This window comes from Oncorhynchus masou, chromosome 28, assembly GCF_036934945.1.
Source record: "Oncorhynchus masou masou isolate Uvic2021 chromosome 28, UVic_Omas_1.1, whole genome shotgun sequence".
In the NCBI taxonomy this organism is placed as follows: domain Eukaryota; kingdom Metazoa; phylum Chordata; class Actinopteri; order Salmoniformes; family Salmonidae; genus Oncorhynchus; species Oncorhynchus masou.
The window spans coordinates 51,838,844-51,904,329 of NC_088239.1; the positions used below are offsets into that span (position 1 = coordinate 51,838,844).

Below are 65,486 nucleotides of genomic sequence, written 5' to 3' on the forward strand. Positions count from 1 at the left end.
TTGGAGCTGCCTGTTGGCATGTGGCTTTATTAACTCAATGATCCCCCACATTTTTTGCAAACTGATATGTGACACGTATTAATGCCAAAATAACATGCAAAACAGGCAAGCCCCCCCAATTTAAAAAAAGATGATGTCACCACTGCCCTATGCACAGAATATGAGTGTTCAACTTCTTGGTGTATGTTCTTGCCTGGTGGGAGATGACGTCAGTTTATACAGTTCAACAACAAACAACAACAATGACCACATGCATGGAACTGTGACATGTATTTATTTTGTTACAGTAAGCAAGGACAGTCATAACATGTATTCTATAATATGTTACTGGAGAGTAGATTGAGGTGGGAAGCAGAGACAAATGCAGTATGTTGGAAGCCATAGTGACTATAGCGGTTTGGATGAAGATCAATCCATTCTAGTGGACATTCATTTAGAGAGTTGTGACTGGATAGAGCCAGTCTAAACAGGCATTGACTTGTACTTGTATTTAAAGTGCGAACGAGTAAACAACAGTTTCTAGAGGACAACAGGTATGTCCAGAGCACTCACAAACACATACATCCACACCCACACAACTGCACACAGACAGACATAGACAACCACACGAGTGCACAAACAAGTACACACACACACTATAAATAATTTATTTAAAACTTGATCTCTGCAGACTATTGTTGAGCTGCAGTAAACAGTCATGTCAGTTAAAAAAAAAGATACAAAATAATGCTCAAAATAAACACTGAACAGAACATCTAAAGAGAACAGGCGATGGACACCTGTAACATGCTTCTTCTGATCCTCATATTCACAATTCTGTCCATTTATGTGTGCAAACAGCAATATTTTTGCCTTTCATTTGAACAAATAGGGCACATCTTATTTATTTATGGTACGATTCATAAATATAATCTTCCATATAACCGACGGTGGACGATGCACTCGAGAGATCATTCCGTTTTGCTTTGAGAAAAATGGTTAATCTCCTCAGCATCTGTCTCTGGTCACCACTAACACGACCTGACAGAGGAGGCAATCAGTTCATCAGCTGCCCAAACCCTCCCAGACAGACAGACAGACTGTGTGTTCTCTCCCCAGCTCCCAGCCCAGGGCAGCCCGACCCAGAACTCGCCGGCTGAGGCTCACTCAGAGGTTCACATCCTCATCAGAGCTGCTCTACTTGGAAAATAAAAACTCTTCTTTGATGAATGGGATTCTGGTGAATTAAAACCATCTGTTCTGAAATCAGTGTTTAGTCAATGTTGTGTGTTGTGCAATAAAACACAGCAGCATATTTATGCAAACAAACCCTCCCACTGTGTGATCCAGTCGGCATGTGCTACATGAAAGTACCTCAAATACATAAGAAAAAAAGTACTTGACATTAGAAAGCCAAAACAGTCAGGTGAAATCTAATCTGTCTTGTTCCTGTTGTTTAAGATTCCTTTGCTCATAAATAATGACATTCGGAGGACGACACAGTAACAACGTCACTGCAGTTCCTAGGATAACAATGTCTGTACCAACAAAATAACTGTACATTTTCCTGAAACTGTCTTTAGCTCTCTGTAATCGGAACATACAAAGGGACAACACAACACAGTGTTTTCTCCTAGTGGGTGTTTTATGAAATTGGTGACCCCAAGCTTCTCCTGTCATGATGACGCATGCTGACACAGGAGGCAGCACTCAGGGCAAGGTGAGGGTATAGTAGGGTACAAAGATTTGTCAATACACAATGGCTCTGACCATTCACCTCTCACAGTAGTGCAGAGCCACATTCGTGGATACAACCTTCCCCCCAAGCTTCTCCCCAACACCCCACGCCTCCAGCTCCAGCTTATCCTCATCCTCTTCTCCTTCCTCCTCCTCCCTCTTTCCCCCCTCCTCCTCTTCATACAGGCTGGGTTCTTCAATAGAGGTCTCCAGGGTATAACTACTATAGGCCTGCACCTCACTGTACTCATAGATTGTGGGCAGGCTACTCCGGAGGCCGAAGCGTCTGCGCAGGGCCACTAGGAGAGGCTGTGGCACGGTGAAGATGTCCACGTTGTTGCCCAGGTCCACCCAGGCCAGGCTGGGGAACTGCAGGGGGTTCTTCACCATCTCCGTCAGGTCCTTCAGCACGCCCACCGTCAGACGGTTGCCGTTGATGGCCAGGGTGGTGAGTTTGGGCATGGAGCCCAGGTGGGGTAGCAGCAGGCGCAGGCTCTCATCCTGCAGCTCGGTGAAGCTGAGGTCCACGGCCGACACAGAGTCGCCGTTACTTCGGAGGTAGAAGGCCACCCGGTGGATGTCTCGGCCAGACAGAGGGATGCCAGACAGGTTGACCACATCGTTGGTCAGTTTCTTCTTCAGTGTGGTTTTAAGACTGTGAAAGGAAAGACCAGAGACTGTTAGAAACTACACAGAGAATAGAATTGAAAAGCACAGAGCACAGAATAGCCATTTAGTATACATGATAACAAAGCTGAGACCAAGCATCCTATATTGGCAGTTAGGTATCCTCTAGCGTGCAAAAACAAATTATCTTAACTTAATGATCCTGTCTTTATCGATGTACAGAGAGCCCTGTTATGGGGAACTATGGATGTTGTTTAACTTGACATGGGATCAGAGGTCCCACTGCAACCAGGCAGTAAAAACAGATTATAAGGGAACTGGGAGAATTGTTTTGAGAAGTGTTTTTGGTGAATGTCATATATTTGTGTGTGTTTCTCTCTCTCTTCCTCCCTTCTTCCTTCAGAACAGCCCAAAAAATGCCAAATGTCACTTTCCACAGGGCACGGCTGACATTGGCTATACTGTCCCTTTTCCACAGAGCTATCAGTGGGCAAAGAGGCATCAAACTGGCACTACAGAGAACATGATTTACTCAACTCTATCTCTGCATATAGTAGAAGAGCAATATGTTTTAAAAGAGGAAGGGATCTGTGGTGATGGCAAATTAAGAATATGGCATTTAATGATCATACCAACCTTCAAATGACTGGACTAGTGAAATAAAAAATAAAAGTGTATGGAGAGTTCCAAGTGTATGGAGAGTTCCAAGTGTATGGAGAGTTCCAAGTGTATGGAGAGTTCCAAGTGTGATGCTACTGGACCTTTGACACTGTCATGGTGAATAATCATATCCCTCACTAGCTCTGAGACTAGGCAGAATAGAAGCACTAAACAAAAACCTGCTCCCTGACATAGTCTGATTAAAAATTCATTTGAAAGCTCCGAGGCAGCTGTACCGTGCGGAGGTGGCACAGGAGTGCAGGACTCTAGATGTGCCATGGAAGAATATGTTATGGATTTGGGGAGAGGGTTGAGCTCCTTTCTCTAGCCTCCAGTAGGACATTACAGTAGGAGGAAGTCAGGGGGAGGAAGTCTTTAAAACAATTGACAATGACAATGTGGGAATGGAGAGAGATTTACATACACACACAGCATTTCTGTAGTTCGCTGGGAGGATGTACTAGGTTACACTCCAGACGTGTATACATTAGCCCTTCTCTCTTTTTAGCCAGTCCTGTTTGCCTGGGGTTTGAACCCCATCTCCTCTTAGTCAGTCCTGTTTGCCTGGGGTTTGAACCCCCTCTCCTCTTAGTCAGTCCTGTTTGCCTGGGGTTTGAACCCCATCTCCTCTTAGTCAGTCCTGTTTGCCTGGGGTTTGAACCCCCTCTCCTCTTAGTCAGTCCTGTTTGCCTGGGGTTTGAACCCCCTCTCCTCTTAGTCAGTCCTGTTTGCCTGGGGTTTGAACCCCCTCTCCTCTTAGCCAGTCCTGTTTGCCTGGGGTTTGAACCCCATCTCCTCTTAGTCAGTCCTGTTTGCCTGGGGTTTGAACCCCATCTTCTCTTAGTCAGTCCTGTTTGCCTGGGGTTTGAACCCCATCTCCTCTTAGTCAGTCCTGTTTGCCTGGGGTCTGAACCCCATCTCCTCTTAGTCAGTCCTGTTTGCCTGGGATTTGAACCTCCTCTCCTCTCCCCTCCTGCTCCAAGGTTGTGTGGGAGCAGGAGCTTCATAAATGGGCTGCCTGTGGTCCTCACATCTGTCAGCCTCTCTGCTCTGGAGCAGCCAGGGAAAGGCCTGCAGCAGCTAACTGGAGCTCAGATTTGTGAAGTTATTGATTCCTCGAGTGGGCTATAATTCAACTCCCTCTCTCTACTTCCTACTCTCGCTTTCCCTCCTTCCCTCGATCACCATCCATCCCGCTCTCCCTTCCTCTGCAATCCCAGTCTGGGCTGTTTCAGGTTATTTTGCTCTGTATGTTGTAAGATCTATTTTTATCTTGCTACCCTTTTCTCTCGAACAACCCCTAAGGATTAGAATGGCAAGCTGATTTCCCCACAGAAATATAAGGTGTACTCTACACCACCTCTATATGGTAATTAACGTCATTGGCATTGACTGGTTGCTCCTTCACTCTCCCCTCTAAATGCCAGGGAGCCCCATCTGTCTCTCCCTAGCTCTCCTCAGCAGAGTGGCTCTGGGGCTTTTGCTTTGTGCAAGATCTGCAAGATGTAGGCTACACTTTCTGAGCCAACAGAGCCATGCATCAACTTTCGTTTTGTGTTGTTCTGTATTTTGGCAGCTTGAGGGCTCAGAGGATGTGGGTATTTCCCAGTTCCTGCTGGAGCAGCCTGCTTTCTCTCCTCATTGTGTGGGCGGAAAGAGATAGGAAAGAGAGAAGGGGGAGTAGAGCGAAGGGGGGATAGGAAGAGAGAAAAAGAGAGTACAGAGAAAGAGCGAGAGAGCGAAAGAGTGAGAGAGAGAGAGATAAATAAAGGAAAGAAAGAGCCTGTTCCAGTTTGACTGCGACGGGGCGTGTGGGTGGTGTAGGGCAATATTCTCTGTACTATTGTTTTAATGAGGCTGAGAAGCAGAGACGGTCTCAGACCGCCATCCAAATCCACTGCCTCCTAGCAAGGTGGGCAGAATGCCACCCACAGGCCTAGGACTCCGCTTGGTTCAGACTTATGGGCACAACCAACCTTTCTCACTGCCCGTTACCATGAAAAGATAAAATAACTACAAATGTCTTCTCTCTTGTTCTAATTTCATGTACCCACTTTGCCTGTGGCCAGCAGTATCATTTTACTCGGACCTGCAGTTTCTACAACATAAACAAAGGACTTCAAAGGCAGCCAGATTCTGTCTGCATAATAAGCAAGATGCATCTCAAGAACACTGAGCTTTTCCTGTATTAGGTCTCATTTAACAGCAAATGAGCGAGGGATATCCATCTATCCACTCCAGCAAGAGGGATTTGATTATGCAGCACAGGAACCTAAATGAGAATGGAGTCCCCTTCGTAAAGATATTAGCTGGTTAAGTCCCTTATGTAGGGGACTTTGAGCAGTTCTGAACCGGTTCCGGACAACATTTTTGTGTACAGAGCTCTCTGTGAACGGCGCAACATCAATTGCTGTGAACTCCGTGAAAGCTCTGGTTGTCCCTCATCTCATGCCGCTCTCCGCTTTCAGCTGAGATGCAGTATGTGAAATCTGACACCTCATTTACATAAGGAGCGACATGTCACATTTTCTGGCATAGCCAGACAAATGATCGATTTTCTCTGGCTGTGAACCTTGCAGCTCCGCTTGCAATACTGCATATGAAAAGGAGCCTAGCGATTACAGATAAAGTGGACTCATCTCGCTGTAATGTTCTCAGATGGATTTAGAGCTCACAATATGAAGAACTACCAAATAATTTTGTCAAATTGAAACAAGACCACTTTCTCTTGGTCACAGAGGGATGAAATCCCTTTGTGCTTAAAGCTAAAATTATATCGAGTCATCAGCCATTTGAATGGCGAGAGATGGTGAGATGTTAGCATGTCTTGGGGGTATGATCTTTGACCCTCTTCTCACTCATCCTTATTCACGATTCATTGAGGATTGGTAGCATCATGGTAGCATTCACATTAATGTAGCAGTGTTTAGAAACATATTATATTCTTATTTACAATAAAAGTGACTACAAAATTACACAATACATTATTTACGATTCATTTCTATTGGGCACAACAATCTGAAACACAACCAATATTTCTGCTGTTCGCTGGGAGGATGTACTACAGTGGTTCGTCCTTTTAAAGTTGCAGCATACTGCGGCACAGCTTGCATGGTGCCGCAGAATTCTATGGCACATTATTTAAGTGCCAACTACTGGTAACATTAATGCTAGTTAGTGCTAGTTTCACCACCAGAGGGCATCTTTGAGAAGCATTTGATAGCCGTCAAATCAAATCCAATTTATTTGTCACATACACATGGTTAGCAGATGTTAATGCGAGTGTAGCGAAATGCTTGTGCTTCTAGTTCCGACAATGCAGTAATAACCAACGAGTAATCTAACCTAACAATTCCACAACTACTACTTTATACACACACAAGTGTAAAGGGATAAAGAATATGTACATAAAGATATGAATGAGTGATGGTACAGAACGGCATAGGCAAGATGCAGTAGATGGTATCGAGTACAGTATATACATATGAGATTAGTAATGTAGGGTATGTAAACAAAGTGGCATAGTTTAAAGTGGCTAGTGATACATGTATTACATAAAGATGGCAAAATGCAGTAGATGATATAGAGTACAGTATATACATATACACGAGATGAATAATGTAGGGTATGTAAACATTATATTAAGTAGCATTGTTTAAAGTGGCTAGTGATATACTTTACATCAATTTCCATCAATTCCCATTATTAAAGTGGCTGGAGTTGAGTCAGTGTGCTGGCAGCAGCCACTTCAATAGTGCCTGTACTAGAGAATTTAAAACCTTTTTTGTAAGAACATAGTATATGGGACTGATTTAAAGAAGTTTTGCTTAAATTAATTTGATTCAAATTATGGTGTTTCTAACCCTCTGCGTTTCCATTAGGATAGATCGGAAAATAAGGCACTGTATAACGTGACAGTCGGGAGTAAAGAATCTACGTGTTGTGCGGGCATGTGGGAGATCGGTGTTCAATTCCATGACGCGGAGGAAGGACTAGGCTGTCCTTGTAAACAAAAATTTGTTCTTAACTGACTTGCCTAGTTAAGTAACGGTTGCACTAAGAGCATAACATTTATACACCCTAATTTTATAATTGTAGTTTAACCAATATTCAAACAGAGATCCAGTGAACATAAAAATCTCATTGATTTATCAAGACCAGCAGTGCAAAACAGTGCTAAAATAGTTGAAGGCACGGTTATCTGTAGCAACACATTTTGTATTGCGATGTGGTGACTTAGACAGCTGAGCCACTCCGGAGCCCCCGTCCACAAAGTATCAAAATACAGAGAGGTGCCCCCTGTCCTTGTGCCTTGAACCTCACGTGCTTTAAGTGGATACAGCTGGAGAACTGCAAGGCAAAACCATTGTGCGCCACTCGGGAGCCATGATATATTGTCCTGCTAATAACAGGTGTCACGATCTGACCTTTATTCCTTTGTTTTGTCTTTATTTAGCATGTCAGGGCGTGTGTTGGGGTGGGCAGTCTGTGTTAGTCTGTGTTTGGCCTGATATGGTTCTCAATCAGAGGCAGTCTATCGTTGTCCCTGATTGAGAACCATATTTAGGTAGCCTGTTTTCCTTTGTTTTCCTTTGTGTTTTGTGGGTGGTTATTTTCAGTCTTTGTGTGTCTGCACCAGATAGAACTGTTTCGGTTTTCACTTTGTTGTTTTGCTTTTGAAGTGTTCAGTTTCATTAAAAGAAAGATGAACACTTACCACGCTGCGCTTTGGTCCGATCCTTCTTCCACCTCTGAATGCCGTTACAGAACCACCCACCAAAAAAGGGCCAAGCAGCGTGGTAACAGGCAGCAGCAGCAGCAGCAGCAGCAGCAGCAGCAGCAGGAGCAGCGCTGTAAGGAGGAATGGACATGGGAGGACATTCTGGACGGCAAGGGTTGCTACACATGGGAGGAGAACCTGGCTGGAAGGGATCGCCTCCCATGGGAACAGGTGGAGGCAGCCAGGAGAGTGGAGGCAGCAGCTAAAGGGAGCCAGTGCTTTGAGGGAACACGGCTGGCAAGGAAGCCCGTGAGGCAGCCCCAAAAATGTATTGGGGGGAGCACACGGGGAGTGTGGCGAGTTCAGGTAGGAGACCTTACCGGAGAGCGAGAGGGACCGGGCAGGCACCGTGTTATGCGGTGGAGCGCACGGTGTCCCCGGTGCGTGTGCATAGCCCGGTGCGGTACATTCCAGCTCCTCGTATCGGCCGGGCTGAGTGGGCATCGAGCCAGGTGCCATGAAGCCGGCGCTACGCATCTGTTCTCCAGTGCGTCTCCTCGGGCTGGCTTACATGGCACCAGCCTTACGCATGGTGTCCCCGGTTTGCCAGCACAGCCCAGTGCGGGCTATTCCACCTCGCCGCACTGGCTGGGCTACGGGGTGCATTCAACCAGGTAAAGTTGGGCAGGCTCAAGAGCTCCAGAGCGCCTGCACGGTCCGGTCTATCCAGTGTCACCTCCACGCACCAGCCCTCTGGTGGCAGCCCCCCGCACCAGGCTGTCTCTCCGTCTCCTCCCAACAGGTGCTCCCGCCTGTCCAGCGCTGCCAGAGCCTTCCTCCTGCCCAGCGCTGCCAGAGCCTTCCGTCTGTCCTGAGCCGCCAGAGTCTCCCGTCTGTCCTGAGCTGCCAGTCTGCCAGGAGCTGCCAGAGCTGCCAGTCAGCCAGGAGCCGCCAGTCAGCCAGGAGCCGCTAGTCAGCCAGGAGCCGCCAGAACCGCCAGTCAGCCAGGAGCCGCCAGGAGCTGCCAGGAGCCGTCAGGAGCCGTCAGAGCCGCCAGCCAGCCAGGAGCCGCCAGCCAGCCAGGAGCCACCAGAGCCGTCAGTCAGCCAGGAGCCGCCAGAGCCGTCGGCCAGCCAGGAGCCTCCAGAGCCGTCAGCCAACCAGGAGCCTCCAGAGCCATCAGCCAGCCAGGAGCCTCCAGAGCCGTCAGCCAGCCAGGTGCCGCCAGAGCCGTCAGTCAGCCAGGAGCCGCCGGAGCCATCCTTCACTCCGGAGCTGCCGGTGTCTCCCGTCCATTCGGGACCCGTAGCGAGGGTCACCAGTCTGAGGTCGGTGGCGAGGGTCGCCGCTCAGAATAGGCCATGGGGGCGGTTGAGGAGGCGGACAAAAACTGTGGTGAAGTGGGGTCCACGTCCCACGCCAGAGCCGCCACCGCGGACAGACGCCCACCCAGACTCTCCCCTATAGGTTCAGGTTTTGCGGCCGGAATCCGCACCTTGGGGGGGGGGGGGGGTACTGTCACGTTCTGACCTTTATTCCTTTGTTTGTCTTTTTTAGCATGGTCCGGGTGTGTATTGGGGTGGGCAGTCTATGTTCGTTTTTCTATTTCTGTGTTTGGCCTGATATGGTTCTGAGGCAGCTGTCTATTGTTGTCCCTGATTAAGAACCATATTTAGGTAGCCTGTTTTCCTTTGTGTTTTGTGGGTGGTTATTTTCAGTCTTTGTGTGTCTGCACCAGATAGAACTGTTTCAGTTTTCAATTTGTTGTTTTGTTTTTGAAGTGTTCAGTTTCATTAAAAGAAAGATGAACACTTACCACGTTGCGCTTTGGTCCGATCCTTCTTTCACCTCTGAATGCCGTTACAACAGGGTTAATCATAAATCTGTGAAAATATCCAATGGGCTTTTATATAATTCTAAATGAATAATAATAATAATCGCTTTGTTTAAAAAATAACATTATTTCGGAGATTTTGTTTTCGAATAACGTAAAATGAGTGAGAAAAAGGCCATGCGGTGAGACATTGTTACTAGTTTGTAAATAAAGCCAGTTTGTTATTTAGAAGTATTTATGCTAACATCTCACCATTATCATTGCATACTAGGAATATGGGACCAAATACTAACATTTTGTGTCAATAATTTGGAACCCCACCGTGTTTTTATTACTTCTGAAACAAATGTCTTTCTCTGAGCAATTAGTATAAACAAATATAACTAGAAAGCACTTCAATAATTTCAAGCCCTATTTTGTTGAATAGGGAGAAAAAAATCATACGATTTTCACATTTTCATATTTGTACTGTGTTCTTGAGCTTCTGTCCTCAAAAGTGACTACACCTCAGCAATTCAATCTTTCTGGCAGTATAAGCATTACTTGGTATTGTTTACGGCCCTCTCATGATAAAAAAAAATATTGGTTATGGTTATGTTAACATTTAACAGCTGCTCTGGCTGATTGCCTTTCATAGCTGTTCTTTCCTATAGGAAATAATCCTCTTTTTAATATGGATGTCTATGGGCACTCATTCTCATTATATGACAATCTATGTTATCTATTGAGGAATAGGGCTGTAGAGTCTACGGTAAAATATCCTCAAACAATGGTGTATAAAGCTGAGATGGTAGGCCAGAACTAAAGACAGATCTTTATCAGCTTCAAAAGCTCTGAACAAACAATCCATTCAGTGAAATAGGGCGAGACCATCACCTGTGATTTAGTGTCAGTTTAAACAGCTCTGGGTTGAGATCATACAGGCTAAGTTATGACAACATCCATTTCAAGACCTGCCGCCACAAATCCAGAGATTTACAGAGCGGGCCGCGACAGCACAGATAGCATGACGTCAACTAATTTCTCAGCCAGAGGAGCTCTCTTCATGCAACCCCTATTCCCTATTTCAGCGCACATCAGCATTCATGTGAATTTGTATTCAGGATATTGGTTAGCATGTGTATTTGTGTACTGTGTAAGTGTTGCTTTTAAACTCTGGTAGTTGAGTTCATTCTGGTCACTTAAAACTCTTCCTGGCTGTGGTGATTGCAACCCCAGTAAAGACCTTAGCGGACTCATTGATTTATTTCTTTACCTTCACCCTTTCTCATCCTCTCCTTTAATCTCTACCACACTACTACTGTCTGTCAGGGTCATTTTAGACCCATTGAGGCTAATGGCTATGTTCAGTGTAGCTGCTCTCCTGGTGGACAGAAGGTAAGTGGTCATAAGCATTGGTCTTCTTTGTCCCTCCCAATTATTTCTCCCTGGGAAAAGCCTGGCACGACTTAATGCTCTGAAGGTACGCAACCTATCTTGAAATGGGAAAGTGGGGGATGAAAATTTCTGTCACTACTAAAAACTTGATTTGGAAAGAAATGTGGTGAACGTTTACCAGACACTTTTCGCACAACACCTAAAGCGTCTGGGGGTGGGTGGTGAGTGATAAATGCAAATGTCGAGGGAATCTTGAAATCTGTCCAACCACATAGAATACACATTCCCCTTCATCTACCCCCATAAATCAGCATAGAGAGCCTGGGAGTAAAAGTTATAGTGTTTCAGTGGATATAGACTAATTCCTACTAACCAGTTTTTGTGCACTTCAATATCCAAATCTACTCTAAATGGTGGGATGACTCAGTCTCATATGGTAAATGTAAGGAGTTGCCGTGATGGATGTGGACTTACAGACACTCACACTTAGTCATTTACCAGACACTCATATCCAGAGTGACTTACAGGACAAATTAGGGTTAAGTGCCTTGTTCAAGGGCACAGACAGATTTTACACCGAGTCGGCTCAGGGATTCAAACCTTTGGCCTTTTGGTTACTGGCCCAACAATCTTAACTGTTAGGCTACCTGCCAGCGTAGCAGGTCATTCCAACAATATGCTCAGGCATAAATAATATGCGCTATGTGAGTCTCTCAGGGAACTGGGAAGAGGGTCTAACTAGGTAATACTAATTAGAATCCTCCAGGCGGTTACACTTCAGCTGAGCAATGCAAAGACACACGCGACTCATGTCAGCCGAATTAAATAAAGTCACTTGAGAAATATTGGATGTAGATGCTATCCCAGAGGCCTGGTGGATCAATGTCTGCTTCATCAACACTTTGGTCCTGAGTTGTTTATTCAGGATATGGGTATCTGTATTAAACATGATGGATGGTCTGGGTATCTGTATTAAACATGATGGATGGTCTGGGTATCTGTATTAAACATGATGGATGGTCTGGGTATCTGTATTAAACATGATGGATGGTCTGGGTATCTGTATTATACATGATGGATGGTCTGGGTATCTGTATTATACATGATGGATGGTCTGGGTATCTGTATTATACATGATGGATGGTCTGGGTATCTGTATTATACATGATGGATGGTCTGGGTATCTGTATTATACATGATGGATGGTCTGGGTATCTGTATTAAACATGATGGATGGTCTGGGTATCTGTATTAAACATGATGAATGGTCTGGGTATCTGTATTATATATGATGGATGGTCTGGGTATCTGTATTAGAAATTGATGGATGGTCTGGGTATCTGTATTAAACATGATGGATGGTCTGGGTATCTGTATTAAACATGATGAATGGTCTGGGTATCTGTATTAAACGTGATGAATGGTCTGGGTATCTGTATTAAACATGATGGATGGTCTGGATATCTGTATGAAACATGATGAATGGTCTAGGTTGGCTGAGCCTTGTGAGAACCAGGGCTTTCTGCTAACTAATCTATTCTTTCAACACCAAACCAGGTATGGAATACTCTCGTTGTTCTGTATGTTGTTCTTTCTTTCAGTCTGTGTCATGTCTATTGGCGAGATAGGGCACAGATTCCCAGGCCTGGGTGGTTTTAAAAGGGGACACCACAGAGAAGCTTTTCAGAGTGAAAATATTTGACAACATTTTAGTACTGCTGCTGGGCCCGTTGCACAAATGGATGTGCATGCAGTGATTGAGAACTTCGCCACAGGGCCTTGGAAGCTAACATTCAGCAACATGTTTGGTTTGAGCCAAGCTATCATTCCGATTGGGCAAGCATATGAACATACACACACAGGCTTTCACCCCTAAACCCACCGCTAAGTAAGTCTCTTCCAACAGCCTCTGAAGGAGTCCTATCCTCCCACCAACACTTCATGATCCAGCTCTGAGACCCCCCAGGCTTCTCCACAGGTGTATGCCAGGGTGCTTTAATTAGCCCAGAGAAGGGCACTGAGGTCTCAGAGGGAGGGGAGGAGCAGACTGTATCAGTGCCAACCAACGCCTCCTTCCCTCCACTAATACGCCTATCAGCCACTTCTCATGGGCCCTCCTGACACCAGCACGCCACCGGGTTCCCCTAACACAGGTTGGAGTGGCAGCTCAGCTCAGTGTGCAACGACACGCACCACAACACAACAACGTGAGGGAACAGAACACAACATGAAGGAAAACACGTACAATAACACAATTCAAGGTAAAGCAAAGCCATGAACTATAAACCGTAATAACCTTTCTCCCACACTCGCTGTTTCCCCTGCTCTCCTGCCTAATAGGATCTACTGTATCTGTACTAAGTTCACAAAGGTTGTTTTTTTCATTGAATGTATAAAGTGAATCATTAATAAAGTTAATAATTGGCAGTTGCTTACTAAGTATCTGGAGCTACAAAACCCTGGATCATTGTTATTCTAACTTCCGCGACGCATATAAGGCCCACCCCAGGCCTCCTTTCGGAAAAGCTGACCACGACTCCATTTAGTTGCTTCCAGCCTGCAGACAGAAACTAAAACAAGAAGCTCCCGCGCTCAGGTCTGTTCAACGCTGGTCCGACCAATCTGATTCCACGCTTCAAGAACGCTTTGATCACGTGGATTGGAATATGTTCCGCATTGCGTCCAACAACAACATTGACGAATACGCTGATTCAGTGAGCGAGTTCATTAGAAAGTGCATCGGCGATGCTACACCCACAGCAACGTTTAAAAGATTCCCAAACCAGAAACTGTGGATTGACGGCAGCATTCGCGCGAAACTGAAAGCGCAAACCACTGCTTTTAACCAGGGCAAGGTGACCGGAAACATGACCAAATACAAACAGTGTAGCTATTCCCTCTGCAAGGCAATCAAACAAGCTAAGTGTCAGTATAGAGACAAAGTAGAGTCACAATTCAACGGCTCAGACACAAGAGGTATGTGGTAGGGTCTACAGTCAATCACGGATTACAAAAAGAAAACCAACCCCGTCGCGGACCAGGATGTCTTGCTCCCAGACAGACTAAATAACTTTTTTGCTCGCTTTGAGGACAATACAGTGCCACTGACATGGCCCGCTACCAAAACCTGCGGGCTCTCCTTCACTGCAGCTGACGTGAGTAAAACATTTAAACGTGTTAACCCTCGCAAGGCTGCAGGCCCAGATGGCATCCCCAGCCGTGTCCTCAGAGCATGCACAGACCAGCTTGCTGGTGTGTTTACGGACATATTCAATCAATCCTCATCCCAGTCTGCTGTTCCCACATGCTTCAAGAGGGCCACCATTGTTCCTGTTCCCAAGAAAGCTAAGGTAACTGAGCTAAACGACTACCGCCCCGTAGCACTCACTTCCGTCATCATGAAGTGCTTTGAGAGACTAGTCAAGGACCATATCACCTCCACCCTACCTGACACCCTAGACCCACTCCAATTTGCTTACCGCCCCAATAGGTCCACAGACGACACAAACGCAACCACACTGCACACTGCCCTAACCCATCTGGACAAGAGGAATACCTATGTGATAATGCTGTTCATCGACTACAGCTCAGCATTTAACACCACAGTACCCTCCAACTCAATCATCAAGTTTGCGGACGACACTACAGTGGTAGGCTTGACTACCAACAACGACGATACGGCCTACAGGGAGGAGGTGAGGGCCCTCGGAGTGTGGTGTCAGGAAAATAACCTCACACTCAACGTCAACAAAACAAAGGCAATGATTGTGGACTTCAGGAAACAGCAGAGGGAGCACCCCCCTATCCACATCGACGGGACAGTAGTGGAAAGGGTAGTAAGTTAAGTTCCTCGGCATACACGGACAAACTGAATTGGTCCACCCACACAGACAGCGTTGTGAAGAAGGCGCAGCAGCGCCTCAAGAAATTTGGCTTGTCACCAAAAGCACTCACAAACTTCTACAGATGCACAATCGAGAGCATCCTGTTGGGCTGTATCACTGCCTGGTACGGCAACTGCTCCACCCACAACCGTAAGGCTCTCCAGAGGGTAGTGAGATCTGCACAACGCATCACCAGGGGCAAACTACCTGCCCTCCAGGACACCTACACCACCCGATGTCACAGGAAGGCCATAAAGATTATCAAGGACAACAACCACCCAAGCCACTGCCCCGCTATCATCCAGAAGGCGAGGTCAGTACAGGTGCATCAAAGCAGGGACTGAGGGACTGAAAAACAGCTTCTATCTCAAGGCCATCAGACTGTTAAACAGCCACCACTCACATTGAGTGGCTGCTGCCAACATACTGACTCAACTCCAGCCACTTTAATAATAGAAATTGATGGAAATTGATGTAAAAATGTATCACTAGCCACTTTAAACAATGCCACTTAATATAATGTTTACATACCCTACATTACTCATCTCATATGTATATATATATACTGTACTGTATATCATCTACTGCATCTTGCCATCTTTATGTAATACATGTATCACTAGCCACTTTAAACTATGCCACTTTATGTTTATATACCCTACATTACTAATCTCATATGTATATACTGTACTCTATACCATCTACTGCATCTTGCCTATGCCGTTCTGTACCATCACTCATTCATATATCTTTATGTACATATTCTTTATCCCTTTACACTTGTGTGTATAAGGTAGTAGTTGTGGAATTGTTATAGGTTAGATTACTCGTGGGTTATTACTGCATTGTCGGAACTAGAAGCACAAGCATTTTGCTCCACTCGCATTAACATCTACTAACCATGTGTATGTGACAAATAAAATTTGATTTGATTTGATTTGATTTACAGGTGTTAAGACATATTTCTGTGAGCATGTATTCTACACTCTTAGAAAAATCTTGTGTTATCTATAACATAAAAGGGTTGTTTGGCTGTCATCATAGGAGAACCCTTTGAAGAACCATTTTCTGGTTCCAGGTAGAACCCATTTGGGTTCCATGTAGAACCCTTGCCACAGAGTGTTCTACATGGAACCCAAAAGAGTTCAACCTGGAACCAAAAGAGTTATCCTATAGGGACAGCCAAAGAGCCCCTTTGGAACCCTTTTTTCTAAGAGTGTATGAAAAAACAAAAACTATTCCAGAAGTTTATTATTTGCCATGTTTTCAGTTTCCATGGAAAAGAGTTAGCATTACATAACTGTAACTGGACACCAGGAAGAGTAGCTGCTGCTTTATCCTGATTAAATACTGAATACTAAATCATGGAAAACTGCGCCCCTGTCTGCAATGTCAAGGCCCGGTTATGAAACCAACATTAAAGTGCAGCGTTGCAAAGGGACACAGTGGTGCTTGATGGTAGTTGGGAGACAATGGGGATTTGCTCTGTGTAAACGTCAGACCAGGCAGCAACAAAAATACTCTTTGATTCATTCTTCAGGTTTTCTCTCCCTCCATATTTTCCTGTAATCCCCAATGTTTTTTTCTATGCAAGGCCCAAATCAAAAGCTCTAATATCAGATCAATATGTTTTCACAGATATAATCAATGGATCACAACCACAGAGAATGTGGATATCCTAATTTAGAATTTGGCTAACAGAGCAAAAATGCTGTAGGTAATCAAGGTCATTCTTGCAGGTACATGTGGTGTGGGAGAGCCCTACCACTCAGAGGGGAGTATGTGGTGTAGATGTCTCCCACACTATCTCCAGAGGTAGTGTGGGCGACATCTCTTCAAGAGAGATTTGAATCTAGATCCGTCTCTTTAGACTACACAAGTATCTCTGCTGGACTTAGTTTGTGTCGTCAAAGAAGTGTAGTGTAAAGAGGCCCTACGATGCTGGGCTCATTGGGAAATGTGCCATTCATTATGGATAACGACCATAGATGACTCCTTAAGTTTCTCTACAAGGTGGAGGCCAGACATTTTTTAAACAATTATTTTACCAGGTATGTTGACTGAGAAAACATTCTCATTTACAGCAATCACCTGGGGAATAGTTACAGGGGAAACTACAAACTGGGGATGATTAGGTGACCATGATGGTATGAAGGCCAGATTGGGAATTTAGCCAGGACACCAGGGTTAACACCCCTACTCTTACGACAAGTGCCATGGGCTTTTTAGTGATCATAGAAAGTCAGAACACCTGTTTAACGTCCTATCCAAAAGACAGCAACCTACACAGGGCAATGGGATATTTTTTTTAGACCAGAGGAAAGAGTGCTTCCTACTGGCCCTCCAACACCACTTCCAGTAGCATCTGGTCTCTCATCCAAGGACCAAAACTGCTTAACTTCAGAAGCAAGCCAGCAGTGGGATGCAGGGCGGTATGTTGCTGGCAAAGAACAATGAGAGGTTGATTGGATTACCTAGCGTATACAAGAAACTAGACCGACTACGAGGAGGAGACTTTTATACACAATCAAATGGGTAGGGGAGGGACAACATGAGGCAATGTTCACAGATATGGTACTGACAATGACATACCACTCTGTTACTTGCTAAGACATTTCCCTTTTTCATCCTCTTATTTCATTCTAAGTAAGCATTTCAATCGACTCTAAAAGGAAGTCTATATTTAGATGTATATTTTCCTCCCACATGTTGTTTACTCATTTCACCTCCTTTTCTCACCTTGAGCATGTCTCTCAGGTTATTAGAGTGTCAGGAGGGATGAGTCAGAGTTGTCATGACCTTTTTGTAGAGAGACCTCAGGGGATGCCTGCCGAGACTCCCTGAAAATAGGTTAAACACATTGAAACAGCCGACACTGGGGAAACAGGCAGATGAGTGATGTAAATAAATAAATGAAGTAGAAGTGCTTCAGTATCATGAACAACTTTGTCCTAGACTCACAAGTCTACTGGAGTCACTGAACAATGGTAACGACACAACAGGTAGTGGTAGCAATAGAATGACAGAACGCTGTTGTGCTCCTGAACAGGGTAGCGAATTAACCTGAACTGCCTGAGTAAACCAACGTCAACTTGTATACAATACTGCATGCTTAGCTGAACAAGCAAGCCAATGAAAAGCATTCTACAATGTCCTTGTGAGTGTATGAGTGAATTCAAGGGACAAAAATAGGCAAGAAAGACCGATGAAGTTACATTGCAAGGGATGTGCAAAAGTAACCTTGGCAGTATCTTTTTCTTCGCACTGTATCAAGTCGTTTCACACCTTTGGATCAGTGTGAAATTGACAGTCAATCAAACGGGGCTTGACACGTGCTGAGTTGACTGAAATCCTACCTACTCCACCTGCCTTGGATAAACCTGTTACCTCATGTCACAGCCAAAGTGTATGTGGAAGTGTCTAGATGTGTGGGTGTGTGTGTGTGCAAAGGTTTGTGTGTGCAAAGGTAAGAGTGCCAGCAGTGTGCTAGGGATTGCAGTGAGGAACAGGCTGTCAAATGCGTGGTTGGTACTATATGTAACCGTGTCGTCTGATTCAGTAGCCTGTGTCTGGGTCAGATATCAGAGCCCCTGGTGGACAGCCTCACGTGTAGCAGACAGATGGAGTCAGAGTGGATATATTCACCCACATGCACAGCTGATAAGACCTGTGCGAGGTCAGTACATGTGCATTCAAGCTGGGACCGAGAGACTGAAAAACAGCTTCTATCGCAAGGCCATAAGACTGCTAAACAGCCATCACTAACTCAGAGAGGCTGCTGCCTAGATAGAGGCACAAATCACTGGCCACTTTAATAAATATATCACTAGTCACTTTAAACAGGGCCACTTTAATAATGTTAACATATCTAACATTACTCATCGCATATGTATATACTGTACCTTATACCATCTATTGCACTTACCCAATGCCGCTTGGCCATTGGTCATCCATATATTTATACAGTTTTTCACAATTCCTGACATTTAATCCTAGTAAAAATTCCCTGTCTTAGGTCAGTTAGGATCACCACTTTATTTGAAATGTCAAAATAATAGTGGAGAGAATGATGTATTTTAGCTTTTATTTCTTTCATCACATTCCCAGTGGGTCAGAAGTTTACATACACTCTATTAGTATTTGGTAGCATTGCCTTTAAATTGTTTAACTTCTTTGGGGCACCCCCCCCCCTTCTTCTCAATTTACGCCTAAAGACTTTCCCTAATCTAACTGCCAGTATGTAGCTCAGGCCCAGAAGCAAGGATATGCATATTCTTCGTATCATTTGAAAGGAAACACTCTGAATTTTGTGGAAATGTGAATTGAATGTAGGAGAATATAACACAATAGATATTGTTGAAGAAAATACAAGGAAATAAACATACGTTTTCTGTTTTTTATTGTGGCTGCATCCTCTTTCAAAGGAACAAAAACAGCCAAACATACAGATAGGATGCTGAGGATGATTTGAATGAAGAACATAAGATGGCAACATTAGTTGAGCAAAGTTTTAGACAGGTAACTTCAAGAATGAGCGAGCTACATGACATTGAGCATGAAGTCACCCAGGTGTCCCACACAAATGTACCCAAATGTACCCAAGTGGCCAAATTGGTACAGTGATACATTTGGAAGGAAAGAACTATATAAAAATACATACATGCTATTCTAACACCCCCCCCAAAAATATATATTAAAAATAAATAAATAAATAATAATAATAATAAAACATAAACAAATATCAAGGGTAACTATTTACACATTTTCTATTTACAATATTGTCAAGACCCTCAGTCCTCTACACAATATTGTGCTGCTGGTGCCATGGCCAATAGCAGTCTCTTTCTGCTGTAAAGCAGAGGCTTACTGAACATGTGGTGCAGGTGATGGGGCATTTCCTGTGACAAAGGGCACAACAACGTCTCCCTACTGTGCCCTTTTTGCCCCAAGGCACATTCATGCCTGCAGAGATGAATTTGGGCAGGTGAACACCACTGGTTGGAGCAGAAGGGACAGAGGTAGAGGGGACAGAAGGTGCTACAGTGGACTTGCTGTAGCTAGCAAGCTCCTGGATGAGCAGCTCCCTGAATGCTAGCTGTGAGATGGGGGGCTGTCCACAGCTCTTGGCCATTTCCTTCTGGAGGATGAAGGCATTCACCACAGCATTGTTAATGAAATGATAGAAAAATGTCTTGTACCATTTCATGGTCTTGTGGACAACATTGTAGTATCTTATCAGTGCATCTGACAGGTCCACACCTCCCATGCCCTTGTTGTAGTCCTTCACAGCAGCTGGAATGGGGATTTTTTTTTGTGGTCCATGCCCCGATACCACCCTTCACACGCCTGACGACGTGATCGCCACTGAAGGACTTGTGGATAGTTGTGCACATGACCACCTCTCTGGTATCCATCTACTTTACAAAGAGCAGGCCATTTTCACGAATCCATCGCATGGTACCCCGCTCAGCCCGCTTAGGCACGTCGTTCACCTTTGTTTTTGGAAAGCCCACTCTGTTGGCCCGAATGGTGCCACAAGCCCACACATCACGCTTCCTCAGCTCTGTAAACAGGGTAGGGCATGTGTAGAAGTTGTCCACAAACAGTTTGTAGCCTTTCCCCAGCAGTTGAAAATCCAATAACTCCATAACAGAATCAGAACTCAGTCCATTACCGGTAGCAAAACTGAAAGATTCATCTTCCTGAAGCAACTCGGTCTCGCTTTCTCTATAATTTGGGTTAAATCTGTATACCTAGACTTTGTTTTAGCTTTTCCTGATTTATTCGCCATAATTTAAATATATAAACTTGCCGAAAATGCTATTGACTATGTACTGCTATGCGTAACACTCGTGGCTCCGTCAAGTAGTATTTGCAATGGCGAATGCACTTCTGTTACGCCAGAGTTTACAACAAAGGCTGGTCTTCAAAGGTATAACCATTACATATTACCGTTTACCTCAGCTCATTGGCTATCTTCCAAGCTAGATTTCAAGATGATCAGTGGTCATTGGGCCAAAATACAGTCAATCAACGATAGACCGGTCCTACCATTGGTGCGCAATGAGGTCATTGATTGGTGTCTTCAAATCAGTTTGTTTTGGTCAATACGTCCCGGTGAAAGAACAATAAAGTATGGATGTGTTAATAACAACCAGAGGATTGCAATGTAACCAACCATGACTGGATAATGTTTGTTTAGTGTGTGTAATTACCACAAACGCTTCGTCCAAAGTTGAATGAGACGGAAATTACGACGCAAGCGGTTTTCAAATGTTTCATGTTAGGCTATAAAAATGGATGTTATCAAACAAAATGAACATTCACTGTGTAGTTAGGACACTTGGCATTGCCACCAGAGGAAGGTCTTCAAAGGTAAGCGATTTATTTTATTGTTATTTCTGACTTTGCTTGGTTAATGCTTGGTTGGAAAAATTACTTGTGTCATGCACACAGTATAAGTCCTAACCGACTTGCCAAAAATAAAGTTTGTTAACAAGAAATTTATGGAGTGGTTGAAAAACAAGTTTTAATGACTCCAACCGAAGTGTATGTAAACTTCCGACTTCAACTGTATGTACATATTCTTATTCCATCCCTTCAGATTTGTGTGTATTAGGTAGTTGTTGGGGAACTGTTTGATTACTTGTTAGACATTACTGCACTGTCGGAACTAGAAGCACAAGCATTTCGCTACACTCACATTAACATTTGCTAACCATCTGTATGTGACCAATACAATTTGATTTGATTTGCTAACAGCACGACAGCCATAAAAGCACTCAACGCCAGTATCTTACTCTTTTAACCATTCACCTAAAGCTAATAATGCTTTCTATTGAGCTGCTTGGATAACCTTTGGCCCATGCAGCTGATAATGCTTCTGAATGATGAGTTTAGTATGAGTGTAGTACCATATAAAGTGATAAAAAAGAAGTATCAATTGGGTTAGAAGTAGAAGTAGTATTTATTTACTGAGCATGCACACACAGCATAGAGCATTTAACTCATATCCACTGACTTCCATTATAACTTCAAACCCTCATCAGCTAGTACTGAGTAATGCATTTATTACTACATGGGGAAGGTTGTCTAACGGTATCTACTAAATCGGCTGCAGGCAGGGCTTCTTCCTATTTTTACTGAGCTAGATTCATCATTGGATGTTGTTATTAAGACCTCAGATGACGGCGTCAATGATTGCCTGGAAGTAAAGATAATTAATGAAATAACATCTGCTATATGAGCGAATTCTCCTCCGATTGTGCTGGAAGAGCAATTTCAGGGTATTAAAGAATATGGATTTGATTAATTTGAAATCCAATGCAGATGTAGAAAAGATTATAAACATGTTCAGGGGGACTCAGTCATTTATTATAAGGAGGACACTATAACATGCTATTGCGGACACTAATCAAATAGACTTTCAACTCTCCTGGGACATGATTCCAAACAATAAAGGACAAAACGTCTCTGCACCTTACACAGTGTTCTAGGACTGAGCTGACTGAAGTAATACATTTTATGCATGAGCTCTGAAACGAATACAATGGATTCTATTCCATCTCTTCTGTGAAAATAATGACATTTTCTGTGGCTGGAAAGCATGCTACTGCACATGGAATAAGTATTTTCTTTCCTATACATGAGAGAACAGATCTATAGCTGTAACCTATTTACTGTAAGACGAGGTGGGAGGAATGAAAGAAACACAGGGGTTCTAATGGGTAACCTTGTAGTGCCCCCCCCTCTCCCACCCACCCACCCTCTCTCTTTCTTTCTCTTCGCTCTTTCCCTCCCTCATCTCTCTTCTCCTCTCTCTATGACAGAAGGTTTTCCCTAGAGCCCCAGCTCAGACCGCATACTTGCTCTGTTCTTTCTGTGAGGCAACTGTTGAACAAAATGGACTCTTAAAAGAAAGAAAAAATAGAAAAAAATCGATGTGAGAAAAAGGATTTTAAAATAGGACCAACCTGAGAGGGAGCGAGAGAGAGGGAGCGTGAGAGAAACAGAGAGAGAGAGAGAGTGAGCAAGAGAGAGTGAGAGATAAAGAGGATAAAAGAGGAAGGATTACTCAAAATCATAAAGACATCAATTGAGGAAAAGCATCACTTTAAGTAAAGTATACCCATTATCAAACATCGTTAAATACCTATTATCATTGAAACAGTGAAACCATTATGAATTCTAAATGCTACTAGTATATTCACAGCACAAACTCTTTCAAAGTCTTCTGAGATGTTTCATTAAGCCTGGAAATGTACTTGAATAGAAATGGGTTAACGGCAGGGTTTCCGTTAGAAAAATGTGGCGCTGGATATTTGCCCAGCAGCATTTTCATTTACCGCAAACTTGAGAAATCTACCAGACCCATATGCATTTGGTGCATAACCTGATTAGGGTGTTCATCCAGGGTGCTCAGAATAACAAAAATCACATTTTGATTATGGTAATTCATATGAACAGGACATACAAGTCGAGGATGCAACAATGTGCGATACTTCTTACCGAATTCTGATGTACACTTTGAAGATGTTAGAATTCCTTTCCACATTTACTTTTCCCCAGCCACGAAGATGAGTAATGAACAGCAAAATCACTAGCCTATGTCAATCTACTATCCCCCATAGAACAAAATCGACTATTCTATTGGTCAGTTTATCGAGAAAGAAATAGCCTATTCCAAACAGACTCTGGAACAGTTGTGGGACGATAGTACCCAAATTCATACAACCAGTAGGCCTAGTTTACATATAAAATATTAAAAAGCAACAAATCTGATGCAACAGATCAGAACGCTTAGCTTAAAATGTTGATAAACTATACTTTCTTCACATTATAGCTAAGCACAGCGATGCACACTGCAATGTTTGTTCCATAATGCAATTAGCGGGAAAACACAGTTTTAAAAAGGGCACCGTGCATGTGAGTGGCTTCATGTGACAGAGATATCATTTAGAAAGAGGGGAGATCTAATATGCAACAACTAGTATCTTGTTGCTAATAGGACTAGTATTCTGCCTTTGGCTACAAGACAATGAAAGAAAAGATGATATTAAATCAGTGTCCATGGATATGGTATGACTTTGGCTAGGTTACTTGAAAGCAAGGTAAGACATGCCTCATAATAAACTCAGCAAAAAAAGAAATGTCCTCTCACTGTCAACTGCATTTATTTTCAGGAAACTTCACGTGTAAATATTTGTATGAACATAACAAGATTCAACAACTGAGACATAAACTGAACAAGTTCCACAGACATGTGACTAACAGAAATTCAATAATGTGTCACTGAACAAAGGGGGGGTCAAAATCAAAAGTAACAGTCAGAATCTGGTGTGGCCACCAGCTGCATTAAGTACTCCTCCTTATGGACTGCACCAGATTTGCCAGTTCTTGCTGCGAGATGTTACCCCGCTCTTCCACCAAGGCACCTGCAAGTTCCCGGACATTTCTGGAGGGAATGGCCCTAGCCCTCACCCTCCGATCCAACAGGTCCCAGACATACTTAATGGGATTGAGATCCGTCGCCCATAGGCGACGTTGTTGCCGGTGATGTCTGAGGACCTTCCTTACAACAGGCCTACAAGCCCTCAGTCCAGCCTCTCTCAGCCTATTGCGGACAGTCTGGGCACTGATGGAGTGATTGTGCATCTTTCTTTTGGTGTTTTTCAGAGTCAGTAGAAATGCCTCTTTTAGTGTCCTAAGTTTTCATAACTGTGACCTTAATTGCCTACCGTCTGTAAGCTGTTAGTGTCTAACGACTGTTCCACAAGTGCATGTTCATTAATTGTTTATGGTTCATTGAACAAGCATTGGAAAAAGTGTTCAAACCCTTTACAATGAAGATCTGTGAAGTTATTTGTATTTTCAAAGAATTGACTTTGAAAGACAGGGTCCTGACAACGGGACATTTCCTTTTTTGCTGAGATTATGTATTAAAACTATAAGGTTTCAAACGATTCAGTATATGTTTTCAAAATGCATACTGCCTCCAGTTCATTGCAAAGTGGTGTGTGAAGCGCTGATGAAGCATGCCTTCTGTTGCCTATGCATTTGCTGTTTGATATTTTCCATTCAAAGGCTCTGTATTTGTATGCTGTACGCATTTGATAAATAAGATACATAACGAATATACTGTACTCGTGCCAATTTAATTCCACTAAATTATGCAAATTAACCTATACACCAATAAGCATGACCAGTCAAATGTATTTAAAACTTCTTCAGGCGTTGGTTCCTGTACAGGAACCAAATGAGCGGAAATTCCAGAGCGCCAACTAATTGTACTCGTTAAAACTCAAACTTTCATTAAAATTCACATGCAGGGTACTCAATTCAAGCCACACTCGTTGTGAATATAGCCAACATGTCAGATTTGTAAAATGCTTTTCGACGAAAGCATGACAAGCTATTATCCGATAGCATGCAGCCCCCAGATACACACAAAGGGGACGTAAACAAAGAAATTAGCGTAGCCGGCGCTACCCAAAACGCAGAAATAAAATATAAAACATTCAATACCTTTGACGAGATTCTTTGTTGGCACTCCTATATGTCCCATAAACATCACAATTGGGTCTTTTTTTCGATTAAATCGGTCCATATATACCCAAAATGTCCATTTATGAACACCGTGAAATCCATGGAAAATGCACGTTTCCCAACACAACGTAATTTTTAAAAATTCATAAAGTTGCCTATAAACTTTGACAAAACACTTCAACCTACTTCTGTAATCCAAGTTTAGGTATTAGTAAACGTTAATAAACGATTTAATTGATCACGGAGCGATCTGTATTCAATAACTAGTATGCAATTTCTAGCCAAGATCTTTTTTTGGGTGCACATCTGAAGTCCGGATGTGGTATTCAGTGATTAGACCAAGAATAAATGGGCCTGGAAATCACAACACTGGCGACATCGTGTGGAATCTGTAGGAATTGCAAACACAGTTCCATCATTTATGGAAAGCCATAGACAATACAAACACTGGCGGATTGATTTTTTCTTCTTCGATTTAGTGACCAGGTTTTCTTGCGATTTTGACAACGGAACTCGTTCTATTATAGTCACAGACACCATTGAACCAGTTCTAGAAACTTCAGAGTGTTTTCTATGCACACATACTAATCATATGCATATACTATATTCCTGGCATGAGTAGCAGGACGTTGAAATGTTGCGCGAGTTTTAACAGAATGTTGAAAAAAGTAGCTCGATCTCAAACAGGTTTTAAAGTACATTGACTGGTATTTCCATCAAAGAATAGGCTAAAAAGCATAATTTCGCATCTACGACCAGCTAACGGAACCCTGGTTGACGGGTTCCATCGCAGTATGGCTGAGGCTGTCTGGCTGGGTAGTTAGTTAGGGTTGAAGAAGTGAGGAGAGAGGCTGTCTGGCTGGGGAGTTAGTTAGGGTTGAGGCAGTAGGGAGAGAGGCTGGCTGGCTGGGTAATTAGTGAGGGTTGAAGCAGTGAGAAGAGAAGCTGCCTGACTTGGCAGTTAGATAGGATGAGGAAGTGAGGAGAGAGGCCGCCTGGCTGGATAGTTAGTTAGGGTTGAGGCAGTGAGGAGAGAGGCTGCCTGGCTGGATAGTTAGTTAGGGTTGAGGCAGTGAGGAGAGAGGCTGCCTGGCTGGATAGTTAGTTAGGGTTGAGGCAGTGAGGAGAGAGGCTGCCTGGCTGGATAGTTAGTTAGGGTTGAGGCAGTGAGGAGAGAGGCTGCCTGGCTGGATAGTTAGTTAGGGTTGAGGCAGTGAGGAGAGAGGCTGCCTGGCTGGATAGTTAGTTAGGGTTGAGGCAGTGAGGAGAGAGGCTGCCTGGCTGGATAGTTAGTTAGGGTTGAGGCAGTACGGAGAGAGGCTGCCTGGCTGGATAGTTAGTTAGGGTTGAGGCAGTGAGGAGAGAGGCTGCCTGGCTGGATAGTTAGTTAGGGATGAGGCAGTGAGGAGAGAGGCTGCCTGGCTGGATAGTTAGTTAGGGTTGAGGCAGTGAGGAGAGAGGCTGCCTGGCTGGATAGTTAGTTAGGGTTGAGGCAGTGAGGAGAGAGGCTGCCTGGCTGGATAGTTAGTTAGGGTTGAGGCAGTGAGGAGTGAGGCTGCCTGGCTGGATAGTTAGTTAGGGTTGAGGCAGTGAGGAGAGAGGCTGCCTGGCTGGATAGTTAGTTAGGGTTGAGGCAGTGAGGAGAGAGGCTGCCTGGCTGGATAGTTAGTTAGGGTTGAGGCAGTGAGGAGAGAGGCTGCCTGGCTGGATAGTTAGTTAGGGTTGAGGCAGTGAGGAGAGAGGCTGCCTGGCTGGATAGTTAGTTAGGGTTGAGGCAGTGAGGAGAGAGGCTGCCTGGCTGGATAGTTAGTTAGGGTTGAGGCAGTACGGAGAGAGGCTGCCTGGCTGGATAGTTAGTTAGGGTTGAGGCAGTGAGGAGAGAGGCTGCCTGGCTGGATAGTTAGTTAGGGTTGAGTCAGTGAGGAGCGAGGCTGCCTGGCTGGATAGTTAGTTAGGGTTGAGGCAGTGAGGAGAGAGGCTGCCTGGCTGGATAGTTAGTTAGGGTTGAGGCAGTGAGGAGAGAAGCTGCCTGGCTGGATAGTTAGTTAGGGTTGAGGCAGTGAGGAGTGAGGCTGCCTGGCTGGATAGTTAGTTAGGGTTGAGGCAGTGAGGAGAGAGGCTGCCTGGCTGGATAGTTAGTTAGGGTTGAGGCAGTGAGGAGAGAGGCTGCCTGGCTGGATAGTTAGTTAGGGTTGAGGCAGTGAGGAGAGAGGCTGCCTGGCTGGATAGTTAGTTAGGGTTGAGGCAGTGAGGAGAGAGGCTGCCTGGCTGGATAGTTAGTTAGGGTTGAGGCAGTGAGGAGAGAGGCTGCCTGGCTGGATAGTTAGTTAGGGTTGAGGCAGTGAGGAGAGAGGCTGCCTGGCTGGATAGTTAGTTAGGGTTGAGGCAGTACGGAGAGAGGCTGCCTGGCTGGATAGTTAGTTAGGGTTGAGGCAGTGAGGAGAGAGGCTGCCTGGCTGGATAGTTAGTTAGGGTTGAGGCAGTACGGAGAGAGGCTGCCTGGCTGGATAGTTAGTTAGGGTTGAGGCAGTGAGGAGAGAGGCTGCCTGGCTGGATAGTTAGTTAGGGTTGAGGCAGTGAGGAGAGAGGCTGCCTGGCTGGATAGTTAGTTAGGGTTGAGGCAGTGAGGAGAGAGGCTGTCTGGTAAGAGGGTTGAGGCAATGAGAAGAAGAACGGTTTACAGCGAGGAGCCTGCTGCCAGAGCAGAGTCTGCTAATGAACACAGTGGGAGAGCCAGCCTCGTTATTGTTGACACATCTTTTGAAACGTTGCAACAAGGAGACGGGCTAGGATGTTCGACTGGGGCTGTCAAACATCTCACAAACTAGTTTAATTGCTCAGGGAGATAGAAACACATGAAGATCATTAGATTGTTTCCTTCCTTCTTCCCCTCAAATGCACCTGCTTGGCAATTAGAGCTGGAGAGCATTTGCAGTTCTGTCTATCCTTTACACAGCGTTTCTCGAGCTGAATCTGTCTGATGTTTTATTTCATTAAAACCTTTCTGTTATTCATTATGATTGATTTGTTCATTTATTTCTGGGTGAGATAAGTCTACAGCACCATGGCAGTTGTCAAGCTGTGCAGTGAGGCGACAGTACACTCCCCAAGAAACTGAAACTGACCAAGTGAACATGATATCCTGCCCCCAAAAATAGGCTACTACACAGGTCTATATTACAGGACCACAATACAATAACTTATTAGACTTTATGGCAGCTAGTACTGCTGTATAATTATCTAACACGATGCTCTCCAAACGTGTTCCTGGAGAGCTACCATCCTCCAGGTTTTCACTCCCAACCCTAATTTAGGGCACTTGCTTCTACAAATTAGCTGGTTGATAAGCTGAGTCAGGTTCATTACAAGTGGGGTTGGAATGAAAACGTACAGAAGGGTAGCTCTCCAGGGACAGGGTTGGAGAGCCCTGATCTAGCACATTAAATCCTAGCAGGTATTGTACAGTAAAGCGCCTTAGCCCAATGTCAGGAGTGACTTATCTCTGACACACACTGAACACGAGACTGTCTTGTTTTAGAGATGCGAGTGAGTTTTGAAGGTTCTAGGGCATGCTCTGATGTCAGTTTGCTGTTAGCTGTTTATTCGTTTGCGTTGGTGTTATGGCAGTAGCTGTCCCGGTGTGTGGATGTGCAAACGGGAAGACGGACGGACTCACCAGGCCTGTGACTTCCTCCTGGGCACGCTCTGTCTCATCCACTTGGAGTGAGGGGTCAGGTGGAATATCAGCTGTCTGCAGATCTTGTCGGACGACTTCAGGGTGTCCTTCTCCTGTAATACACACATATACAAAAACACACAACCCCACACACTTTAATCTCTTCTGCTGGCGGCTACAGCTGAAAAAAGGCCTCAAAAGGTTTCAAAGGGCTTAAAAAGTGTCTGGCATTCAAATAGAGGAATAATCAAATGACTGCTCTATTTGACTTTCTGAAGTGAATTAATGTAACGAAAACATGCTTATTTTCCTTTCCGACATCATGAACAACTGAATTTGACCCCTTTGTTGAGAATTGGTTGAATATCCCAGATGATGTACATTGTATATGTAAAAGTACATAACTTTACTAAATCATATCCAATCGAATGACCGTATCCGTATTATACAGTGCTGAATATCTTACAAGAGATTGAAAACTCTTAGGAATGTGTTTACAACAAATGCACCTGTTGTTCTGATTTCAAGGTAGTCTTAACCACATTTAGCACAACAGGTAAACGTGTGACTCCATAGAATGAATTTATACATTTAGAAGCCAAAGGCAGAACATCTTGGATACACATATTTCAATGGACCATTGTATCACTTACGGCCTTGTAACCCCTATTATGACACATTGAGCTGTGGAGAGGAGGCTGTTTACTTTGTTCCTAGAATGTGGTTTAAAAGGTAGTTATTTATAATTGTCTGATCCCCTTCACTTATCACTCTACAAACAATCCAACCTTTTGAATGCTTTCACCAAATGAGCTCAAGGCTCTTCTCATTTGTCCATCCAACATGGTTGCCTTGAGCATTTTATACATGAAAATATGCTTTAGCATCTCTGTCAGTCTCCCTCTCTTCTCCTCCTTGGTCTCGCTCCAGCTCTTTCTCCATTCCTTTTTCTCCCTCTCCCTCTCCCTCTCTCTCTCTCTCTCTCTCTCTCTCTCTCTCTCTCTCTCTCTCTCTCTCTCTCTCACTCTCCCTTCCTCTGTCAAAGACTTTAAACGGATTGGGTTGAGCAGAGCAGGGTAAATCTAATTAATGGTACAACACAACAACAAGAAAGAGGCAATGCAGCAAAAGAGAAAAAAGACAGGGGCAATTTACTTCAGGCGATTAACCATTCCCACTCCTCCCACTCTGTGGCACAAAACATGCCTCATACACTTCAAACCTTCCAGCGTTTCGCTTCAGGCAATGAAATGACAGTGAGAACACCATTACAGTATTTGTTATGTTAAATCTTGGTGGGAAAGGGGTTAACTGAATGGAAGTAGTCGTAGACAAGCTATTGACTCTAATCTGGAAATAACATGTTCTTCTCTTTGATGTGAATTCGGGCATTGTCAACATGGCATCTGCTTAACATTGTTCAAAACATGTTTTTCACTCAAATTCAAACACGATTCTGAATATTCATAGACCTAGACGACCACAAGGCTCTTGAGTTAGATATACAGCTCTATAGCTGAATGCACAATAATAGTAATGAAGCAGTGAAAAGTTTTGATGAGTTGTTGTTTGCATTTGATTGTCAATCCCTTGAAGCATAGAGGTGAAGGAGGAAGAACCGTGACTGGACCTGCAGCTGAGGCCCTGAGGCACAGCAGACCAACTCACTAAATCCCTGTCACATTTCACCAACCCCTAGGCATACCACGTCATTTCAAGATAATTATGTCATTTTTTGGTCGAGACGTTCATCAATGAGACTACAACATATATACTGCCACTCAAAAAGACAGCCAAAATTTTGTTGAATTTCCAATGTGTTGTCACTATGCAGTCAACCATCTAAAAGCACAACCAAATTGCAATGGATAAACAATGTCAGATTTCTGGTTTAGTGGTCACCCACATATCTATCACTGCACTTTCAACCATTTAAAAGCACAGCAAAGTTCAAATCAGATATTTGTTTATTTATACAACAGCTTAATGTGTTATCACTGTGCTTCATCTAATAGCAGAACCAAATGACCTGGATTGCAGTTGAGACTACATGTGATCAATGCCGTTCGAAATTCTGTGCAGATTATTACAGCAATTGTGAAGAACTCCATAGACCTGCGATGACCTATGCATGCTGTCTTGAACATGCACACCTTTGATGATTACATTAGAAGAAATGTATAGTAATCTCAAAATGTGACCATGGATGTGTTACTTATTTTAAGGTGGAATGTTACATTAGTTTGTAGTTTGTCTTAACTTTAGGCCATTTACTGTAATTGCAAAAGTAATATTGAATTGTGTTTGGTTGACAACGCAACATTTCAATATCATGTCTCCATCTCAACCAAAAATCCAAGTTAAAGAATAGGAATAAATCTAACGAAATCAAACTTTAAATGCACTTTAAATCAAGTTGGATTTGAATTACTCCTATTATTTAACTTAGATATTTGGTTGAGATGGAGACATGAATCCAACATATTAATTATTAATTTGTAGACAAACTGGAATTAAAGCCAGACTAAGTCAGTGGAACAGATGGAACTATCCAAGCAGAAGATACATCTCCTTCAAATGTTGATATTTGGTTGCGTTGACAACCAAACACAATTCAATATCACTGAAAATCATAACATTTGAAATCAGGGGTTTAAACCCTAGGTTTATTGCATTGTTTTTTTGTTGTTGAATTCTGGGTTGAATTGAAACAATAGCTGTTGATGACTGCAAATGCTATATAGGCCTAAATAGCATCATTGATGTTATATGAGTTATTAAATTCCATGTCATTATACGTTGACAAATTACGTTGCGTCAACGTTGATTCAACCAATTTGTTCCCAGTAGGAAGCCAGGCGGTCACAGCGGAGAACACCCCTGCCAACCCCTCATGACCCACTCACCCCTCCCAAAAAAACAAAAATCCAATACACACCACCCTAGCTATGCTGCCCTCATTGAAAGATCGGATTTCAAAGAAGCCTTTTTTCAAAAGTATTTTTCATAATCTGTTAAAGAGAAGAAGTGCTTAATAGTTCAATATTTCTATCTACTGTATTTCACAATGTGTTGCTAGATCTCTCTGGATACCAGTTTAAACAAGATGAGCCCGTTAGCTGGGCACAGCTGTCTGTCTTTGTTATTATTGGAAAGTGTGCCCCTTCACTGCATATTCCTCTGGGAAGCCATTTATTGGGAAAAGAGCTTATCAAAAGATGCCTGGTACATCTTTAAAGCAAGTGAAAGGTCAACTACATCAATCTGAGAGATTCAAGCTCCCAGTAAATTCATTTAGACTAGAAGATGATGAAAACAAAGTCTTTTAGGAAGGAGCAAACACTTTTGGCCGAAAACTCTATATGAGCTACTGTCTTCTTAATTTTTTCTTGGCAGTAAATTCATTATTTTAGATCAATTGTACACTATTACCTATTTTCATGCAAGTGAATACTGAAGAAAAAGTAACAAGCAACAGAAGATACTGTGTTGTAAGTTGTGTACGTTGTTGAAATGACACCACACTGTGACTGACCTACTTCTGGCCATTAGTTATAAATAGGTGCCGATGTCTCGGGCACCCCAAGAGTGAACACGTGCACACACAGGCATCGTTTAGAGACTAATCATAACGACTGTATGGATACTGGCATCAGTTGGAAGGCTGGAACCAAACCAAGTAGCCTAGCAGTCACATTTCAAAAAGACTGACCGTCATGTACATGCTCTTGAATTGACCCTTGCAGCTGTGGATTCCTAAACGTTCTATTTTCTGTGCCTGATCTCATTTGATGTTCCCTGACAACAGCACGGCTGAGGAGGTCGAGATCAACAGCCAGACGGTACGATGGGCTTACCCTCTTTGGGCACTGCATGTCTTTGGCCAGGCTGAGCAGGAGCTCATGGGAGATTGGATCCACCAGGTTGAGAAAGGCTGCATTCTTATAGAGGATATCATTAAGGGATGTTCCCTGGAGTCCCAAGTCCTGCGGGAACACAGAGAAGGAGAAAATAATCAATCATCGGTTTCCTTTCAATCATTCCAAAGTCCAACAGAGCGTGAATTTCAATATTTTTTAAAGTGAACGTCATGAATCGTTAGGCATTAAACTGACATGACGTGGACTGCTTAATGGTAACAGATTGTCAATGTATTTACATAATAATTTCATCATCCACTTGCCTCATGATGTTCACTTTTCAAGCTGAGAGGATTTTACAGTAAGAGTGTCACATGGGACAAGGCACAGGGAGGGCTGGGGTGTGGCATGAGGGGTTAAAGCAGGACAATTTCTCCCAAAATAACATTCCAACAGATACATAACAACTAAAGTGATGTGCTGTACCGTCATTCACCCCTAAAGCCCTGGGTCTTTACACATACAACACTGAACACACTCCAGTTATCTAAGAACAACCTCTAAAAAACCTCTAAAAACACTATGCAGGCACTTAGAGAGAAACGGTTCAAGTCTACAGAACTCCAGTTCCTCACCGTCTTCTCTGGAATTCAAATGGCAGGCGGGTGTGATGTGCAGACCGGTTTAATAAAAATCAGGAATGAGAAAACATCCCCAAGGTTGTTCTTACTAGTATAATCTGCAGGGTGGCTGCTATTTGCAGTGACCGTGTAAATATGTTGAGGCAAAGGAATCTGCAACTTCCGGTAATGCTCTGAGGGCTGCTGCTGGTGAGGGATGTCATCTCGAAGCCCGAGTTTGAGATGTAAACGCTTTGAGACACATCAAAGGGTCTTCGACGTAGCCCTCACCCACCTGCCCTACTGAGGATGACATCAACCAAACAGACACAGCAAGTCCTGAAACAAATTAGCTGAAACAGCAGGCAATATGTGAAGGAGAGGCTCAAAAACAAAACCCCACCACAATGAAAGGTTAAGGCGGGGTAGAGCAGAGGACAAAAATGAAATTTGGAAAATATTTCTCCTCCTCTTGCTTATAACTTGGTTTGCTAATGTGTTCAGCATCAAATATGGGGGCTATATAATATCAAGAAAAATTATACTAAATATTATTTTCTCCTCTTCTGTTCTACAGTACGTGCAAAGCTGCTGTAAATCTGTTTACTTGCTGGACATGCAACGTGAAGATAGTATCAGGCGAGGGCTTAGTGCTATACATGTAAGCTGCTGTAAAGAGGCTGTATAGGAGGAGGCTGGGGACTCTATGCTATGTTAAGCAGAACCTACAGTCTGACAGGCCAAACACTGAAGGCTACAGTGAAAGCTCTGAGGCAAATTCCCACCAGCACTTTCTCCTCCTCCTCCAGCTTTCTGGCTGATTTATTACACTTGAGCTCTCTGGGATTCCCTGACTCCGGGCCATTCTCCAGTGCTCCCTTTATGACAGGGAAACATACCCCAACAAAATACAGTAAACAAGTCCCAAACAACAACAGCATAGAGATAGGCCTATATAGTAGATCATTTTCAAATGAGTATGTTGAAAATGTGTTCAATCATCAAGTAGGTCAACTATGACCAATTTTGTGTAATATTGGAAGAAACCCAGCAGTCATCAGCCTTGAAGAAAATGCCATGGTTCTAAATCTATTACGGTTGGTATGTTTTTTTCTCTGGGTACACAGTAAACAACATTGTGTGATGTCTGCATTGGTGTGGCAGCTCAACACTGCATGGGTTAATCTGACAGAATAACTGACATGCCACTGCGTCTCTCATGTTCCACCATCTCTGTGTGAAGGGTGTTTCATTTTGTCACTGACAGTGTGTCTGCGTCGCCGTCTCTGCATGAAAGTTGTCTTCAGATCACTCCACAAAGCCTGTTCCGTAGGCTGCCTGCATATCTAATATGATTGCTGTCTTTTCAACCAAGAATTGAGTGTTGAGAGTTTGGAATTTGAGAACACCCATCCCACATCCACAGCTCATTAGGAACCTATTAAAATGTATTGCATAGAGCCCCACAACCAGTCCCGGAGTCTGTTGCCTGCTTTGAGTTTTCTTTGACAATTTGACAAGTGGGATTATTAGACATAATAATCCTCTAAAATTGCTCACATCTAACACTTGCCTTTCAAAAACTATGAATAAAAGGGAATAAAAACACAAAACACTGTGACACTTTCTGTGCTCTGAAAGAGTTCATTTTCATACACCCAAATCTTTAATTGTGGATGAATTGCAGAAGGCTACCAAATCATTAGAGCAAGGAATTTAATGTAACTGATTGTGGTGCAACATAGAAGAGGGCAAGAGGCGTAATCTCCACACCAGTCCAATTTGGCCTCTATATGAGAGATGTATAACATAGACGTTTAATATCCAGTGCGTTCGGAAAGTAGTCAGAAGCCTTGACTTTTTCCACATTTTGTTACTTACAGCCTTATTTTTAAATGTATTCAATTATATTTTCTACCTCATCAATCTACACACAATACCCCATAATGACAAAGCTAAAACAGGTTTTTAGAAATGTTATCAAAATAATAATTAAAAAATACAACTGAAATATCTCATTTGTGACTCTTTTCAGGAAACTAGGCACGTCACGACTTGTCACGCCCTGACCTTAGTTATCTTTGTTTTCTTTATTATTTTGGTTATGTCAGGGTGTGACGAGGGTGGTATGTGTGTTTTTCTTGTCTAGGGTTTTTGTAATTCTATTGGGTTTTGGTATGACTAGGTATTTGTAGGTCTATGGTGGCCTGAATTGGTTCCCAATCAGAGACAGCTGTTTATTGTTGTCTCTGATTGGGGATCCTATTTAGGTTGCCATTTTCCATTTTTGTTTTGTGGGTTATTGCCTATGTGTAGTTATTGCCTATGTGTAGTTATTGCCTATGTGTAGTTATTGTCTATGTGTAGCATGTCAGCACTTGGTTTATCATAGAGTTTTGTTTTGTTGTTTTGTTAGTTTGTTTAAGTGTTCTTCGTTAATTAAAGAAGAATGTATTCTTATCACGCTGCGCCTTGGTCTCATCGTTACGACAGAAATGCCTTCTGGAACATATGAACTATCATGTTCCTTAATAACAAACTTGTATGCCATCTGTAAATACGAGAAAAAAAATGTTAAATTAAGAACCTAGATGGGCTAGCCACAGAAAAACGAGCTTAGATGGGTTAGCAACAGAAAAAGACAGCAGCCTTCCCGCTAGCCATGATTGGCTGAGATAATGAGTGGGCTGGACATGCGAGAGATGAGTTTGGATTGGTCTGCCATGTAGCACGCTCTTCTCTACAACACAGCTGGCCAGTATGTGCAAGTTATCCTTTTTAACGCTGCTTTTTTGTATGATTTCACGTAGTACAACTGCATAAGTGTTGCTCTTCACTTTCTGGAGGACTGAGTTTTGAAATCAGTGGAATTAGAGTATGATAGCTAAGGAGATGGAGAAAATTATGGCGTTTGATTGCAAATATGTAGACAGAGTCGACAAGAGAACACACCAAAGGCTGTTGTATAAAACACCTGTTTTCAGATTACATCTTCAAACTAAGGGCTACCATGACATCCGTGACATGTGAGAGTGAGAAGTGTCAATTCATGCATACGGGTAAGATAGTGTAGCTAGCTACATTTTCAGATATTACAAATTTCTAACATCGTCAGAAAGTTGTTTTAATTTCAAGTTAAAGTGTACTGTTAGCTAGCTAGCTAATGTTAACTGGCTGGCTAGCTATTTAATGTTACGTGTAAGATCTGTGTAGTAATAGTATTTGTATCTCAGAGCCACTTGCATTGTTAGTTATAGCCTAATGTTAGCTAGCTAACATTGAACCCGGTTGGTTAGCTACCTCCAGATTCATGCAGGGTAGTAACATTATGAGTTGGGATTATGGTTCACTGTTGAGCTAGCTAGCTACATGTCTAAACAAAAGACTCCGCTATGCTAGTAACTATTTCAATAGTATGTTTATGATGTCACTGCGACAACTGTCGATTGCTGTAGCTGGTCAATTCTTGCTATCTACTCGGATTTCAGAGCAGTCTCATCTGATTGTGCCAGAGCGCAGAATAACTGACACATTTACGAACACTAAACACCCGTTGAATATGGCCGGTGCCAGTAAACATTGGAAAAAAGCATAATTAAATTGTTGCCAGCAGCACAGTTGCAATCACCAACGCTCTGAATAACATAAAAACAGCCAAAGCAGCTCTGCTAGTGCGAGTAAAATGGTGAGCTGTTTTCTCATTTGTGTCTGGAAATGACTGCTGTTAGATCAGAATGCTCGGATCAACCTTACTCCTAGGCCAGAGTGTCCAGTGTGCGCTCTGAACGCTCTGAGAGAAAAACACACTGAATTTAGGAACAGACAATCTGACATCGCTCTGAGTTTACGAATGGCCAGAGCACACTCTGGCACTCCAGGTCAAATTAACAAACGGTGTGTATATACGTAGTATAAACCAGCCTTTCGTCTTGAAATCTTTGGTTGTTTAGTACAAAGCCTCACATGTGAATCCTTAAAGAGATGGGTGGGGCTAAAGCTTAAGAGGGTGTGAACGATGCTGAATGGGTGTAGACAAAGAAGAGCTCTCCAGTAGGTACCAAAAGACCCATGTTCTTAAAAGAGAGGTTACAAATGTGTCAATTTTCAAAGCAGAATTACTTTCCCACTGTTCCTCAACTGTAGTGTATGATATACAGTATGTAAATAAGGTATTTCTGTATTTTTATTTGTAATAAATGTGCAAACATTTAAAAAAACATTTCACTTTGTCATTATGGGGTATTGTGTGTAGATTGATGATGAGAAAACGTAATTCATTAAATTTTAGAATAGGGCTGTAAGATAACAAAATGTGGAAAAAGTCAAGGCATCTGAATAATTTCCAATTGACCTGTACATATGTACAATACATTATTGGTAGGTAGCCTATTCCTTAACCTCTTGAAACTCCCCATCCCGGATCCGGGATTGTGACTAAGCCTCAGGCTCATTAGCATAACGCAACGTTAACGATTTCTGAAAATCGCAAATAAAATTAAAATAATGCGTTTGCTCTCAAGCTTAGCCTTTTCTTAACAACACTGTCATCTCAGATTTTCAAAATATGCTTTTGAACCATAGAAATTGACTAATTTGTGTAAGAGTATGCAAAGCTAGCATAGCATTTTGTGTAGCATGTAGCATGCAACATTTTCACAAAAGCCAGATAACCAAATAAATAAAATAATTTACCTTTGAAGAGCTTCTGATGTTTTCAATGAGGAGACTCCCAGCCACATACCAAATGCGCAGTGTTTCCTGAAAGCGTCTGTGTGTAGGAGAAATCGTTCCGTTTTCTACATTGCGCCTGGCTACCGAAACGAACCGAAAATGCAGTCACCTACAACGTGAAACTTTTTCCGGATTAACTACATAATATCGACCGAAACATGGCAAACGTTGTTTGGAATCAATCCTCAAGGTGTTTTTTCACATATCTCTTCATTGACATGCAGTTCGTGGAAGCTTGCTTCTCTCTCTGTGCCCCATGGAAAAATACTGGCAGGTGACTTTTGCGCACCAATTTCGGCGCAGGACACCGGGCGGACACGTGGTAAATGTGGTCTCTTATGGTCAATCTTCCAACGATCTGCCTACAAATACGTCACAATGCTGCAGACACCTTGGGGAAACGACAGAAAGGGCAGACTCATTCCTCTTGCGTTCACAGCCATATAAGGAGATCATGAAAGACAGAGCCTCAAAAATCCTTGTCATTTCCTGGATGCCAAGTCATCTTGGTTTTGCCTGAAGCTCACGTTAAAGGGCACGCACAGAGAAGATATTTGTATTTCTGGACACGTCAGTGTTTTCTTTCGAACAGTAGCAATTATATGCATAGTCGAGCATCTTTTTGTGACAAAATATCTTGTTTAAAACGGGAACGTTTTTCTTCCAAAAATGAAATAGCGCCACCATAAGTGTAAGAGGTTAACATCGAACTATCAGGAGAAGTGGCACCTCACATTATGTTTCAAACAACGGTGACTCACTAATCCTCTCAAACACAACTGAGGTAGTAAATTGACTATTAAGTCTCATTCCAATGGTCATTTTACCTAGCCTTTTATAACCTCAGGGGCACTTTAGTAACCTCAGGGGCACTTTAGTATTTGCTTCCTGCATCACTTTTTGCTTCCGGCGCTGACAGAGATGGCCGCCTTGCTTTGCGTTCCTAGGAAACTATGCAGTTTTTTTTTACGTGTTATTTCTTACATGAGTACCCCAGGTCATCTTAGGTTTCATTACATACAGTCGAGAAGAACTACTGAATATAAGAGCAGCGTCAACTCACCATCAGTACGACCAAGAATATGACTTTCGCGAAGCGGATCCTGTGTTCTGCCTTTCACCCAGGACAACGGAATGGATCCCAGCCGGCGACCCCAAAAAAACGACTTCGTAAAAGAGGGAAACAAAGCGGTCTTCTGGTCAGACTCCGGAGATGGGCACATTGTGCACCACTTCCTAGTATACTTCTCGCCAATGTTCAGTCTCTTGACAACAAGGTTGATGAAATCCGAGAAAGGGTAGCATTCCAGAGGGACATCAGAGACTGTAACGTTCATTGCTTCACAGAAACATGACTCACTGGAGAGACGCTATCAGAGTCGGTGCAGCCAGCTGGTTTCTCCACGCATCGCGCCGACAGAAACAAACATCTTTCTGGTAAGAAGAGGGGCGGGGGCGTACGCCTTATGGCTAACGAGACGTGGTGTGATCACAAAAACATACAGGAACTCAAATCCTTCTGTTCACCTGATTTAGAATTCCTCACAATCAAATGTTGACCGCATTATCTACCAAGGGAATTCTCTTCGATTATAATCACAGCCGTATATATTCCCCCCCAAGCAGACACATCGATGGCTCTGAACAAACTGTATTTGACTATTTGCAAACTGGAATCCATACATCCTGAGGCTGCATTCATTGTAGCTGGGGATTTTAACAAGGCTAATCTGAAAACAAGACTCCCTAAATTGTATCAGCATATCGAATGCGCAACCAGGGCTGGCAAAACCTTGGATCATTGCTATTCTAAATCACGACGCATATAAGGCCCTGACCCGCCCTCCTTTCGGAAAAGCTGACCACGACTCCATTTTGTTGATCCCTGCCTACAGACAGAAACTAAAACAAGAAGCTCCCACGCTGAGGTCTGTCCAACGCTGGTCCGACCAAACTGATTCCACACTCCAAGACTGCTTCCATCACGTGGACTAGGATATGTTTTGTATTGCGTCAGACAACAACATTGACGGATATGCTGATTTGGTGTGCGAGTTCATTAGAACGTGCGTTGAAGATGTCGTTCCCATAGCAACGATTAAAACATTCCCAAACCAGAAACCGTGGATTGATGGTAGCATTCGCGTGAAACTGAAAGTGCGAACCACTGCTTTTAATCAGGGCAAGGTGACCGGAAACATGACCGAATACAAACAGTGTAGCTATTCCCTCCGCAAGGCAATCAAACAAGCTAAGCGTCAGTATAGAGACAAAGTAGAATCTCAATTCAACGGCTCAGACACAAGAGGTATGTGGCAGGGTCTACAGTCAATCACGGATTACAAAAAGAAAACCAGCCCCATCACGGACCAGGATGTCTTGCTCCCAGGCAGACTAAATAACTTTTTTGCCCGCTTTGAGGACAATACAGTGCCACTGACATGGCCTGCAACCAAAACATGGGGACTCTCCTTCACTGCAGCCGAGGTGAGTAAAACATTTAAACGTGTTAACCCTCGCAAGGCTGCAGGCTCAGACGGCATCCCCAGCCGCGCCCTCAGAGCATGCGCAGACCAGCTGGCTGGTGTGTTTACGGACATATTCAATCAATCCCTATCCCAGTCTGCTGTTCCCACATGCTTCAAGAGGGCCACCATTGTTCCTGTTCCCAAGAAAGCTAAGGTAACTGAGCTAAACGACTACCGCCCCGTAGCACTAACTTCCGTCATCACTAAACATATTCTGTGTTAATGCTTTTAATCTTAATGCCTGCTTGCTGATTCCTTGTTTACTGACGAACATAGAGAAAAGTCCAAAGTAATTAACAATAATAGCCCAGAAGAGAGATTGGAGATGGAGATAAGAGTCCGGTCTCATTGATTCCTCTGTGCATCTCCTCTGTGTAATGACTTCCTGTGTGCAGTGCTGTGCTCTGAAGGAGACATCAGGCATGCTCCAATATCATCCACCATCTCAAGTAGATTAAAACCTTATTAGACCCAGGCAATCCCGAAGTGAAAAACCTGAAATTCATTACTTTCATTTATCTGCTTGCTCTGCCCTCATTTAGCCTCACATTGAAGTGTTTTACCATTTTATTTTCTAGACAACCAGGGCTAAAAGTAGAACACAAACCAATTTGACATAAACAGTTGCATTCATGAGTTTTATTAACAAATGTAAATCTAAAAATAAGGTCTTCCAAGCAAAAACCTGGTAGAAAATAAATGTATAAGAATGCTGTATGTACAGAAATTGTTGGATAAGTTGGATATTTATTTCCAACTACTCAGTGACAACTGTGTGGAGTTTGTGATAGCAACTATGTGAACGTATTACAGTATTGTTACAGTGGGACTACATGTGTGTTTGATTATTCACCTTCCAGGTGTGATGTTGGCCCCCCTATCTGGTTGATGAAACAATAATGGTGTGTGCTCGCATGAGCTCTGATCACGGTCAATCTGTGATAACACGTAATACTAGTGCAAGACGTTCTGTACCAACGCATCTGTCAGTAAACCAACATTATTCGAGAACCTTATATCTGTTGTTGTGTCACTCTACACCTCCTGTCCTGAGTATTCCTGAGTATTTCTCACTACCTTCTCTAACACCTCGCTCCACAGGTAGTATCACATTTTCATTTCACTTCATTACAGTACAACGGTTTGATTTGTTTGATCGTAGCTGGCTAGCTACTTAGCCGTCTTTGTATCTAAGACAATTGTGTAGTCTGGAGCGATTTTCTAGGTTAGCTAGCCAGCTATTGTCGTTCTTTTAACGTAACGTTACGTAATCAACACTGCTAGCTAGCCAGCTAGCCCCCGAATAGCAGCACTGTAGCAACTATTACACTTGACGGAACGACTTGATTAGTGTAGTGTCAACAACGTAGCCACTGCCAGCTAGCCTACTCCAGCAGTACTGTATTATTTCAATCATTTTAGTCAATAAGATTCTTGCTACGTAAGCTTAACGTTCTGAACATTCGATAAGTGTAGTCCACTTGTCATTCCAATCTCCTTTGCATTAGCGTAGCCTCTTCTGTAGCCTGTCAACTATGTGTCTATCTATCCCTGTTCTCTCCTCTCTGCACAGACCATACAAACGCTCCACACCGCGTGGCCGCGGCCACCCTAATCTGGTGGTCCCAGCGCGCACGACCCACGTGGAGTTCCAGGTCTCCGGTAGCCTCTGGAACTGCCGATCTGCGGCCAACAAGGCAGAGTTCATCTCAGCCTATGCCTCCCTCCAGTCCCTCGACTTCTTGGCACTGACGGAAACATGGATCACCACAGACAACACTGCTACTCCTACTGCTCTCTCTTCGTCCGCCCACGTGTTCTCGCACACCCCGAGAGCTTCTGGTCAGCGGGGTGGTGGCACCGGGATCCTCATCTCTCCCAAGTGGTCATTCTCTCTTTCTCCCCTTACCCATCTGTCTATCGCCTCCTTTGAATTCCATGCTGTCACAGTTACCAGCCCTTTCAAGCTTAACATCCTTATCATTTATCGCCCTCCAGGTACCCTCGGAGAGTTCATCAATGAGCTTGATGCCTTGATAAGCTCCTTTCCTGAGGACGGCTCACCTCTCACAGTCCTGGGCGACTTTAACCTCCCCACGTCTACCTTTGACTCATTCCTCTCTGCCTCCTTCTTTCCACTCCTCTCCTCTTTTGACCTCACCCTCTCACCTTCCCCCTACTCACAAGGCAGGCAATACGCTCGACCTCATCTTTACTAGATGCTGTTCTTCCACTAACCTCATTGCAACTCCCCTCCAAGTCTCCGACCACTACCTTGTATCCTTTTCCCTCTCGCTCTCATCCAACACTTCCCACACTGCCCCTACTCGGATGGTATCGCGCCGTCCCAACCTTCGCTCTCTCTCCCCCGCTACTCTCTCCTCTTCCATCCTATCATCTCTTCCCTCTGCTCATACCTTCTCCAACCTATCTCCTGATTCTGCCTCCTCAACCCTCCTCTCTTCCCTTTCTGCATCCTTTGACTCTCTATGTCCCCTATCCTCCAGGCCGGCTCGGTCCTCCCCTCCCGCTCCGTGGCTCGACGACTCACAGAACAGTGCTCCGGGCAGCCGAGCGGAAATGGAGGAAAACTCGCCTCCCTGCGGACCTGGCATCCTTTCACTCCCTCCTCTCTACATTTTACTCCTCTGTCTCTGCTGCTAAAGCCACTTTCTTCCACTCTAAATTCCAAGCATCTGCCTCTAACCCTAGGAAGCTCTTTGCCACCTTCTCCTCCCTCCTGAATCCTCCTCCCCCCCCCCTCCTCTCTGCAGATGACTTCGTCAACCATTTTGAAAAGAAGGTCGACGACATCCGATCCTCGTTTGCTAAGTCAAACGACACCGCTGGTTCTGCTCACACTGCCCTACCCTGTGCTCTTACCTCTTTCTCCCCTCTCTCTCCAGATGAAATCTCGCTTCTTGTGACGGCCGGCCGCCCAACAACCTGCCCGCTTGACCCTATCCCCTCCTCTCTTCTCCAGACCATTTCCGGAGACCTTCTCCCTTACCTCACCTCGCTCATCAACTCATCCCTGACCGCTGGCTACGTCCCTTCCGTCTTCAAGAGAGCGAGAGTTGCACCCCTTCTGAAAAAACCTACACTCGATCCCTCCAATGTCAACAACTACAGACCAGTATCCCTTCTTTCTTTTCTCTCCAAAACTCTTGAACGTGCCGTCCTTGGCCAGCTCTCCCGCTATCTCTCTCAGAATGACCTTCTTGATCCAAATCAGTCAGGTTTCAAGACTAGTCATTCAACTGAGACTGCTCTTCTCTGTATCACGGAGGCGCTCCGCACTGCTAAAGCTAACTCTCTCTCCTCTGCTCTCATCCTTCTAGACCTATCGGCTGCCTTCGACACTGAGAACCATCAGATCCTCCTCTCCACCCTCTCCGAGTTGGGCATCTCCGGCGCGGCCCACGCTTGGATTGCGTCCTACCTGACAGGTCGCTCCTACCAGGTGGCGTGGCGAGAATCTGTCTCCTCGCCACGCGCTCTCACCACTGGTGTCCCCCAGGGCTCTGTTCTAGGCCCTCTCCTATTCTCGCTATACACCAAGTCACTTGGCTCTGTCATAACCTCACATGGTCTCTCCTATCATTGCTATGCAGACGACACACAATTAATCTTCTCCTTTCCCCATTCTGATGACCAGGTGGCGAATCGCATCTCTGCATGTCTGGCAGACATATCAGTGTGGATGACGGATCACCACCTCAAGCTGAACCTCGGCAAGACGGAGCTGCTCTTCCTCCCGGGGAAGGACTGCCCGTTCCATGATCTCGCCATCACGGTTGACAACTCCATTGTTTCCTCCTCCCAGAGCGCTAAGAACCTTGGCGTGATCCTGGACAACACCCTGTCGTTCTCAACTAACATCAAGGCGGTGGCCCGTTCCTGTAGGTTCATGCTCTACAACATCCGCAGAGTACGCCCCTGCCTCACACAGGAAGCGGCGCAGGTCCTAATCCAGGCACTTGTCATCTCCCGTCTGGATTACTGCAACTCGCTGTTGGCTGGGCTCCCTGCCTGTGCCATCAAACCCCTACAACTCATCCAGAACGCCGCAGCCCGTCTGGTGTTCAACCTTCCCAAGTTCTCTCACGTCACCCCGCTCCTCCGCTCTCTCCACTGGCTTCCAGTTGAAGCTCGCATCCGCTACAAGACCATGGTGCTTGCCTACGGAGCTGTGAGGGGAACGGCACCGCAGTACCTCCAGGCTCTGATCAGGCCCTACACCCAAACAAGGGCACTGCGTTCATCCACCTCTGGCCTGCTCGCCTCCCTACCACTGAGGAAGTACAGTTCCCGCTCAGCCCAGTCAAAACTGTTCGCTGCTCTGGCCCCCCAATGGTGGAACAAACTCCCTCACGACGCCAGGACAGCGGAGTCAATCACCACCTTCCGGAGACACCTGAAACCCCACCTCTTCAAGGAATACCTAGGATAGGATAAGTAATCCTTCTCACCCCCCCCCGCCCCCTTAATGATTTAGATGCACTATTGTAAAGTGGCGGTTCCACTGGATGTCCGAAGGTGAATTCACCAATTTGTAAGTCGCTCTGGATAAGAGCGTCTGCTAAATGACTTAAATGTAAAATGTAAATGTAACAGGACACCACTAGCTGCCTAGCTAGCTTGCTATGGCTAGGCTAGCATTCCATAGGAGCAATATAGAGAGATAAATAACATCTACATTGCCCCTAAAAAAATATATATATATACAGTGCCTTGCGAAAGTATTCGCCCCCCTTGAACTTTGCGACCTTTTGACACATTTCAGGCTTCAAACATAAAGATATAAAACTGTATTTTTTGTGAAGAATCAACAACAAGTGGGACACAATCATGAAGTGGAACGACATTTATTGGATATTTCAAACTTTTTTAACAAATCAAAAACTGAAAAATTGGGCGTGCAAAATGATTCAGCCCCCTTAAATTAATACTTTGTAGCGCCACCTTTTGCTGCGATTACAGCTGTAAGTCGCTTGGGGCATGTCTCTATCAGTTTTGCACATCGAGAGACTGAAATTCTTTCCCATTCCTCCTTGCAAAACAGCTCGAGCTCAGTGAGGTTGGATGGAGAGCATTTGTGAACAGCAGTTTTCAGTTCTTTCCACAGATTCTCGATTGGATTCAGGTCTGGACTTTGACTTGGCCATTCTAACACCTGGATATGTTTATTTTTGAACCATTCCATTGTAGATTTTGCTTTATGTTTTGGATCATTGTCTTGTTGGAAGACAAATCTCCGTCCCAGTCTCAGGTCTTTTGCAGACTCCATCAGGTTTTCTTCCAGAATGGTCCTGTATTTGGCTCCATCCATCTTCCCATCAATTTTAACCATCTTCCCTGTCCCTGCTGAAGAAAAGCAGGCCCAAACCATGATGCTGCCACCACCATGTTTGACAGTGGAGATGGTGTGTTCAGGGTGATGAGCTGTGATGCTTTTACGTCAAACATAACGTTTTGCATTGTTGCCAAAAAGTTCAATTTTGGTTTCATCTGACCAGAGCACCTTCTTCCACATGTTTGGTGTGTCTCCCAGGTGGCTTGTGGCAAACTTTAAACGACACTTTTTATGGATATCTTTAAGAAATGGCTTTCTTCTTGCCACTCTTCCATAAAGGCCAGATTTGTGCAATATACGACTGATTGTTGTCCTATGGACAGAGTCTCCCACCTCAGCTGTAGATCTCTGCAGTTCATCCAGAGTGATCATGGGCCTCTTGGCTGCATCTCTGATCAGTCTTCTCCTTGTATGAGCTGAAAGTTTAGAGGGACGGCCAGGTCTTGGTAGATTTGCAGTGGTCTGATACTCCTTCCACTTCAATATTATCGCTTGCACAGTGCTCCTTGGGATGTTTAAAGCTTGGGAAATCTTTTTGTATCCAAATCCGGCATTAAACTTCTTCACAACAGTATCTCGGACCTGCCTGGTGTGTTCCTTGTTCTTCATGATGCTCTCTGCGCTTTTAAAGGACCTCTGAGATTATCACAGTGCAGGTGCATTTATACGGAGACTTGATTACACACAGGTGGATTGTATTTATCATCATTAGTCATTTAGGTCAACATTGGATCATTCAGAGATCCTCACTGAACTTCTGGAGAGAGTTTGCTGCACTGAAAGTAAAGGGGCTGAATAATTTTGCACGCCCAATTTTTCAGTTTTTGATTTGTTAAAAAAGTTTGAAATATCCAATAAATGTCGTTCCACTTCATGATTGTGTCCCACTTGTTGTTGATTCTTCACAAAAAATTACAGTTTTATATCTTTATGTTTGAAGCCTGAAATGTGGCAAAAGGTCGCAAAGTTCAAGGGGGCCGAATACTTTCGCAAGGCACTGTATACATCTACAGTACCAGTCAAAAGTTTGGAGACACCTACTCATTCAAGGGTTTTTCTTTATTTTGACTATTTTCTACATGGTAGAATAATAGTGAAGACATCAAAAGATGAAAGAACACATATTGAATCATGTCGTAACCAAAAAAGTGTTAAACACATTTTTCAATGTAGCCACCCTTTACCTTGATGACAGCTTTGCACACTTTCTCTCAACCAGAAATGCTTTTCCAACAGTCTTGAAGGAGTTCCCACATATGCTGAGCACTTGTTGTATGCTTTTCCTTCACTCTACGGTCCAACTCATCACAAACCATCACAATTGGACTGAGGTCGGGTGATTGTGGAGGCCAGGTCATCTGATGCAGCACTCCATCACTCTCCTTGGTCAAATAGCCCTTATACACCCTGGAGGTGTGTTTAGGTCATTGTCCTGTTGAAAAACAAATGATAGTCCCACTAAGTGCAAACCAGATGGGATGGCATATTGCTGTGGTAGCCAAGCTGGTTAAGTGTGCCTTGAATTCTAAATAAATCACAGACAGTGTCACCGGCAAAGCATCCAAACACCATTACACCTCCTCCACCATGTTTCACGTTGGGAACCACACATGCGGAGATCATCTGTTCACCTACTCTGCATCTCACAAAGACAAGGCGTTTGCAACCAAAAATCTCAAATTTGGACTCATCAGACCAGATTTCCACCGGTCTAATGTCCATTGCTCGTGTTTCTTGGCCCAAGCAAATATCTTCTTATTATTGGTGTCCTTTAGTAGTGGTTTCTTTGCAGCAATTCAACCATGAAGGCCTGATTCATGCAGTCTCCTCTGAACTAGAGGTCGACCGAGAAGAGATCAACATCCGACGAGCTTCTCCTTCACGTCTCTATGGATTAAAATGACAATTTTTCAGAATGGCCGATTGATTAGGGCCGATTTCACGTCTTCATAACAATCGGAAATCGGTATTTTTGGATACCGATTTGGCCAAATTTGATTTATTATCGTTCTTTTTTTTACACCTTTATTTAACTAGGCAAGTCATTTAAGAACACATTCTTATTTTCAATGACGGCCTAGGAACGACGGGTTAACTGCCTTGTTCAGGGGCAGAACAACAGATTTTTACCTTGTCTGCTCGGGGATTCAATCTTGCAACCAGTTAACTAGTCCAACACTCTAACCACCAGCCTCACATTGCACTCCACGAGGAGCCTGCCTGTTACGTGAATGCAGTAAGAAGCCAAGGTAAGTTGCTAGCTAGCATTAAACGTATCTTATAAAATACAATCAATCATAATCACTAGTTAACTACACATGGTTGATGATATTACTAGTTTATCTAGCGTGTCCTGCGTTACATATAATCGATGCAGTGCGCATTCGCGGAAAAAGGACTGTCGTTGCTCCAACGTGTACCTAACCATAAGCATCAATGCCTTTCTTAAAATCAATAACACAAGTATATATTTTTAAACCTGCATATTTAGTTAATATTGCCTGCAAACATTAATTTCTTTTAACTAGGTAAATTGTGTCACTTCCCTTGCAACAGAGTCAGGGTATATGCAGCAGTTTGGGCCGCCTGGCTCGTTGCAAACTGTGTGAAGACTATTTCTTCCTAACAAAGACAGCCAACTTCGCCAAACAGGGGATGATTTAACAAAAGCGCATATGCGAAAAAAGCCCAATCGTTGAACGACTGTACCTAACCATAAACATCAATGCCTTTCTTAAAATCAATACACAGAAGTATATATTTCTAAACCTGCATATTTAGCTAAAAGATGTCCAGGTTAGCAGGCAATATTAACCAGGTGAAATTGTGTCACTTCTCTTGCGTTCATTGCATGCAGAGACAGGGTATATGCAACAGTTTGGGCCGCCTGGCTCGTTGCGAACTAATTTGGCAGAATTTTACATAATTATGACATAACATTGAAGGTTGTACAATGTAACAGCAATATTTCAACTTAGGGATGCCACCCGTTAGATAAAATACGGAACAGTTCCGTATTTCACTGAAAGAATAAACGTTGATGATAGTTTCTGGATTTGACCATATTAATGACCTAAGGCCTAATTTCTTTGTGCTATTATGTTATAATTAAGTCTATGATTTGGTATTTGATAGAGCAGTCTAACTGAGCGATGGTTGGCAGCAGCATGCTCGTAAGCATTCATTCAAACAGCACTTTCATGTGTTTTGCCAGCAGCTCTTCATTGTGCTTCAAGCACTGAGCTGTTTGTGACTTCAAGCCTATCAACTCCCGAGATTAGGCTGGTGTAACCGATGTGAAATGGCAAGCTAGTTAGCGGGGTGCCCGCTAATAGCGTTTCAAACGTCTCTCGCTCTGAGACTTGGAGTAGTTGTTCCCCTTGCTCTGCAAGGGCCGCAGATTTTGTGGAGCGATGGGTAACGATGCTTCGAGGGTGGCTGTTGTCGATGTGTTCCTGGTTCAAGCCCAGGTAGGGGCGAGGAGAGGGAAGGAAGCTATACTGTTACACTGGCAATACTAAAGTGCCTATAAGGTATTCCAATCGTCAAAGGTATATGAAATACAAAATGGTATAGAGAGAAATAGTCCTATAAATACTATATAACTACAACCTAAAACCTCTTACCTTGGAATATTGAAGACTCATGTTAAAAGGAACCAGCAGCTTTCATATGTTCTCATTTTCTGAGCAAGGAACTGAAACGTTAGCTTTCTTACATGGCACATGTTGCACTTTTACTTTCTTTTCCAACACTTGTTTTTGCATTATTTAAACCAAATTGAACATGTTTCATTATTTATTTGAGGCTAAATTGATTTTTATTGATATATTATAAAAAGTTCAAATAAGTGTGCTCATTCAGTATTGTTGTAATTGTCATTATTACAAATAAATAAAAATTGTCCGATTAATCAGTATCGGCTTTTTGTGGTCCTCCAATAATCGGTATCAGCATTGACAAATCATAGTCGGTCGACCTCTACTCTGAACAGTTGATGTTGAGATGTGTCTGTTACTTGAACTCTGTGAAGCATGTATTTGGGCTGCAATCTGATGTGCAGGTAACTCTAATGAACTTATCTCCTGCAGCAGAGGTAACTGCGTCTTCCTTTCCTGTGGCGGTGCTCATGAGGGCCAGTTTCATCATTGCGCTTGATGGTTTTTGCAACTGCACTTGAAGAAACTTGCAAAGTTATTGAAATTTTCCACATTGACTGACCTTCATGTCTTAAAGTAATGAGGGACTGTCATTTCTCTTTGCTTATTTGAGCGGTTCTTGCCATAACATGGTCTTTTACCAAATACGACTATCTTCTGTATACCACCTCTACCTTGTCACAACACAACTGATTGGCTCAAACACATTAAGAAGGAAAGAAATTCCATAAATTAAACTTTTAACAAGGCACACCTGTTAAAACGTCTTAGGGATCAAATTCCATTAACGGGATCGATTTGACAACAGCCAGTGAAATTGCGAGTGCGCCAAATTCGAACAGAAATCTCATAATTAAAATTCCTCAAACGTACAAGTATTAAACACCATTTTAAAGAAACGTCTTGTTAATCCAACCACAGTGTCCAATTTCAAAAAGGCTTTACAGCGAAAGCATACCATGCGATTACGTTAGGTCAGCGCCTAGTCACAAAAAAACATACAGCCATTTTCCAGCCAAAGAGAGGAGTCACAAAAAGTAGAAACAGAAATAAAACTAACTAACTAAAAACTAAACTACTTCAATAATATTCCAACCGGACAATTCCTTTGTCAATAGAAAGGAAAGAGAATGACGGCCACGTGCGGGACACAACTAATGGCTTTCAGGCTGAGCACTTGTTGAAACAGCTCTTATTCGCTCCCCTTTCACAATAGAAGCCTGATCCAACTTTCTAAAGACTGTTGACATCTACTGGAAGCCTTGGGATGTGCAATCTGACCCCATTTACACTGGATATTGGATAGACAATCACTTGAAAAACTACAAACCTCAGATTTCCCACTTCCTGGTTGGATTTTTCTCAGGTTTTCACCTGCCATATATATATATTTTAACCTTTATTTAACCAGGCAAGTCAGTTAAGAACAAATTCTTATTTTCAATGACGGCCGAGGAACAGTGGGTTAACTGACAGATTTGTACCTTGTCACTGACATCATTCAAACAGTTTTAGAAAATTCAGAGTGTAATATGCATATCCTAGCTTCTGGGCCTGAGTAGCAGGCAGTTACCTCTGGGCAACCTTTTCATCCAGATGTGAAAATACTCCCCCTATCCCAAAGAAGTTGGGAGTTAATCAAAGTTTATTCAAGGCGACTACCTCATGAAGCTGGTTGAGAGAATGCCAAGAGTTTGCAAAGCTATCATCAAGGCAAAGGCTTGCTACTTCAAGGAACCTCAAATATAAAATATATTTTGATTTGTTTAACTCTTTTTTTGGTTACTACATGATTCCATATCTGTTATTTCATAGTTTTGATGTCTTCACTATTATTCTACAATGTAGAAAATAATACAAATATAGAAAACACCTTGAATGATTAGGTGTCAACTTTTCACTGGTACTGTACATAAAGCACGACGGTATGATAGACACTATGTCATGGGATGTCCAATGATCTTCTATGTAAAAGAATCCTTACCTTCTAACGACCATTGTGCGGCTTGTGAGCGTCATAGAGCAAGACAGATGTGCGTGTTTTGTGAGAATCACAGCTTTTCATTTTCACAAAACACGCACGTCTGTCTTGCTCTATGACGCTCACAAGCCACACGAGTCGTTAGAAGGTAAGGGTTATTTTACATAGAAGATCATTGGACATCCTCCCTTGTCTCACAAATAACGCCCCTGTTATTAATCGCACACGCTAATGCTTGGTATCTGCGGAAGAAAGAAATAGGCAAATCCAATGCAAAAAAAGCAGCAGTTTATAGCTCAAACATTAAATGTTTAAAAGGGGTTTGAATCACTAAAACACGCAGGCATGGGACTCAAAGCGTTAACTCCAAATCCAGCCTTCCCTGAAAGAAAAAACAGCTTTTCCACTCATTGAGGAAAAACTGCAGCGCTACAAGAACTACTGTGTTGTTAAAGTGGATCAGTGTGAGTTGATATAGGTTTCATTCCCACCTGACTGGACCAGTGTTTTTATCTAGTGGGCGGTTTTCTTATCAAGTTGCATTGATGTGTTCATTAAAATGATCTATCATCGGATCAAAAGTGTAATGGGTCGACACAGCAAGTGGGAAGAGACTAACTGTCTATCTATGTTGTACAGAATAGATATAGAGATGTCAAACGTTCAGCCTGCTGCACAATCACTATGGAAGCTATAGTCTAGAGTGCCCTGTTAAATTGTGGTTAGGAGCATTTTTAAACTCTCTCCATGTTAAAGTAGTAAGAAATAGATGTAAAACTGTGAGTGTGATTAATCTTAAATCTAAATATTGAATTATTTTGACATACGTTCACAATCTTACAAAAACAAATCAATGTATTTGGTTTAGTACCAGTGTTTCTGTCTGTAGTGGAACTTTAAAGCCATAGTGGCAAGAAAAAGATTATATATAAATATCTCTGGCCTCACATAAATTTGAGGCAGATTTGAGGGTTAAGCTATCATTCAAATGAAAGCCAACCCCTGTCACTATTTAGAAACCAATGTGAGGTGTTGATTCCCTTGAAATTGTTCAGTCAAAAAGTGAGTGTTGTGATACCTTATACGTATTGGCTGTCTGCCGTAAACATTTTTCTCACAGAGATATGAGTTAATAAATGGCTGCAACAGGCTCTCATTTATCTGCTGGTATATGTAGTATACCCAAGTCCATTGAATTTTGCCTGTTAGAAGAGCACAAGCGGTACATATCTACACAGTTTTTGTTTTACCAGTTTCATTGATTTCAATACAAATATTGATGTTTGTGATTAATATGCACACGCTATTGATTACAGTAGAATTCCAGTCTAGAGTGGCCCCCTGGTAAAAATTGGTGGTGAAAGCAGTTTACAAGGTACTAATTTACAAGTGTGATGTGTGTAGGGTAATTTTCCTTGTCTTCAACATATCACAGTTTATTTCAACATATTGATTTTGAATTTGGACATCTAAAACCGGTGTTTTGACACTGGGCTATACATCTAATATTCATGAAAACAGGAAGCAGCCACAGTATCATGTTAAAATAATATTTTATATTTCTAAAACATAAGTTTAAGATAATAACTCTACTTAATTAGGTATAAACTACTGAATGAGCCAAAAAAAGCGTGCTATAATGTATTGATTTTCATGATATACAGTGTATGTGAAATCATGAAAATATGTTTGCCCTAACTAATAAATGCATAGTATTCTTCAGATAGGGACATATACTGTATGGCAGTACAGTACTATTTGTCTCCTCTGTGGTATGTTAATGATGGGAGGGAGTCTTCTCAACAGGAGTTGTCTTGATCTCTGAACTTTAAGAGGCTTTCCTGTAAGATCAATATAAATGGCTTCCCAAGTACAATAAAACCCACAGCAAGGCCCAGATTCATTAATTACAGACACTGATTTTAAATACCCACTGTTAGTTGTGTGACGAATCTGTGAAAACTAAGGACTTGACAAGAGAAGGTGGAGCTGACCATGTTTTAATTAATGTAACTTCAGTGCTACAGGGAAGCAGATCAGTGCAAGTGTAGCACATCTGGATGTTTGAAACTCAGCCTGAAGTGTCTCGTTGACTGATAAGACGCTTTAGGAGGGCGGTTTCCGTGTGCTAGCAAGGCAGAGGTCCGAGGTTTGAGCCTCTGTTCCGACCAGCAAAATAAAGTTCTGAACCGGTTTGAACCACAATAAAGGACTGGTTTATATTGTTCCTTTCTGTTCCTTTTAAACCTGTGAAATCTACAGTTTTTTCCATTTAGCTCATTAAATTACATCACCAATCAGTGTGGATAGAGCAGTTTGCCATGGAACATGCATGCAAGTTGTTTACATACGTGATGGTCAGACAAGTCTAGGGCGCGAGATGCTACTTAAACTTTGCGGGTGGGGAGAGAGTGAGGGGCAGGTAGCCTACACATGCACACACACTGGCAAAGATTATTGTGTGACCAACCTGGTCTCAGAGCATTTTGTATTATTCTGTACGTAAATATGCCCACTCCATTTAGTATATGTTACGTTTCGTATGGTATGTATGAATTTGATGATATTCATCACATATTTCGTATGATATCTCTCAAATTACAATTCGTATTACAGTATATGTTACGAATTTACAAAATGTACAATATATTACGAATTTGCAAATGTATATTATGTTACAAATTTGCATAATGTAGAGCTAGCTCGCTAACATTAGCTAGGCAAGGGGTTAGGGTTAAGTTTAGGAGTTAGGTTAAATGGTAAAGGTTAGGGAAGGATTTAAGGTTGGGCGGTATCCACATTTTCATATCGTCCTTCTCTCACCCAGGGATATATGGTATTACCGGTTTAATACACAAGGGGGCGCCAGGAAACCCAATAAAAAAGCTAATTTGGCATCTATTACCAGAATGCTAACAAAATTTACACAAGTAATAGCACATTTACATGGAGGCTGCTAGCTAAATATGCTAACGAGCCCAAACAAACATAAATTAATTACAAAGTCAGGCAATCAAGCTCATAATGTTTTCATATATAGGTAGGAGCTACTACCGAATGTCATTTTTTGTGTGATTTTGGACATTTCCAAGCGAATGTGAACGAGAGACATTGTTCAAACTAACAAAATTTTGACGCATGCAGTACTGGCTCTCCAGCAGCATGTCTACACGCTGTGTCTGTGTGGAGTCTGAGTCACAGGCCTGCTCTGCTTGGAAAAGAGGGGGGAGGAGCAGACGGGCCGAGAACAAAGAGGAGAAAAAATGCCTGAAAATCAAGATTTAAGTGGCAGCTGGTCAAATAACTCATCCAAAGGGCTTTGCCTTCTCAAGCACGGCAGAAAGCTAACAAAATATGATGCGCCGTCACCTTGATTCAGCCAATTACTTAGATAGCAAGTTTAAACTCGGGGTCGTGTTAACACAGAATTCTTTTAATGCATAGAAAATAGCTTTCTGCATTTTGTAAACACAGATCGAAAAGGCTTCTTATTGTAATATCTGCTCAGCATCAGACTAATGTTGTGCTTCCCTTGCATTTCTAAACTCGGATGAGAATTCATGAATGAGAATTCTATCAGCAGACAGCGCTCTGACTGATGTGTAGCTACTTTCCTCCAATACGTTTCTCGTGTAGCTAGCCTATATTTCTCTGGTAAAATGCAAGATTAACCTTTTCACATGTACCAACAAATGGGTGTGATCATTCTACAGTGGTCCCTGCAGCGTACCCTCAAACCGGTGTGATTAGAAAGCTTATTTAGAACGTCCAGTTTCGATTGATGCAACCGTCAGCGTTTGAGCTGGCCACACTGTTTTTCAAAGAAACATTTTTCACAAACACAGTACTTACAAAGTTATGTCGCGTGACACCCAGAACGCATTGTAAAATGTCAACAAAAATGGTGCCACACATAGCTGGTAAATAGCTTAGTATTAGCTCATCATAATCAATACAACCTTCAAAAAAGGTGGAACACACCTTAATTCAAACTGTGTTTGAAAATAACATTTGTTAGAAAATCATTTTAAATTGACAAACTGAAAGATAGCCTGTTGATAATTATCAGGCAGCGCGTGTTAACTTTCCTGTTGCGCAACAATCACATTTTGGAACAGTGAGTGCATTCTGCCATCTCATGCATAAAACAACTCATGCTGCCGTGACCGTTAAGAGATATTTGGAACCCACATGTGAAAAGGTTAACTTTAAGCAAAACATTTACCGTCTTCTTGGTAAGCAACTCCAGTGTAGATTTGGCTTTGTGTTTTAGGTTATTGTTCTGCTGAAAGGTGAATTCATTACAGAGTGTCTGGTGGAAAGCAGATTGAATGTCACGTCTACTCCTGCTCCTCCCCACGGGCGTTCGACGTTGTTGGTTTACTTACCACCGGTCCTGGCAACCCTTCATTACGCATACCTGCACCTCATCAGGCACACCTGGACCTTATCACCGTGATTACTCCCCTTATATATATATATATATGAGTCAGCGCTTTGCACCGTATTCAGATCCAGATGGAGTTGGCGTGCCAAGATGATGGCACACTCTCTTGGACGCACTTATCATGATGGCCATCCATCTGGATAACCTTCTGCGGGAGCGTCGGAAACCACCATCACCGCTCTGCCTCCTTCATTGACCAATCTGAGTCAGAGCCTGAACCCATGGAGGTAGGGGCCACGTGCCTCCCCGCGGCTGAGCGACACTGCCAGAGACAGCTGGGGCTGTCCCTATTGCGGACAAGAGGGGCCACAGCTTCAGCCGTGTCCAATATGTCCCAACCCAGGGTCCACAAGAGCAGAGGGACAGTCCCGTGATCATCCCTCTCCTGGGTTTGGCATGAATATTCCACCATCCTCACTTTCCGCCAAACCGTTTCTAGTATCAATATCATTAGCTGGCTGTCCCTCATATATTGTATCTACTGCTCTAGTGGACTCCAGTGCCGCAGGGAATTTCATTGACCAGAACCTTGTGTCCTCACTTAACATCACCTCATACCCGCTCTTCTCTCCATTTCCGGTTCAAGCGTTGGATGGTCGAGCACTGGGATCTGGAAATGTCACACCTGGTGGTGTGAGCGGGTGTGTCCTGGAGGACAGCACTACTCACTCTCACTGTGGCACCAGGAAAGCCTTCCCTTTATCATCACTGCACCTACGCACAAAGGCATCCTCATTCCTCTAGTCTCCCTACCGCTCTCCAGATAGCAGGCGGATTTCCACCGCAGTGAGGCGCCCATGCTCCATCCTGGTGAATGCGTCCGGCTCTCCACCAGGAACTTCCCACTTCGCCTTGCGAAGGGATGGGTACGGTCCAGAGGAGCGTTGTTGGGTCCCGGTGGACAACATTATAGATCCCAACATTATCCGAGATCATCCGGCCCGCTCCTCGCCCTCAGGGCCGTCCTCCTGGAGCTGTGCGTCTGTTTACAAACCACCGGTCCTGGCAACCCTTCATTACGCACACCTGCGCCTCATCAGGCACACCTTGACTTCCCTGATTACTCCCCCTATATAATAGCACTCCGTCTTATTTCCCATCAGGCGTTATTGGTTGTGTTTCCTTGTCAGATGTCTCTTGTTTTGTATCGTTCTATGTTCGTTCATGTTAAACTCACTAACTACACCTGCTTCCTGACTCCCTGCGTCGACATTACACTGAACCAGGTTTTCCTCAAGGATTTTGCCTGTGCTTAGCTCCATTACATTTCCATTCCATTTCTTTTTTTGTCCTGAAAAACTGGCCAGTCCTTAACGATTACAAGAATACAGATGTACAATACAAACATGGTGCAGCCACCACTAAGTGGTACTCAGTAATGTGTTGTATTGGATTTGCCTCAAACATAACACTTTGTATTCAGGACAAAAAGTGAATTGCTTTGCCACATTTTCTGCAGTATTACTTTAGCGCCTTGTTGCAAACAGGATGCATGTTTTGGAACATTTTTATTCTGTGCAAGAATCCTTCTTTTCACTCTGTCAATTAGGTTAGTAACTACAATGTTCTTGCTCCATCCTCAGTTTTCTCCTATCACAGCCATTAAATTCTGTAACTTTTTTAAAGTCACCATTGGCCTCATGGTGAAATCGCTGAGTAGTTTCCTTCCACTCCGACAACTGAGTTAGGAAGGACGCCTATATCTTTGTAGTGACTGGGTGTATTAATACACCATCCAAAGTGTAACTAATAACTTCACCATGCTCAAAGGGATATTCAATGTCTACTTTTTTATACCCATCTACCAATAGGTGCCCTTCTTTGCGACCTCCCTGGTCTTTGTGGTTGAATCTGTGTTTGGAATTCACTGCTCAAGTGAGGGACCTTCAAGATGTGTATGTGTGGGGTACAGAGATGACGTAGTCATTCAGAAATCATGTTAAACACTATTGCACACAAATCAAATATTATTGGTCACATACACATATTTATCAGATGTTACTGTGGGTGTAGCAAAATGCTTGTGTTCCTAGCTCCAACAGTGCAGTAATATCTAACAATTCACAACAATACACACAAATCTAAAAGTGAAATAATGGAATTAAGAAATATATAAATAATATATATATGAGTGGCATTGACTAAAATACAGTAGAATAGAATACAGTATATACATATAAAATGAGTAAATCAGTATGTAAACATTATTAAAGTGACTAGTGATTCCATGTCTATGTATATAGGGTAGCAGCCTCTAAGGTGCAGGGTTGAGTAACAGGGTGGTAGCTGGCTAGTAATGGTTATTTAACAGTCTGATGGCCTTGAGATAGAAGCTGTTTTTCAGTGAGTTCATGCAATTTATGTGACTTGTTCAGCTAATCTTTACTCCTGAATTGATTTAGGCTTGCCATAACAAAGGGGTGGAACACTCATTGACTCAAGACATTTCAGCTTTTCATTTTTAATTAGTAAAACTTACGAAATACATAATTCCACTTTGACATTATGGGGTATTGTGTTTAGACCCGTGACCAAAAATCTGAATTGAATCAATTTTAAATGCAGGCTGTAACACAACAACATGTGGAAAAGGTAAACAGGTGTGAATGAGAGCATCTGCTAAATAACAAAAATGTTCAAATTGATACTTTCTGAAGGCACTGTACCTGAACCTGAGGCAAGCAATCTGACAAAGCAGTTACACCTTTGCGTTGAGATTATATAAGGGCCAACCCACTGAATAATTAGAGCAAAGTAAACTATAAAGCTAAGACACTTAATTAATAAAGGTTGACAATGAAATGAACCAAAACATTTAAAGACATACAGTAAATAATTTTAAACGGGAAACCCCAAAATAAAAAGGAACCCAGCCTAACGTAAAAACAAACCTACAGTATAATAATATAATACTAATAATATATGCAGCATTTTTACCAGTACATTTGTAATAATTTATCAGGCACTGACTTGAGTGACAACCTGTGGATACTGCTGAACAAGCAGCATCATATTCTGCAGGTGCAGCAGGTGACTTACAGAGAGTACGTCTTCTGAAGTTGAGAAGTTAATATTCAGTGTTAAACATTCTCTCTTACCTTTCTTAGCAATTTGAGCACTTCGACTGCTTGTTCTTGTTTCTCTTCTCGGATAAGCTTCTGTATTTCCCGGATCCATGCCACCCGTCTCACGTAGGGGCTGTGGTTGGTCTTTCGTAGCATCCCTGGAAGCTTGTCGGATTTGACCATCAGGGATGTAAACAAGAACTCCCCGCCACCATTGCCTCCACTCCTCTCGGTTTCTCTGGAGCTGTCATGCCGCTGGCGTCTCCTCTTGGAAAATGTGGTTTCTATTTGGTCCAGACTACTCTGCCTGGTCAACTTAGAACCCATTACTTCACAGAATAATGTTTCACTTGAACAACGGCTCCTTGACACTATGTATCATTAACGTTTGGCTGAATGTAGCCATAACAGTTGCACAGTAGCCTAAACTTGGAAATTGAGTAACGCACGCATGTACTTTTATCTTTACAGTATGAAAACAAAGGGAGAAGATATGAGCAGAGGTTGATAAATGACTATATTCTCTATTATATTAAATATAGAGCATCACACCGTCAGTATTGCATAGATTTCTATTCGTAATTCGTCTTCAAATAGTTTCCATCGTCTTCCAGTAATAACCACGCACTGCCACAGCAGAGCTCGTGCAGTAATACAATATCACACGGAGCTCGTGGTCTTTGCGTCCAATCAGAACCCGCGCTGCCTAGATCAGGGTCGCGCGATTACTCTCTCTTCATACAGGTCCAAGGCTGATTTTGTTGTTTAGCTCACGACGAACTAACTCGATTTGAGAGATCGATGCTTTTATATTTTGTACACACAAAAATGCTTGGTTGTTTGGTTGACCCAACTGCTGGGTTGCAGACTATGGGTCACTTTGTTGGGCTGTTTTCTTTAAAGACCGCTCGGTTATTGATGCTGGATTATTGAGTAGTGATGTTTCGGTCGTGAACGATTTCTTCTTTTGGAACGACTCATTTTAGTGACTGAGAGGCTTGATTCGGTTTTCCGAGGGACTCGTTCAGTCCTTTGTTTGACCTGCTTGGCTGCAATGAATTCTAGAGCAGGATTAATTGACAGGTTGTTTAGCAACAAAAACGATGCGTGCGCAACTATGGGTACAAAACATACATAATTGGCTTAGATTGTTGACAATATGTAAACTACTTCGTCGCCAATGTTTATTGAAAACATAAATTAATTTGCACAATGAGAACTTGTCTCAAATACATCCTTACAGTTGTTGGTTAGCTAGCTAGCGAATTTTTGCCATATTATCACGTACAAAACACCTCAAAATAAGACATGGTATCAAGACGAGATAAAAACTTGCTGAAACGAGCTTCCTACGATTCCCTGTATGGCAGTTTCTTGGCATTGTTGCTACAGTAGCTATCTGGCCATCCAGAATCACAACAACACCCATTGCAGCACACTCATCATTTTCGTGATGTTGTCAGGTAACCTGTCCATGTCTATACTTGCTCCTCTGTGGAGACGCGCTCTGACGGTCAACTGTCTTGTCAGACATATCCTTCAGAAAGTATTCATACCCCTTGACTTATTCCACATTCTGTTGTGTTACAGCCTGAATTAAAAATGTATTCGATCTTATTCAACAATACCCTATAATGACAAAGTGAAAACATGTTTTTAGACATTTTTGCAAATGTATTGAAAATGAAATACAGAAATATCTAATTTGCATAGGTATGCACACCCCTGAGTCAATCAAGCAATAATGGTATAAGGCCAGTATACCACGGCTAATGCCTGTTCTTTAGGCACGACCCAATGCGGAGTGCCTGGATACAGCCCTTAGCCGTGGTATATTGGCCATATACCATAAACCACAGAGGTGCCTTATTGCTATTATAAACTGTTTACCAATGTAATTAGAGCAGTAACAAAATTGTTTTGTCATACCCGTGGTATACAGTCTGATATGTCACGGCTGTCAGCCAATTAGCATTCAGGGCTCGAACCACCCAGTTCATAATGCATGTTAGAATCACCTTTGGCATCAATTACAACTGTGAGTCTTTCTGGTTAAACCTCTAAATTCATTACCTGGATTGTTCAATATTTGCACATGATACTTCTTCAAGCTCTGGGTTGATAATTGATCGCATTGTGCAAGAATGAAGGCAATTAATTGATTATTGAATGTTATTATGATGGACACAGCTTTGTAGAACCTAAACCTACACAGCCTTTGCTCAACAAACGCAAACTCGAGAACAAATTGTTTGGGGTGCTGCGGTTCACCAATGATTTTGTGCTTATCACCCTCACAGCAGTCAAGCAATGCATTCCGCCAAGAGTCGTTCACAGTCTCGTCAAATGTACCAAGAAATAATCATATTTGTAGGCCTAGCAATCAACAAATGTACATTGTTTAAAGCATGCTTTTACAAGTCTCAATCACAAATGACAGCTCCAATAAGCCCTTTATGGGGAATGACATGTGAACGAGAGGCTTGTGGAATCATGACTATTTCACCAGTAGGGGGTCCTCAATCAACCAATCAATCCAATGTATTATAAAGCCGTTTTTAAATCAGCAGCTGTCACAAAGTGCTTAAACAGAAACCGAACCTAAAACCCCAGAGAGCAAGCAATGCAGAAGCATGGTGTCTCGGAAAAACTCCCTGGAATTGACAGAACCTAGGGAGTAAGTAACATAGAGTGGAACCAGGCCCTGAGGGTTGACTTCAGAGCCTGATTCCTCTCTACATTTCTTCCTAGGTTCCTGCCTTTCTAGGGAGTTTTTCCTTGCCACCGTGCTTCTACATTTGCATTGCTTGCTCTCTGGGGTTTTAGATACGCTACTGGTCAAAACTTTTAGAACACCTACTCTTTCAAGGGTTTCTTTATTTGACTATTTTCTACATTGTAGAATAATAGTGAGACATCAAAACTATGAAATAACATATGGAATCATGTAGTAACCAAAAAAGTGTTAAACAAATCAAAATAAATGCTATATTTGAGATTCTTCAAATATCTACCCTTTGCCGTGATGCCAGCTTTTCACACTCTTGGCATTCTCTCAATCAGCTTCATTATAGCAAGAAAAGCTCAAATAAGCAAAGAGAAATGACAGTCCATCATTACTTTAAGACAAGAAGGTCCCAAAAACCATTAAGCACTATGATGAAACTGTCTCTCAAGAGGACCGCCACAGGAATGGAAGACCCAGAGTTACCTCTGCTGCAGAGGAAAAGTTCATTAGAGTTACCAGCCTCAGAAATTGCAACCAAAAATAAGTTCAAGTAACAGACACATCTCAACATCAACTGTTCAGAGGAGACCTTGTGAATCAGGCCTTCATGGTTGAGTTCTGCAAAGAAAACACTACTAAAGGACACCAATAATAAGAAGAGACTTGCTTGAGCCAAGTAACACGAGCAATGGACATTAGACCGGAGGAAATGTATCCTTTGGTCTGGAGTCCAAATTTGAGATTTTGGGTTGGTGTGAATTTCCCACCGTGACGCATGGAGGAGGAGGTGTTATGGACTGGGGGTGCTTTACTGGTGACACTGTCTGTGATTTATTTAGAATTCAAGGCACACATAACCAGCATGGCTACCACAGCATTCTGGAGTGATATCCCATCCAGTGATATCCCACCTCCAGGCTGTGTAAGGGCTATTTTGCCAAGAAGGAGAGTGATGGAGCGCAGATGACCTGGAGTTCAGATGACCTGGCCTCCACAATTCCCTGACCTCAACCAAATTGAGATGGTTTAGAATGATTCTGACCACAGAGTGAAGGAAAAGCATAGGTGTGTAGGTGTTTTAAAACTTTTGAACGGTAGTGTACATGTCAATCCTCTTCTGGCTGTGCCGGGTGGGAGAGTATAAGAGTACATGGCCATTAAGGCCAGATTGTTCTTCTAGATGTTCAAACGTTCATAGATGACCAGCAGGGTCAAATAATAATCACAGCGCTTATAGAGGGTGCGACAGGGCAGCACCTCAGGAATAAATGTCAGTTGGCTTTTCATAACTGAGCATTCAGAGGTCGAGACAGCAGGTGCGGGGGAGAAGAGAGAGAGAGTGAGGGTCGAAACAGCAGGTTTCGAACAGCAGAAAGCAGCATGACCAGGTGGACTTGGGACGGGGACAGCCAAGAGTTGTCAGGCCAGGTCGTCCTGAAGCATGGTCCTGGGGCTCAGGTCCTCCAGGAGAGAGAGAGAGAGATGGGAGAATTAGAGGGAGCATACATAAGATTACACAGGACACCAGATTTATAGGACTATGGTTATAAACCCCCAGTGTACTCCTTTTTTCACCTTACAATATTTAATGGATTGAACTTGAATATGGCAACTTTCAAGATGAATCAAACAACTGGATATTTGATTCATCAATATATTTGATTCATCAATATATGTCATGCGCAAAGGCTTTCCAAACAATTATTTTATGATTCATACATACTTTCCTAACCCTGAAATTTGCCCAAATAATCTACAAGATCGGAATATTTTAAATCTGAAATTCTTTAACAGAGACAAATATGCATATATTTAGATGGCTTTCTTTCACTGTTTTCTTTCACCTTGTATTCTGAACCGTTCTCTCCCTATATTCTAGTGAGTCTGGTGAGAAAATTCTAATTAAAGGTACACCAAATTCAAATGGATGGCTTTAGATAAATGTAGTGAAAACCCTATTGAATAAAAACTCCACAAGAAAATCAGTTAAGTTAAGTCTGAATACCAACTACTGGGAAGTGCATAGGAAAGACGTGAATAGGAAATGCGCTACGTTTCCAGTTCTGAATCGGGCCCAAGGAGCCTATGCATATCCCAGTGGTGGGATATGTAAATAATATTGTTATGAATGTTATATTATAATATGCAACGTGCACAAATATCTAAGGAAAATTGAAATTTGCAGTGTACAAACTTAAAGGTGCTACTTATAGGATATATTCAATTTTGCATTGTATTTTCAGAAAAAATGTCCATAATATATCTGCAGTAACAGTGGAATTATAGTATTTCACGGTATTACTTACCTGCCAGTGTTGTGATTGGGTGTGATATTCGCCGGCGCGGCATCTGTTGTCAAAATGGAAAAGCTGTTTTGACTTTGTGGCTGTGCTATCCAGTGGAAATTAGGTTGAGTGGCCAATGTAGAAATCACTAATTTCCTGGTGAGAAAACAATAATTGAATAGTGTAGGGAATCATTGAATCATCTAAATTGCTGTGAAATATATTTTCAATAACAACAAATATAGTTTTAACAGGTTCTTGAAGCTGGTGGAACAAAACCGAAAGTAAAAGGCTCAAGCACGAGTCTCCACCATGTTACGGGGTAATAGGATGCGGAATAGGGGGAGATTTGTTTTGAAAGTAGCCTAGTGCTGTTGAAATTCACCTAGCTTCCACATAGGGGAGAAATTAAGAGAGATTCTAGGTGTAGCACCTTTAAAATGATGAACAGGACTGACATTTACTCTTACGGGTGGCCAAAAATAATAATGTGAAAGCCACGCCCCTACTAGGCCACGCCCCCTGATATAACAGATTGATTACATTAAAAAAGACCTAGCTGCTGGGTCGACCCAACTGATGGTAAATAAAAACTGTTGGTTAAATTAACCGTTTGGGTAATCCAAGCAACCCCAACACGTAAAAATAACCAGCTTGTGTTCTGTCCATAATTTACCCAGCGCTGGGTTACCAAATAACCCAAATTGGGTTATATTTAACCCAGCATTTTTTAGAGTGCAGGAATGTAAAATTGTGATATTAATTATCATAGTCCATATTATCACATAGGCTAATCAATGTAGATGTTTTTGTTTTGTTTATACAGTACAACAATGCATACAAAACATACAATATAAAGGAAACGTGTCTTCCACTCCATTCTCCGTTCTCCGTTTTTTATATATTGTCTTGCAGACCTACAATGCAGACTTTTTTCAGATTCTTTCTCTCTCTCTATCTCACTCTCTTTCTCACCAACTTTTTTATTTAGCTATATGGATATTTCCAGAGTATTACATACTCACATAATATAAATTAATGTTTATTATGAGACGTGAATCAGGCTGGTAATGAGACTCCCATGCAGTCAATATGTAAAAGTAAAAGAATTTAACTAACTATTGGTATTCACATTTAATAGGCGAGTTAAACCTGAAGAGAAATTAAATTATGCAGTTACTGTATAA

At 42.8% G+C, this 65,486-nt stretch overlaps 1 protein-coding gene across 1 annotated transcript; it reads right to left on the reverse strand.

The window, feature by feature from the left end:
* Window positions 1-266: 266 nt before the first annotated feature.
* On the reverse strand, window positions 267-60,336 carry lrrc75bb (leucine rich repeat containing 75Bb). Its single transcript, XM_064942508.1, has 4 exons — window positions 59,320-60,336; window positions 32,897-33,025; window positions 29,040-29,152; window positions 267-2,371 (listed from the first exon to the last, which is right to left on the reverse strand). Exons 1-4 carry the CDS (start codon window positions 59,611-59,613, stop codon window positions 1,753-1,755), a joined length of 1,155 nt encoding a protein of 384 aa, XP_064798580.1. The 5' UTR covers window positions 59,614-60,336; the 3' UTR covers window positions 267-1,752.
* Window positions 60,337-65,486: the final 5,150 nt, after the last annotated feature.

Coding starts and splice junctions, on each gene's coding strand:
- lrrc75bb (XM_064942508.1), bottom strand. CDS start 59,613: ATGGGTTCTAAGTTGACCAGGCAGAGTAGTCTGGACCAAATAGAAACC. Junction 33,026..59,319: donor TGCTCAAATTGCTAAGAAAG/GTAAGAGAGAAT, acceptor GTGTTCCCGCAG/GACTTGGGACTCCAGGGAAC. Junction 2,372..29,039: donor AGGAGGAAGTCACAGGCCTG/GTGAGTCCGTCC, acceptor TTCCTTTCACAG/TCTTAAAACCACACTGAAGA.